At 44.4% G+C, this 70,341-nt stretch overlaps 1 protein-coding gene across 5 annotated transcripts; it reads left to right on the forward strand.

Moving 5' to 3' along the window:
* Positions 1 to 32,820: 32,820 nt before the first annotated feature.
* Positions 32,821 to 60,479, forward strand: DET1 (DET1 partner of COP1 E3 ubiquitin ligase). Of its 5 annotated transcripts, none has more exons than XR_006415542.1 (6): positions 32,889 to 33,141; positions 34,991 to 36,182; positions 41,073 to 41,263; positions 45,179 to 45,370; positions 50,933 to 51,276; positions 60,041 to 60,479. XR_006415542.1 is itself a non-coding variant. In XM_044438697.1 (5 exons), the coding sequence occupies exons 2-5, from the start codon at positions 35,037 to 35,039 to the stop codon at positions 51,120 to 51,122; spliced, it is 1,719 nt and encodes a 572-aa protein (XP_044294632.1). In that variant the 5' UTR covers positions 32,821 to 32,879; positions 34,991 to 35,036; the 3' UTR covers positions 51,123 to 54,190. The 5 variants fall into 5 exon arrangements, 3 of the variants coding, with proteins under 3 accessions (XP_044294632.1, XP_044294631.1, XP_044294630.1); XR_006415543.1 differs by lacking the exon at positions 60,041 to 60,479 and adding an exon at positions 53,980 to 54,190; XM_044438697.1 differs by lacking the exons at positions 32,889 to 33,141; positions 60,041 to 60,479 and adding an exon at positions 32,821 to 32,879 and having other exon boundaries at positions 50,933 to 54,190.
* The last annotated feature ends 9,862 nt before the right edge of the window (positions 60,480 to 70,341 follow it).

A 70,341-nucleotide genomic window follows, 5' to 3' on the forward strand; every position in this document is an offset into this window, starting at 1 on the left:
CAGAATCTTAAAATACCTCAAAAAATAAATCAGGAAAAGCATACTGTTGGATAGGCCTTTGGGCTCTTCTTATGCTCTTATCAGTGCCATGAATTGCCAGCAAGTTTCAGAGGAACAAGTATGGTGGTAGATGATGGGAGCAGCATATCTGTAGTGCACCAGGGTGAGGAAAGTTGTTCCAGAAGATTCTGGAATTTCAGCAACACCCCTCTGCTAAAATCTTTTTGGGGGAAGGGAAGGATCAAGAATGAACTATGACTTTACTTTCAGTTTATATTTTTTTGTTCTTCTTGAACAACCCGTGCTAAGTTTTTGATGAGCCCCAGGGGTCCTCAAGATAAAATATGAAACACACTGTTTGAAACAAAGATATACATTTCTGTTAAAATACAGATCACTCACCTTTCCATGCAAACTGAAAAATCAAGGCAGATCACTACTTGACAATAGGGTTTTGTGGATCACTCCAAAAGGGTTTTGTGAATTGCTCAGAGAGCATCAGCTGTTGGGAGGTACAGAAATGTAGTAAATAAATATGCAGCTTGTTGCCCTGTGAGACTAATATGTGGCTTAAAGTTACGGAGATGAGAGCTTTCTCAGTACCTCACCAGTACTTCAACAACATGGTATCCTAAACTAACATATCATATCTGTACATAACTAGAGATTGGGGTAAGGGAAGGATTGGGGCTAAAAAGTGATGAAGTACAAGGAGCAGCATGTAGGAGTCTGAATAATGATAAATATAAATGTCTAATCTAAACCAGATTATATACAAGAGGAAAACAGGAGATCTTAGTCCAGCACCCTAATCACTACATTATACTGCCTCTGTATCCATCATGTTAAGATTTGAGAACTTCCTTTGGTCTGGGAGCTGAAATGCACCAAGATTGCAGGCTGGATTATGTTGTGAGGATGGGCCCCCACCCCTGAAGCCCCTCCCTGGACAATTCCCCCCCCCCCCATCCTTTGATTTTGTCTGTGCAGAAAAAGGCATGGAGCTTTCTTTCTTTCCTCTCTTTATGAGGAAAAGGGGATTTGGATAGTGCTTGAGGAAACGGCTCCTCCATATTCCATCTGAGCTGCTCTTCCTCATCATCCTTCACATGTCATGCCTCATTCCAGCTGAGTTACCTGCAGGTCAGGATGATGGTTCTATGGTCCATGGGACAGTATCAATTCCCAGCTTCAGTCTGAAATGCAACAAACTGTCCATGGTGCTGATGCCGTTTTAGCTTTGGTGGGCTTTAGCACCATGGATAGCTTAACCCTTAAAAGTTTGGGCTGAAAGCCTACTCATCCCACAGACATCGGATCTACCCCTGTACTGATTTAGCACTTAGAAAAACAGCTCCTCCAAGGGCTACCAAATCTCTTTTCACATGCTGCTCATTATCCCAATGGGGACAGCTGCCATTACATGAAGGAACTTTTAACCTGGAAGAGGGGAAGGACCCAGAGGAGTGTCCACTGCAGGTCGCATGGGGTAACTCTGGGTCCATATTAGAATGCAGAGCTGGAGTTTCCCCATGCTTGCACTCTGGTCTTACTGGATTTTTGTCATCTCTTATTAGGATAACCACTAGCCTACCAATGGTGCAAGTTTTGTGTTCTGAGAACTATTCACTCTCAAAGCAAGCCTTGGCAACAATGCAGGTTCCATCCTGAGTCATGTTGCTGAGGCAGCAGCCTGAGCACCTAGGGCTTTCTAGGTCAAAACACACACTGCTAGGCCACAGTTGTAAATGCCAAAGAATAGGTGCAAATTGCTCCCCCAGGATGCACTGATTACCAAAGATCTAACACTGTATGCAGCAACCACAGTTGCTGGATGCTCTCAGTGTGCAGTCCCATGATGAACCGGTTACACAAATACCATCTCAGACCTATGGCCAGTGGCAGTTCCTCTTCATTCGGCCCTTGGATTTTTGGAAGCATTTTGCTACTGCATTCACATTGCAACACAGAAATTCAGGTGGGGGAGGGAATGAAAAAAAGGAGGTGGAAAAGAAGTTCTTTTTCTCTCTAGATTTCATCAACTGGTAACTAGATATGTCATAATCACAGGACAGGTTCTCTGACTAGGGGGTGCTGTAGCTGTTTTCATATGTGTCCAATGCATTAGCAAATTTCACAGATATTCCAGTTGGTCAGTCTTTATTGATCAACTGGTCAATTGATTGATGGACAGATGGATAGCACAGCAAAAAAGATCTGCTACCATAATGGAAGTAATTTGTGTGCTTAAATTTCACACGATAAAGAAAACAGAAAACTCTTTATGCCAAAATTATTATAGCAAAAAACAGCCACTTCAGTAGTAGTAGTCATAGCAACAACCTTCTAGTTTCAGCCATAATTTAATCAATAATTTTTTCCTGATTAATGTGAATGGGGCAATGTTAATTGAGGAAGATGCATTGACTCTTCTGCACACAACCCATCAGTCTAAAAACATGGGTTGGTGAGACCAAACATGCACTTTGCAGTACACCCACCACTTTAGCTTTTACTTCATAACACAGGATTGGGTCCTTGCAGGTTTGGAATGTGATGTGCAAACCTGGACCACTGAGTTAACAGTTAAGCAACACAGCAGTTAACCCATGGTTCCTGGATAGGTTAAGAGCTGGGTTGCTCGGGAGTTTGGTTGTTTGGCTATTAACCCACTAATCCAAGATCACATGACACACTCCACAACCTATAAAGAACCGATCCTAGGTTGGTTTTAAACAGAAGGTAAGCAAATAAGGCCAACACAATGCTAGAAACCTGTGCTCCTTGGCCTTATGAAAAAACTCTCTGCAAACTATCAGTGTAATTCTCTGATAAGTCCTCCCTCCCATTCGATCCTCACCCCCCACCTCCAGCAATGGACTGGGCAGTGAAAAAGAATGGGGATGGAGACAGAAGGAGGTATCAGAAGGAAAAACACACAGAGAGGAGGGTGTCAGAAAGAAGGTGGGGGAAAAAAGGATTTTGAGAGAAAACTACTGCTCACCAGTAGCTTCAACACAGCCAACCACTGACATGGACTTACAAATTACTTTCAAGGGAGTGTGACCCTTGACACAAAAAGGGTTTCCCTAACCTTGGTGTAGACAATCAGTTCTTTATTCGGTCATGTGTAGACAATTTGAAATGAATTCATAGGAGGGCAGCAAAGATGGCAGTGCAAAACAACTCATGTGCAGTGATGGAACTAGGCATGTTTAGCCTGGAGAAGAGAAGACTGGGGGTAACAGAACTTCACTCATCAGATACCTAAAGGGCTCTACATTTAAAAAAAGGAGTTTTCTCCTGCTGAGCCAGAGGGCAAGACTGGATTGAAAGGGCTTGACTTAGAAGAGGATTTTGGTTGAACATTCTGATGGTGAGAACAGTTTGACAATAGAAAGAATGGCTGGGGGATGGGTTGGCACTCCTTCCCTTGCTGAATGCTTTTCAGAAGAGGCCAGCCAATTCATGCTTTTGATTTCTTAGCTGGAGACCCCCACTCCTGTCCTAGGATTCTAGGATTTTTTGAGCCAATGGAAAGAGAGTGCATAGCCTAACTTCTCTGGGTTCATCTATTGATACCATAAAAATTGAAGTCTTTCTGGTATAACTGTGACAGCAGAGCCCCTTACTCTGCTGAGCAAGATTTTCCTTAATTCTTCCAGGTTCATAATCTGTAGGCTCAGCATACCCATGTGGAAGAATGAGATGGCAGGATCCTGGGATGATAAAGCTGTCTGTTGCCCTTCACCCTACAGTTGGGAGAGGGTTACCTCAAATGCTCCATGTCATAAAACACTCTGAACAGATAAAAAAATGAAAACAAAGCAAAATCTTCACAATCCAGATTACTTTGCTAGTTTTCTTCCTGAAGGAATTAAACAAAATATACAGGGAAGCATTAAAAACACAATTCCCCACCTGGAATATGCTGGAGTCTGTTCTATTCCATCAGCAGTAGACAACATCATTCTGCTGCATGTGGAGGCCAGCATGAAATATGGCAGCATGTCTCCTATTTTTCAGAGGGAGTCCATTATTTGTAGAGCTGTTAGAGGAAAGCCTTACTGAAGGGCTGTCTCATTTGAGTCTGGTTGAAAGAAAAAGAATCCAAAGAGGAGAGAACAGACAAGGGAACAACTAGAGACTGGACAGGAGGCGGAACAGACATGCAAGCCACCAGTCACAGTTTTCCCCACTGCAGTGAGGTAGCTTGTATTGATCATTAAATTATACTACTTATTTCCAGATTTGCATCTATAAATTAGCATCTCTATTTCATTACTTATTTATTTAATTTGTAAACAGTTCTATTTTGCCATCTTTGATTATGCATGTCTTTCATTCTTATTCTTGTGATCAGTGAATATGCACAGAAGCTTCCATGAAAAACTTTTTTTTTTTTTTGCTTCTCATTTTCTTCTTCTGCTCTTCTAGCATCATTGGGTAAGTGTGTTAGAATACAACAGATTTAATCCAGATGTTATGAATCACTGTGCTGCTAGCGGTCCCGTCACAGCTAGTTGTGCTTACACCCCATTTGACAAATAGCTACTATAGCATAGCTGCCAATGCAATTAAAGATTCAGCTCCTAAGTAGATTCTGGGACTTGGACTAAATCCATGGGCCAAGAAAAAGACAATAACCAAGGGCCAGAACCAATGCACAAGAGACTATTATGCCTCCCGTTAGCATTGTCTAAAGTCTGAAATTAGGGATGTTGCTAGGTTGTGAAGCCAGAACAAATTCCCCAGCATTGATTAGCTCTGAACATGTAAGTTCACTGATAAAAAAGAACTTGAGTTCTATTTAGGACTCCTTCCATTTTAGGAGATTGGAGCACTCCACAAACACTCACTAAATCTCTGTGTAGCATCAGTTAGTAAGCAAATACTGTGCTTTCTCTTTCACACCCTCTGTCCTGCTTGAAAACAGAAAAGAGCTGCTCACCCCAGCTGAGATGTCTCTTTCCATCCTTAATGCACTGTTCCTCTAGGATGGTGATTCCCAAACTGCATGCCAAGGCACCCTGGGAATGAACTGGCACAGATTCCAAGAGGAAAGGAAGGAAGCCTTCCGAAATTAGGCAGCTGTGCTGGATATGGATCTCCCCCTCTGTGCTCCTTGAAGCCAAAAGGATTCTGATGACTTTGATTTGCCCCCCTCCTGCTCTGCTGGCCTACAAACAGCAACATCTTCTCCAGGGAGGAAGGAAAGGTGGATTGGACTTCCTGGATGCACTCTACACTGTAGCTGATTGGTATAGAGCAGGGGGTTGAGGTCAGGCTCATGAGTCAAATTCCAGCCTCCAGCATTTCCCAGAACCCCCCCCCCCACCACCTTCTTTAAACTTCCTTCTTGTTTTCTCAGTTTTTGTAGTTCCTTTCCACTTCAAAAAGGCTGAAATGACTCTAAAAGCACAACCCTGTGCATGCTTGACTGGGGATGCCAAGTGTTGTCAGACTTTGTTTTTGTTTTTCCATCAAAGCATGTGTAAGATTGTCACCAAATCTTTGTAATTGGCAATAAACAATTCAGGCTGAATTGCTGGTATTTTTTGGTATTTTATGCTCACCCTTTTTACCTCATTCATCACTGAAATGCAGTCTCTAAGAGCCCCCCTGAATTGTGCACTTAGGTAGACATTCAACACCCCTGGTGTAGTAGAATCTTACAAATACCAACCACAGCCCAGAATGTGGTCCCAGCCTGTTCTGTCTTGTACACAAGTGGGGATGTCTGCTCTTTTAGTATTCATTCCTTTTTAATATTCTTCTCTGAGTATACATGCTTGCCAGCTTAGGATCAGATCTCATGCATCTGAGGAAGAGGACTCTAGCCCACAATAAGTATGTTATTGCTTAAGTCAGCCTTTTCCAACCTGTTGTCTTTCATATTTTTGTATTCCAACACCATCAGCCCCCAAACAGCATGGCCAAAGGTGAGCAATTCTGAGCACTGTGGTCTAAAACATCTGGAGGGTACCAATTTGGAAAGGATGCTTTAAGGTGTCATGACCTTTTTGTGTTGTCCTTGAGGACTAAAAATGTTAGGTTGCTGGTGCAGGATTTTCGAAAGCTCCAAACATGGTTGTAGCTGCACAATTTTGCACAGCTCTAAAAGTACAGCTCCAAACAGCTCTGAGAAGGTCTGGAGCTTATCTGCTCATTTTCCTCTTGGACCACACCACCTCCTTCCAGACTCTGTACTCTTCCAGAAGCATGGAGGGTCTTAAAGGGGTAGTCTTTGCCCTGGCACCTAACTCTCCATCACCTCTCAGTTAGTTCTCCTCTGCTGCATTGCCATGCTGGAGAGCAGGCTTTGGGATGTGTTGGATTCCTGGTGCAAAAGAGGAGTGCCTCTGACAGTCTCCATCTGAGTGACTTTAGCACATGGGTTTTTTTCCTGGTCCTCCTGATCCTCTTTCCTCTTTGTGTTAAGTCCCAGATGCTGCTCAGAGTTGATGTTGATTAGAGCTCTCCCACGCTAGTCAGATTATGGCAGTTAGATCTAGAATCAATTTTGTAGGGGTGTCCTATCTCTAAGTTTGCTCAAAAAGAGCAAACTTAGAGAAAGAGCATGGTGACCTCCCTTCTAAGCATAACAGTGGGGTTCACACTTGCCTATTCTCTAACCCTAAAGCAGGAGTGCAGAACCTTAGACTTGTGTGAAAAATTCAGCCCTCTGAAGGTTCAGATGTAGCTGCCTGGAATTCCCCAGATGGATACACCACTTCCCACAGCCTAACCTATTTTCCCTAATTCCATCGTTTTGTGGTTACTGTACCAACTGGGTCCACTTCTCCCAAAATACAGCATTTCTGGGTTGTTACCTCAGATGCTGAATCAGAACTGGAAGAAGAGACAGGGATGGAATTCTTAGCTGAAATGCCAATGCTGGACTGCTTCAAGATAAGCCAAGTAGCTGGTGAGGACCAAGCTACAGTCTTCAGGGGAAGACTCTGTGACTCTGTCGAACAGGAAAAGCCAGAGTGGGACAAATATGATTTAATCAGTCCTGTCATCTAGAATGACATCAAAAGAACAACTGAGTAGCATTTGACTTTCCAAAACTCTGGCCTAGAAGCTGTTGGAACCACCTGTATGTTGATGTTAACTCCTTTTTGGCTGAGAAGGAAGGAGAGACATTTAGTTTGGAATCCACTTCTTTTAGGTGCCATCTTTCTCTAAGAGCTGGAATCTTCACTGGTGTCTTTGTAAATTACTCTTCAATACTCCTTTTGTATGAAAAGCTGCCCTAGCTGGACAAGTTAAACATAATAAAATCTGCAATTAGAAGCCTTTGGTCTTGATCTGCTTGGAAAGAGAACATGGGTGGTAGTGCTGGTGCTCAAAGACTAACTTCCAACAATTCCCTGGCTATTGATTAGGTTTCTCAATGGTCCATCCAGTCCAGCACTCCATTCATACAGTGGCAACAGCTGTACACAAGATCCCTCAAGCAGAATGGGTGCAAGATCTCATCTGCCCAAGCTCCTCAGCAACTGGTGTATGCAGGCATTCCATCTCTGATAATAGAGGTAATGCATAGCGAACAAGGCTAGTAGCCACTGATAGCTGCCTCGTCATGAATTTAGAAACATATATAGAAACAGAGAAACATAGCAAGTCAGAAGGGGTCTCCTGGACCAGCCAATCTGACCCCATGAACAAACCAGCTCCTCTCATATAAAGTCCAACATGTGGGTGTCCAATCTTTCCTTGGATGCCCTGACTGGTGGAACCTCCACCGCCTCCTGTGGAAGCCCATTCCATATCCTAGTGGTCCTAACCATGAGGAAGTACTTCCTGACATCCAACCTAAAACATGGTTCTTTTAGCTTTGCCCCACTGGGTCATATCCTTCCCTCCACCACAGGGGAGAACAGGTCACAACACTTCAGCATGTGGCACCCCTTCACATACCTGAATGTCGCTATGAGACCCCTTGGAGTCTCCTCCAAACTGAAAAATCCCAGTTCCCTCAATCTCAACTCACATGGCATCCCCTACAATCTTCCTACCAACCTTGTAACCCTGTGCTGAACTAATTCCAACCTTGCTGTATCCTTCTTGTAATATGAACCCCAGAATTGGACACAGTACTCCAGTTGTACTCCACCAAACACTAATCCATTGGACAGTGCATTATCTATCCTGAAGCTCATCAATTTCTTAACCAGGATATCATACGGGACCTTGTCAAAGTCCCTGCCAAAATCCAAATGAACCATATCCACCATGTCCCCCACATCTAAGCCACCTCAAAACCTTGTCATAAAACTCCATTGGAATTTGTTCAATCGCCTTTTAAAACCATGCAGATGTTTGGCCATCACCACTTCACATGGTAGCACCCAATTCTTTGGGGATACTAAGACTACCTAGCCCTGGTCACAGAACTATCACCCCCAGTCTTTCCTAAGGAGAAAAAAAGACTGTTAAATTTGAATCTGTAGGATAAATTCCCAATAACTAAAACCACGGCATTAGCTATTGGTTAAACTGTTGTACAGAGCATCAGATCCAGGTGCCAAACTGGTCCTTCTGTGCATGCCAGTCTGGCCCTGCTAGGATCTTGACTTTTGTGCAGTGTGGTCCCCAACTGAAAAGGTGAAATCTCTCTCTCAAGACCTTTTGCAGGGGTTTTAAACTAAAATTTGCTGGTAGTTTTGTTATTTTGGCTCTGTCCCTTTGGCTGCTAGCTGAATCCCTTTTTGCCTTTGGCCCAACCCACATTAGAATGCAGTCCCCAGGACCTGTCAAAATGGAAATTCAGTCCTTGGGGTGAAAAGAGTTTCTGCACCCTGAGTTAATCTGTGGGAATACTAGTGTCTGGTGTAGTGAAATATTTTGTTCAGGTCAAAGGGTGAAAGTCTAGATTATCTTTTGCATCCCTCTCAAGTGTGTGAGACTGTGCATTTGCACTTATTTATTATTTTATTATTTATTAAAACATTTTATGCCGCCCCTTTCGCCGAAGCCTCGGGGCGGCTTACAACAAATAAGTTAAATAACATTTTAAAATATATACATTAAAATAAATTACGAATATACAATATAAAATAAGCCGCCCTGGCCAGAAAAATTCAATAATATTAACATTTAAAATGCTGCTTGAATAAAAAGGTCTTCCATTTCTATTCCCCTCTATGCCATCATTTTATGTTATCCATATATCATACATTGATTTGAGGCAGCCGAGGTGGCACTCAATTAATTACGCTCAAGAAAATGGAGGGCGTTGGGTCCATTTGGCTCAATTCTCTTATCATGTTGCAATTGCATTCCCGGGAAATCTCTCAAGCCCCGACATGTTGGTTTCCAAATATATTACCAGAGAAATCAAATACTGGTTAAGGAGTAGGTTGTGTGAAGGCTGCAATTTTGTGGAGCATGAAGAAGAAAACTACCCGGCTGCAGAATTTAGCCTCCTGAGAAAATACCAGTTTCCCATTTATTTCTATTTATACACTGAGAGAAAGAGAACAAGAGAAAGAAGTAAGCCAGCAGAAATGGAATAAACAATGGATACCCACCCCCGCCCCAGATAAAATTGTGCAACAGAAGGAAAATGTTTTTGATTCGCACAATTTCTGCAAGATACAGAATTTGCATTTCCTTGGAACTGAATTTGGATTATGGATTCCTTTGTTCCTTTAAGCAGGAACACAGCCTGGAATATAGCCATGCCTAATCCAGGGCAGGCTGTAAACTGGTTTGGGCACGCTCCAAATGAGTTGGATTACAACCCCCATCATCCCCTGCTGGCATAGCCAGTTTGCTTTGTTTCCCTACACTGACAAAGATCTTTGTATACCTCACTCAGCCATTACATTGGATAAGATTTGGCCAGTTCACCATAAATCATCTGTTAGCCACACTGAGGACATTCTTTCCAAAGGGTTGGGTGGAAACAGTTCAAGCACTGTAAATATTAAAAAAAAAAAAAAAAAAACAGCACACCTGTAGGAAGGATTTGACTGGGATTTAACTGTGCACAAAGCTGCCTTTGCAAATCCAGTTCTCTGACGTCAACAGTCTCTTTTAAGAATGTTGCGTGTCAGTTTCAAGGTGAAACATGATGGTGGTGTCCTCTTTCGAGATAGCCACCTGGATTTAGTGTTAGGGAAGGGGAGTGAAGGATGTTGGGGCATTGATTGGAATCAGCATAAGTCCATGGCCTCAGACTCCTTTCCTCTCCACACTTAGCATCCCCCCTTTCCCCTTGCCCTATTGCCAATGGGGCAGAGGGGCAGCCAGTATGGTTCATTCACACTGACTTCAAGGGACTTGAAGTCCCTGAAATTGTAGGATTTCAGAGCTGGGATTCTAAAAAGTCTGAAGACATCCCAGATAATAGTAGGAACCCATAGATAGATTGTACTGTGTGCAACATTTATTGTTGTTATTATTTCTCATGACAACTTTGATATAGTGATAAATCTTGAATATCTGTCATAGTGCATCCCTATTTTCATACACAGAAGTATGATCCATTGAGTTCAATGGAACTTATTCTTAGGTAAGTGGCTATAGAATTGCAGCCTTTAGAATGCTTGTTGATCTGAATCCTTTATCATCTGTTTGTACATTCTCTCTGTCCTTTTACAACCTATGCAACGTCAGATCATCATCAGCCAGGGTGCCAGAATTTAACTCCACCCTTTCAGAACAAAATGTGTTTTGTTACCTTTAATATATTTGATTGCCATCTTGTTTATTTGAGTGATATTTATTTTGGAGTACTGAATCATCTCTCTCTCTCTCTCTCTCTCTCTCTCTCTCTCTCTCTCTCTCTCTCTCACACACACACACACACACACACACACACACACACTTTCTCTATCCTCATCTGAAACCTTGTTATGGTCTACAGCTAAAAGTAATAAAATTTGATTTAATAATGAATTTATCTAGCAGATTCACACTCCTCTGAAGGATATCTTGAAAAGCAGACCTAAACATTTGTGCCTTGACAATTTGCATTTGAAGAATGGAATCTTCTGTGACTAATAATAATATTTTTATGCCTCCTAACAGCCTAAACTCTCTGGGCAGTTCCCAAGAATGGGTGATATACAAGAAGAATACAACACAAATGCAGAACAAGGAAGCAACATAATTCAATGCAACATTTAAAAGCTAAATTTAAAAGCCATAATAGGTTACTCAAATTAAGTCATAAGACCTGTGAAGCAGTTGACAATGACCCAGTATAATATATAGTTATCTATTTGCATATTGATCATTTTCACAGGCCTAGCTACTGCAGCATGATTCTATTTATGTCCCCTTTTACACCAAAACTTTTCCCCAGACATGGACAACATGTCACAGAGATATGAAGCCTTATCGCACAATGACAGCACTTTTGCCTCCCCAAAGCATCAGGTGAGGGAACAGCTGGTTTACTCTTTTGAAAGGAACTGGGCCTCATTAAACCCCAGCCCATGCAAGAGAAACCTGCTCAGCTCCCTCCTACAACACACACACACACGCGCGCGCGCCTCACTTCCAAAAGTTCAAAGGTGGTGCTCACAGATGTCCCTGATCAGCCCAGGAGCACCTGAGGCAGGCTCCAGGCTGTTTGTTTAAGAGCATCAACAGTAACTGATTATTGACACGGGCGGAGAACATCTGTTCGGTTTACAGAAATGGCCATGCAGCCCCTTCTCTCACCTGACATCCACCTAAGGTTTTTTATTGAATCTCCAGGCCTCAAAATTGCCTCTAATTTCATTCCCTGCCTTGTGTGAGGAAAACGACTTTCCCTGAAGCATTGGTGAAATGCATGGGATGATGACCTCTTTCTCCCTTTGCTGCTGCTGTTGCCTTTTGCTGGTGCACCAGAGAGCAGCAGGGCGCATCTGAGACTCTGGTATGGCCTTCATCTTGGTGCCCAGCTGCACCACTTGCCTTGGGCACCCTGGAAACAGGTCAGCATGAGGTGAGGGCAAGAGAATGATGCCCTTGGCATATGGGCATGGCAAACCAGGAAGCCCTTCCTCATAGCCCATCCTCCCTCATTACTTATTATACATGCAACTCTTTCTCAGTGGTACTGCCAGCCTGCCTTCCAACCAGGGGAGGCTGCTGATGTCCAAGTAAATGGGGCACCTTATCAATTGCAGCTTTTATTCTGAGCTTACTGTCCCCAGCACTCAATGGTGGTAGTAAACCTGTTTTGGGGATGGAGTTCAGCATCCTATACAACTCAGAATAAAAGCTGAAATGGATAAGGACCCTCACTGATGTAGGAAGTCTTCTCTGCTTCCAACCTACCTCTTTAGTGAATCAGAATAGTAGAGCTGGAAGGGGCCCCAAAGGCCATTGGGTCCAACCCTCTGTTGTTGCAGGTCACCAATTTACACCATCCCACTCAAGTCCTACTGAAGTCCTTTGCTTAACCACACCTTACCTGTGCCCCTAACTGAAATAAAACCTGAAGAGGTATAAATGTTCCCTTCTTTAGTTTTGCTTCTCCTGACAACAGCTACCCTACTGCCACTACCCTCTTTGGACTGCGTCTCTCATTACACTATGCGAGGGAACTCCAGCTGATTGGCCTAATGTGGCCCATCCAGACTGTTGGGCTTTGCTGCCTTCATGTTACAGACAGTTCTTTGATCTCATCTGGCCCAAAGAGAGGGATCTGGAGGGGCAATCTAGCCTCTGGACCCAAAATGGCTTCATGCTCTTACCTTACAGGTATCTTACAGAATTTAGACTGTGGTTTTTACTGGACAGCAAACTCTTGATTGCTTATGTTTTACTGTAAAATACCTTGTCTGCTCATAGGTTTCAACAGAGACAGGTGGGGCCTGCAATAAAATGTTTCCCAGTTGAGGGCTCCTCAGGGCATTGGACATTACAAAGGCGCCAGGCCCTGACGGGTTACACCCGAGAGTACTTAGAGAGTTGGCAGGGGTTCTCTCATGCCCGCTGGCCTCCATTTTGAGGCCTCATGGAGAATGGGTGAAGTTCCAGAGGACTGGAGGGTGGCATCAGTGGTCCCAATTTTCAAAAAGGGTAGTAGAAAGGACGTGGGGAATTACAGACTGGTTAGCCTTACGTCCACTGTACGAAAAACAATGGAAAGGCTCGTAATGGAGAGAGATCTAGTGATGCTAGATAAGGAAGGGAGGCTGACAGCCACACAACATGGCTTCCACAAAAACAGGTCCTGCCAGACAAACCTTGTGGAATTCTATGACAAGGTTTCGCGATGGCTAGATGGAGGGGATGCAGTGGATGTGGTATACCTGGATTTCAGCAAGGCCTTTGACAAAGTGCCCCATGATATCCTGGTGGAGAAACTGAGGAGTTTTGGGACACACCAAAGCACTGTCCGGTGAATTAGGGCATGGTTGACTGACCAAAAGCAGAAGGTAACCATTAGCAGAGAATCATTGGGATGGTGGCCAGTGACAAGTGGGGTCCCCCAGGGCTCTGTCCTGGGGCCGATCCTATTTAATCTTTTCATTAACGACATGGAAGAAGGGGTGAACAATCTGCTGATCAAATTCGCAGATGACACTCAAACTGGAGCAGTGGCCACAACTGAGGAGCAGGTACTCCAGATCCAAAAGCATCTGGACAGACTGTGGAAGTGGGCAGGAGACAACAGGATGGTGTTCAATGTGGATAAGTGCAGGGTCTTGCACTTGGTGCATAGGAATGGGTGTCATAAGTCCAGGTTAGGTGACAAGTGGCTGGAGAGTAGCACTTGTGAAAGGGACCTCGGAGTACTGGTTGACTGCAGGCTAAACATGAGTCAGCAGTGTGATGCGGTGGTCAAGAGGGCGAACGCCACCCTTGCTTGCATAGCCAGAAGTGTGGCTTCTAGATCAAGAGAGGTATTACTACCACTCTATACAACTCTGGTGCACCCGCAACTGGAGTATTGTGTTCAGTTTGGGCCCCTCATTACAGAAAGGATATAGCCAGGTTGGAGTCAGTGCAGTGTAGGGCCACAAGGTTGGTGGCTGGTTTGCAGAGGATGGGGTATGAGGTGAGACTGAGGGAACTGGGTCTCTTCAGCCTGGAGAAGAGGAGACTCAGAGGGGATATGTTGGCAACATACAGGTATGTGAGGGGATGTCACATGGAGATGGGTAGAGACCTGTTATCCCCTGCAGAGGAAGGCAGGACGCGCTCCAGTGGAGCAAAGCTCAGGGAGCCAAGGTTCCATTTGGATGCCAGGAAGCATTTCCTGATAGTTAGGGCCCCAAGGGTGTGGAATGGGCTTCCCCAGGAGGTGGTTGAGGCCCCATCTGTGCGGGTGTTCAAGGATAGGCTGGACATGCGCATGGTGGGCATGTTGTGAGCGGAGCCAGCTGGTGCTGAAGGTCAGACTAGATGGCCCAGGAGACCCCTTCTGACTTGCTCTGTTTCTATGTTTCCCCATGGTGCACCCTTGCTCAAGATAGTCCATTTCTCCACAGCACTCAGTCATATCTGGGCCATTTTGTGGCCCCCACCTTTTTCTAAAGTTTTTTTAATTCATATTTCTGCAAAGACCACATGATCCTAGTGAACGCACTTCAGAGTGTTTAATACCTTATTTGCTGCCACTGCCACTCCCAGTGGGAACGTAGGAAGGCTTATAATGAGTAAGACGCCAGATGTTTGCTTGTTTGCTTTTTGCTACTTCAGAGAATTTTTCTGGGATTGTAAGTCTGTGAAAGAGAATGTTAAAAGCAGGGGTAGACAATATCTGGCTTCTAGAGATATTATTGTACTGCAGATCCCATCAGCCTTTGCCAGCATAGTTAATAGTGAGGGATAATGGAAGTTCCAGACCAAAACGAGGGTCACAATTTCCTCAGCCCTGGTCTACAGGAAGATCCAGGCAATCATTCTTAGTCAAGTATGATCCACATTATTCTGTAGATCTACTTGTGAAGTCAAATACATCTTTGGACACCCATTTAGAGTGGTTGCAGAAAAACACATGCCCTTAAAACACAAAAAACACATGAATTCACAGATAAACTTCCCTCAATTTACCCCAAAATCAAATCAACACAACAAGAGAAAATAAGGCAGAAAACCAACAACTCTCACTAGCTATTCCCTATAAAACTAGAGTTTTAAACCAGTCCTTCTTATCAACTGCATCAAATGATGAGGACTTGTGAAATGGACATTCCAACTTCTCAGGGCTTCTGCATGTGGCTTTTAACCCATTTTTACCCATGGTTTTATTGAAGCTCTTGCTTCCAGATTCTTTGTGTGATCAAGACTGTTTCCTTTACACATTCTTTTTCCCCAGGGTTTTTTCCTCAGCCTGTTTATTAGATATCTACAAGGTAGCACTTGGTACAGCAGAACTGCAAATATTCACAACTGTTTTGTTGCATTTCATAGCATGCTAGAAATGAATCCCTTATTCTGGGGGAAAAAAGAGTAAAAATGCAATGCAGAAAGCAATGGAGAGGCCCTGGAGGGTGACAGCATTGTGTAAAGCACCTGCTAAATATTGTGGGTATGGAATCACAAGAGCAGAATAAACGCCTCAATTGTTTTCTTCTTCTTTAAGTATTATCAGCATGCATGGTCTGGGATCACACAGGATGTGCAAGACAGTGAAGGAGATCTGGTCCTAGAGAATCTGTGATGCAAGAAATATCACATCTGTGACTTTCCACTTGTGAATCAGCATGATTGAAATAGGAAGATACCACAAGTAGAGGAAGTGATCCCCTTCATGGATCACTGCCTTGTTGTGGCAAAGGGGTTTGTGTAGCTCAATGAAGCTATGAGCTAGGCCCTGCAGAGGCACCCAAGATGGACAGGTCATAGCAGAGAGCTCTGACAAAAGGTGATCCACTGGAGAAGGAAATGGCAACACACTTCAGTGTCCTTGCCATGAAAACCCCATGGACAGTACCAAAAGGCAAAGAGATATGATGCTGGAAGATGAGCCCCTTGGGTCGGAAGGTGTCCAATGTGCTACTTGGTAAGAGCAGAGGGCTAGTACTAGTAGCGCCAGAAAGAATGAAGCGACTGGGTCAAAGCCAAAAGGACACTCAGTTGCGGATGTATCTGGTGGTGAAAGGAGAGTCCGATGGTATAAAGATCTATACTCCATCGGAACCTGGAATGTAAGATCTATGAATCAAGGCAAGCTGGATGTGGTCAAACATGAGATGACAATATTGAACATCGACATCTTGGGAATCAGTGATCTAAAATGAACAGCAATGGGTGCATTTAATTCAGATGACCATCGGGTATACTACTGCAGGCAAGAATCCCTCAGAAGAAATGGAGTAGACTTCATAGTCAATAAAAGAGTAGGAATGACAGAATGATCTCAGTTCGAATTCGAGGAAAACCATTCAACATCACAGTAGTCCAAGTCTATGCCCCAACCACTGGTGCTGAAGAGGCTAAAGTTGACCAGTTCTGTGAAGGCCTACAACACCTTCTAGAATTAACACCAAAAAATGATGTCCATATCATCATGGGGGATTGGAATGCTAAAGTAGGAAGCCAAAAGATAACCAGAATAACAGACAAGTTTGGTCTTGGAGTACAAAATTAAGCAGGGCAATGGCTGGTAGAATTTTGTCAAGAGAATACGATGGTCATAGCAAACACTCTTTTCCAACAACCCAAGAAATGACTCTACAAATGGACATCACCAGACATTCAACACAGAAACCAGACTATGTGCTCTGCAGCCAAAGATGGAGAAGCTCTATACAGTCAGTAAAAACTAGACCAGGAGCTGACTGTGACTCAGATCATGAGCTTCTTGTTGCAAAATTCAGGCTTCAATTGAAAAAAGTAGGGAAAAGCACTAGGCCACTCAAGTATGACCGAAATCATATCCCTGATAAGTATACAGTAGAGGTAACAAATAGATTTAAGGAATTAGATCTGATAGACAGAGTGCCTGAAGAACTATGGACAGAGGTTCACAACATTGTACAAGAGGTAGCAACTAAAGCCATCCCAAAGAAAAAGAAATGCAAGAAAGCAAAATGGCTGTCTGAGGAAGCTTTACAAATAGCTGAGGAAAGAAGGGAAGCAAAAGGCAAGGGAGAAAGAGAAAGATACACCCAATTGAATGCAGAATTCCAGAGAATAGCTAGAAGAGATAAGAATGCCTTCTTAAATGAACAGTGTAAAGAAACAGAAGAACACAATAGAATAAGAAAGAATAGAGATCTTTACAAGAAAATTGAAGATATGAAGGGAACATTTCATGCAAATATGGGCATGATAAAGGACCAAAATGGCAGGGACCTAACAAAGGCAGAAGAGATTAAGATGAGGTGGCAAGATTACACAGAAGAACTATACAAGATCTTAATGTCCCTGATAACCACGATGGGGTGGAGAGGAAAGCACAAAAGTTGGCTTGAAACTCAACATCAAGAAAACTAAGATCATGGTATGCAGTCCTATCACTTCCTGGCAAATAGATGGGGAAGAGATGGAGTTAGTGACAGATTTTATTTTCCTGGGCTCCAAGATCACCACAGATGGTGACTGCAGCCAAGAAATTAGAAAACGCTTGCTCCTTGGGAGGAAAGTGGTGGCAAATCTAGACAGCATAGTAAAAAGCAGAGACATCATGCTGACAACAAAAGTATAGTCAAGGCTGTGGTTTTCCCAGTTGCAATGTATGGCTGTGAAAGCTGGACCATAAGGAAGGCTGAGCGCCAAAGGATTGAGGCCTTTGAATTGTGGTGCTGGAGGAGACTCCTGCGAGTCCCTTGGACTGCAAGGCGATCAAACCGGTCAGTCCTAGAGGAGATCAACCCTGACTGCTCTTTAGAAGGGCAAATATTGAAGATAAAACTCAAATACTTTGGCCATCTAATGAGAAGAAAGGACTCACTGGAGAAAACTGATTGCAAAACTGATTGTATTTTTATATTTAATGGTAATTTATTATGTACTATTGTATTTCAATGTATTTTATCATGTTGTAAGCCGCCCCGAGGTTTCGGCAAGGGGCGGCATAGAAATGTTATAATAATAATAATAATAATAATAATAATAATAATAATAATAATAATAATAATAAAAAAGAAGGGGATGTCAGAGGATGAGGTGGCTGGATGGAGTCACTGAAGCATTGGCGTGAGTTTAAGTGGACTCTGGGGGATGGTGGAGGACAGGAGAGCCTGGAGGAGTGTTGTCCATGAGGTCATGAAGGGTTCAATGCGACTTCGCAACTAACAAGCAAGAGGAAGTGATACAGCTAGGAGTAGCAACAGCTGTGCAAAACTTGTGTGTGCCCTGATTATGTGTTCTTGGCAGTGCTCATCACTTGATTAGTTCTAAGAACAGAAGATCATTAGAGGAGTCTGTCTGGTGCACAGCTAAGGCACATCAAGGTCCAGACATGACAGCGCAGTGGAAACATGGTGTCACAGGACACAGAACCAACACTTTTTAATCATCAGGGAAGCTGTTGTTCTCCACCACCGTGCTCAGAGTTCCTCATTTCCTATAAGTTGAGCTGCAGTTCTTGCAGTAGCTGGGGAGACGTGATTTCCTCCACAGCAACAATTTATTTGCTCTTTGTTATACTACCAATTGTTTTGTGGTAGCTTGGCCTTGAGAGAGCTGAGAAAGCGCCAAATGTTCAGCAGTTGGAGGAAAGTGGGCACAATTACTTGGGGCAGGCTGGAGGGCTGGACTGGGATGCCAGCTGGGCCTGATTTGGGCCTCTGGGTCAACACCCCTGCTCCAGCCCAGCACCTGGCACAGTGGCTAACCAGGTGCCTCCAGGAAAGTCCCCAGCCAAACATGAAGACAGTATGCCCTTCCCCCTAGCAAGTGATTTTAATTTTCTGCTGCTTCTGGATATAAATGTTCCATTCAGTCCTCAAGCCAGATAGTTATCCACCAACCACTCTATGCATATGTATAATTCCTATTGAAAGCTCTATATTATATACCCATGACCATGCTTTTTCCCCCCAATGGGAGCAGGGCCTTCAGCCCTACTCACCAGTGAACATATTGTGTGTGTGTATGAGCACTGGTCCTTTTGAATATATATATTCAAAAGGACCAATGGTCATACTTTTCAGCAGTCATCTCCCTCACCCATTCCTGCATCTGTTATATTGACTTCACTTATGAAACAGAATCGAGTGCCTTTATGGCTTATGCCTGGAATGAGCAATAAGCCATTGAACCTGGGGGAAAGAAGACAGACCAGAAGAGAGTAAATGGAACTCAAGAGACCCCCGACATTCTCCCTTTTAAGTGTGGGTGGGTGTCTGTTGTGGGGTAGGAGAAGATGAAGAAGTGAAGTGGGCTCTGGCAAGTACCTGCCTCTATAACACCCTTCTCAATCCTTGCCCTTCTCTCTCTCTTGTACTGATAAGGCAGGAGAGGAGGGAGGGGCAAAGTGCAGCTAAAAGCCCTGCCGCGAGCCAGCTCTGGATTGCAGCAGAAGCCCAATCAAAAAGGCTTTCAACCTCATCCTGTCTCACAGGCACTTCTGACCCCCTACTCATGAAGAATTCGCTGATTATTCTCATGAAGAACTCACAGATCAAGATGAGCACAGGTTCAGAACTACGGAGGATGGCAAAGGTGGCTTCAAGAAGATGGATAATTCACTCCTGAGCCCATGGGGCTCCAGCCCCCCAGTATATCAGAGGCAGTATGCCTGTGCTGCTGGGGAACATGGGCAAGAAGCCATGCTGCACTCATGTCCTGCTTGTGGGTTTCCCATGGGCAGCTGGTTGGCCTAAGAGGGACCCTTGGCCTATCCAGCAGGGCCCTTCATATGTGATTTCCCACAGCCCAGCTCGATTCCCCAGAGCCATGAGTGTCCATTGATGCCAGCAGAAGGTGTTTTATATTTGCTCTTTCATCAACTTAATTAATGCAGGGGGTGATTTGCAAATGGCATCGCAACTGGGCAGAGAAAGGTTAACCCTTCTGCTTGCATAGTAGCATAGAAAAATCTCTCTCAATATGGCCGTTAAGCCTGGGGGAGAGGAATGTACATTAATTCCAATGGAAACATTGATTCTTTTGAAAAGCTTTGTTCCCAACCACCACCCAGCCAGGAAAGCGGAGGAGCAGCAGCATGTGCTCAGCCAGTTGCTCGAAGATGGTTGCTTGTGGAGCCTGCAATCATGGCCTAGGCTTCTGAAAGCTTGTAGTCCAGTGGGCCGCAGATCTCCCATCCTTGGGCTAGAGCCAGAATAGAACCGGGAGTACACTCTACTGAGTTGGCAGAAAGCAAGGTGGGTGCTCCCAGGTCATGAGGATATCTGAAGGCCAAGTGGTCTGGCCGAGAACTCATCCAGTCTAGTACCCTCTTTTCAACATGGCCACTCAGAAGCTTCTCGGAAGCTAACAAGCCAGGCACAAGTACAACTCTTCTCTTATTTCTTCCCAAGGAGCTAGAAAAGCAATGACCTTGAGCATGGAGGCTCCACTGAGCGGCCATGACTAAACTAAACCAATTGTTTAGCTACCATGGCTAAACTAAACTAATTGACAAAACTATCCTAAAACTTGTTTGATCTCATTTTAAAGCCACTGTGATGCAGTTGTTAGACTAGGACTTGGGAGCTGAAGGTTCTAGTCCCTACTCAGCCATTAAGCTCACTGAATGACTTAGGGCCATTCATGGATATGCAGTCTGACCTACCTCACAGGGCTGATAAAACAGAGAGGAGGCAGAGACTTTTGAGACCAGATAGAAAGGTCGCAAATAAATAAATAATCAAGCAAGCAGGTCTATATAAGCAACCTTGAGTTCCTCACAAGAGGAGAAAGGGACAAGCTATAAATATAAGAAAAATAAAATTGAATTCAATATAGTAACTACCACCACCACCACCACCACAACCATCTATAAAGAAAACCTATAAATAAAAGCTACCTAGTGATGTCCATGTGACACTTGTTTGCTTTTTGACTCCAGGCAAATATATTTTTATTCTCTCAGGTTCTTTACAAGAATGTTCAACTGGTACTAACTTTATTTGTAATGATGTATTTCATGCTGTGCTTTTTCCATGGTCTAGCTATTTGATTATTTTAGTGTCATGTCAAAAACGTCTTCCACAATTTCTCTTTCAATCTGATAGAAAAGAAATGCTTTCAGAAAGATATTCAAAGAGGAAAATTTCAGAGAAATTCTCATGAACTGGGTTCTGGATTCTTGCGCTCATCTTAGTTTTGAGGCAGCTGAGAAGTGCATGTGAGTATCCTTGCTTGCATTGTACAAATCATTTCTCTGACACCCTGTAGCCACCTGGATTTCTCAAGTACCAATTAAACCCCAGGGGAATTAGGTAATCATGAGGTAATTCCACCCAGAGGGTTTGCTTTTTTTTTGTTTTCCCAAAAAAGAAGCACTGAGCACCTTTGACCACCTCACAGTGATCTGGATAAGCAAAAAACACCATAAAAAGAAATTCTGAATAAATGATAAAACACCATCTCAGAAGACATTATTTCTCAGAAAAGTTCTTGAGATTTTTTTGTTTTTCAGAAATGCAGTGACATTTTGAGGGATTTCCTCCATGTAATTGTTGCCTTCATATTTTATTTTTTATTTTTGGTGTGGCCACCTTCCCTTTCCTGTCTTCCCATAATGCCCTGCAACAATGTGAGGTATAGTGCATCATGGAGGAGGCACAGTGGGGCCCAGGCTGCCCACAGAGCCTCTGTACCTGCCATTTCCAGTGGCAGCACATTCTTCATTTCATCTCCAACCATTAGAAAAAGAGGGGGAAGCTGCACCATAACCCCTGCCAGCCATGAGCATGAACTGTGAGAAACAGCTGAAGCATCTCTCCACTTCCTGCTAGTCATGAAGCCTTTGCAGAGGTATTGCAGTATTCCATAAGAAGGAAAAACCAGGAAAGCAGAAAACTACTGAATCGTCGGTAGTTGGGGGAAAGGGATGGGGCCAGAGCAAGTGGGAAAAACTCTGAGGGCCAGACTTGGCCCCTGGGCCTGAAGTACTGCACCTGTGATTGAGGGATTCATCAGATACTGCACTAGCCATTTCCATCAGTTGTGACAGAGTGCTTAATGGAGGCATATAAATTTATCAGTGACTATTCGAAAGCTCTCTTCTACTACACTTTGCTTTGATGGCCCGCTGTGACGACTTTGCCAAGCATTTTAAGGAGAAAATCACTCAGATTCATCACGAGCTGGACTCCACTAGTAACTCAGAGTCTTCAGGGGAGGAATCAATGTTGCCATCTGGTCCTAAATTGTTGGATGAGTTTCAGTTATTGCGGCCTGATGATGTGGACAAGGTGTTTGGACAAGTACGTCCCACCACCTGCTTATTGGACCCTTGCCCATCTTGGTTACTTAACAAAACCAAGCACGGGATAGGGACCTGGATCCTGGAGGTTGTCAACGCCTCTCTGAGGGATGGCTGGGTACCTGCCCCTTTAAAGGAAGCAGTAGTCCAGCCAGTCCTGAAGAAGGCATCCCTGGATCCAGAGATGACCACCAATTATAGACCGGTGGCCAACATCCCGTTCTTGGGCAAGGTGATAGAGCGGGTGGTGGCGGGACAACTCCAAGCACTCTTGGATGAAACTGTTTATCTGGACCCATATCAGTCTGGCTTCAGACCCGGTTATGGTACTGAATCTGCCTTGGTCGCCCTGTATGATGACCTGTGCAAGGAGAGAGACAGGGGGAATGCGTCCCTATTGGTTCTCCTGGACCTCTCAGCAGCTTTCAATACCATCGACCATGGTATCCTTCTGGATAGGCTAGAGGGATTGCGGGTTGGAGGCACTGCTTTGCAGTGGTTCCGCTCCTATCTCAAGGGCCGATTCCAGAAGGTGGTGCTGGGGGACTATGGCTCTGCCCCATGGCAGCTATGCCATGGAGTTCCGCAGGGCTCTATTTTGTCCCCCTTGCTATTTAACATCTACATGAAACCACTGGGAGAGATCATTAGGAGGTGTGGGCTGTGGAATCATCAGTACGCTGATGATACCCAGCTCTACCTCTCTTTCTCAACTGATCCAGGTGAGGCAGTGGCTGTACTGAACCAGTGCCTGGCCAAGGTAATGGGCTGGATGAGGGCCAACAAACTGAAGCTCAATCCAGACAAGATGGAGGTCCTGTTGGTGGGTGGTTCGGACTCTGGGGTGGGGGACCTGGACCTTGTCCTGAATGGGGTAGCACTCCCTCTGAAGGACAGGGTCCGCAGCTTGGGGGTGTTCCTTGACCCAAAGCTGACCTTAGAAGCTCAAGTGTCGGCCGTGGCGAGGAGCACTTTCCATCAGCTTCGGCTGATCCATCAGCTGCATCCCTACCTGGAGGATGATTGCCTGGCGACAGTGACCCACGCATTGGTTACTTCCCAATTAGACTTTTTCAATGCACTCTACGTAGGGCTGCCCCTGAAGACAGTCCAGATACTTCAATTGGTGCAAAATAGAGCTGCCAGGTTGCTGACGGGGACTGGACGTTGTTCTCATATAACCCCAGTCCTTCGTCAGCTTCACTGGCTCCCCATTGAAGTCTGGGCCCAATTCAAGGTGCTGGTGCTTACCTATAAAGCCCTAAATGGCTTGGGACCTGGGTACCTGAAGGAGCGCCTCCATCCGTACTTGCCCTCCCACCCTCTAAGATCGGCGGCAGAGGCCCTTCTCCGGGAACCCTCCATGAAGGAAATTAGGTGGGTGAGTACCTGGAGGAGAGCCTTCTCTGCGGTGGCTCCCCATCTGTGGAATGCGCTCCCCAGAGAGGTCTGCCTGGTGCCGTCAGTATTTGCTTTTCAGTGCCAGGCCAAGACCTTTTTATTTAAATGTTATTTTAATTGATTGTTAAATTATGTATTGCTTTTATCTGACTCCGGGATGTTTCCAATTCTGTATATTTTTGTATATTGTTATTTATTTGTTGGAAGCCTCCCTGAGAGTTATGCAAATGGGGCGGCATACAAGCACTCAAAATAAATAAATAAATAAATAAATAAATAAATAAGAGCACATTGGTGTTCAGATGGCTTCACTGAAAGATGAGGAGGAGATGCAGGAGACTACCCAGAGGGTGGGCACTGTTTTAAAGCTATGAGAACAGGATGCAAGTGGGAAGGGGTGGCGAGTCTGCCTTACTGAGGACAAGCAATGTGTCTCTTGGGGCTGCTCTTTCTTCCCGCTCTGATTAAGGAGGGAGGGACTGGAATCAAGCAACAGCAATACGAATTGAGTCGAATTGTTGTTGACATCATCATCATCATCATCTATTTAGATAAGTCATTTCTGGGCTGAGAAGAAAGAGGAATCTTTTTCTAAGACTGTAGGAACAATGAAGAGGATCAGAACAAGCACACCCGAACTGGCCAAAAAGAAAACAAAATGGCTCTGAGCACAGACTGGAAGCAACCAAGGTAGAAAATCCGAAAGGAAAGAAATAGATCTTTGGTGGTATAATCTGGCTGCCACAGGGCCAGGAATTTATGTCCCTGAGTGGCAAATTTATCCTAGCATTACTTTTCAGCCAATTGTTTCCTGCACCTGTTCAAACAACAAATCCAGTCCTAACTCCCACCATTTCTATTGACTTATAGGACTCTAGCATTAGCCAAACACAATTTAGTGGCCTTGATATTGTAATAACTGGAAGCAATTCAATTGCCTTTATTACACACAAGGCACAAACCATGATGTTCTTAACAGCCCCTTCTGACCTTAAAGCATATACATAAACACAACTCCACAGGGAACTTTTAAGGGAGAGGTTGGTGGAATTGGAGCCTTGCTCATGTTGATGATTAGAATTGTGTTGTACATTTCAATTACTGTTTAAATTGCAGAAGACACAGATGCCAAGGCCAAGGAAATGGTACAATCCAGCTGGATCTACACACGCAGCTGATGGGAGGAAGTGGCGAGAGTCCTGAGGTTTTAGACAAGATGGTGCCACTCCAGACTTTAAATGAAAGGATCACATTTCCCCACCACCACCATGGCCCCATATTTTGAAAGCAAGCAAGAGAGAAGTTCTCCTAACAGCAGAAAGCTAGCCAGAAATGGCCTCCTTAATGTGCTACTGCACTGGAATCTTGCACAAGAGCACTCCAGGCTGCAGTATTTTGTTTTGCTACACACTTTGATACAAAACCATTTCAGCAGAGACTAGGTGGAATCTACACTGGTCTCTTACGTTTAGCTCTATAGGGTGAAAGAGTGGAGATGTTCAATGCCTGCCTCTGATTTTCTGAAGGAAACTGGTGTGGAAATGCATCAAAAAGGCAGCCACAGTTTCTTATATCCAAACAAAGAATGCCTCCTAAATGGGGATTACTCCAATGACCTTCCCTGCAATGGGAGCCTTGAAAATTAGGCAGCTATAAATACTGGATGGGAGGAAGTGAATTAAACTGTCCGAACTTCCAGTCTGAATAGCAACTCAAACTTTGACACTGACACAGACAAGGAGGAGCCAGCTCACTTCTGTTAAGCAAGGCCATACATCGTGCTTTGCAGAAGACAGTCCTCTGTTTCAGCCTTGCCCAAGCTGGTGCCTTCTAGATATTTTGAACTTCAACTCCCATCAGCCCTCCATTGGCATGGCTAATGATTAGCGATCCTAGGAGTAGTGGTCCCAAACATCTGGGGGGCAACATATTGGGGAGGGTTATCCCAACAAGTCCCTATTTGAAGGATTATTCTAACAAGTCTGCTTTCAGGCAGAAGGGACAGCAGAGACCTTGAAGTTGCCTGTCAGCTGTTAGCACCTGGGCAGTGACCTGAGCAAGAATACAGCTCACCTGTTGACAGTCTTCCCCACTGTGATAAGATTTAGCAAAGATTTCTAAATATGCATCCATAACTATATATTCCCATGAGCAAGCTGTATGCAAAACATCACTCTCTTTCTGGTGATGTGTAAGCAGCTGCCCTATGGATATCAACTGGATATTAGCACGGCATCACAGCTGAGCTTGCCAGCCAGGGACCCATGACTCTGGAGACCCTTGACCTGGAAACTCACATATTAACCTCCACACCTATAAACCATCCCCTTACAGTGAACCAGCTCCTTCCAAACTATCGACCCCCATGCATTACTAGGACTCTGTATCTGCACAGGCCTGAGGAGAACTAATGGCAAAGAGGCATAGTGTAACATAGCAGTCCATGTCAGAGGACTGCTGCTTTAAGGCCTCCAGGTTATCTGGTTATACGGTGATAAAGAGCTTTTGCTCAGCCCCTGGTGTTGTTTAAGTAGGTGTTAGGAAAATCCAAGTAAATCCTTATAGGGAAAGATTACTTATGTGTGCCTTTTTGGAATAAAATTGGACACAGTGTCCCTGCTCCTCTTGCCCAAAAAGGACAAGAACTTTTTGGCCAAGCTTCCTGTTCCTGGGAAAACCAGCAGCACCGGAAGCTCCATTATTCATCTGTTTCTTTCAGAGATGAAGCTCACCACCCACCTAAGGCAGTTACTGCAATGTTGCAGCGCCTATCCTCTCTGAGATTCTTAAGTGTGTCTCTTGTTCCCAGCTCCAGCTGCTTGCCACATTCCTGGGCTTCTGCCTTACTGACATTGAAACATTGTCTCTGACCAGCTCCTGTCCTCACTTCCCCTTCATGTCCAAACCCACACAGGGGATCTGTTATGATTCATGCCACGTTGCTATTTGCCCATTAAATACTCCCCAATCACCCATACCTCCATAACCTTGTGTAATATCCTCTCTGCTGTTACTTAGATTGTTCTGGTTATGTCTGCATTGTCTCTCGTGATGTACCCCTTCTTTCCTCCTCATCAGCCCCACTTCTGTGTATGTGACCCACAACCTATAAAACATTCTGTAAAAGGTCAAGGAACTTGTACGCAGTTGGCACAGTGACTATTTGGCAGTATTGTTGTAGTTTTGTCTCTGTCAGAGGAGTACCTGGGCGACATAGAAACAGAGCAAGTCAGAAAGGGCCTCCTGGGCCTCTTGTTCCAACCAGTTTTGGAAAGTCATCTGTATATATGAAGTATAAAATGTTGTGGCCTTCCAGATGTTTTAGCCCACAGACCTCATTAACTCTACCTAACCAGCAGAGCCAATGGTGAGGGATGGAAGGAGTTACAGGCCAAAACATCTAGAAGGCCACAAACTTCCCACCCCTGCTTTACATAAAGACATTGTTTGGGGACACAGCTGTATTACTATAAGCCAACATTCACACAGTGCAACATTTCCGTTTTCTAAGTTCACCATATTGTCATTGCAGGGCTGTGTTGGCTGAAACTCTAACCCAGCTCAGGGCAACCTTATAATAGAGAATGGCTACACAAAAACTATGCAAGGCCCTCATTATTATCCTGCTGGAAATTCACTGGGAGCTGCAGCACCTAATTTGTCTTCATCCCCACTTCTCATTTTCAACGCCAGGCATGGGAGATGAGAGAGGGGACTGCCAGAGGCCTAGGAGACATAACCTTTTCTTGCTTGCTTGTCCTTGGTCAGCACATCTACTCAAGGATGAGAGAAGCCTCTCTTTCCTTTGTTAAAGCTCCCAGGTATCATCTGTTGGGGACTGACTGTCCCTACAAAACTTTGTTGAATGAAATGGAGAGAGGAAAGTGGTGAACTCAGACAAACCACAGCACAATGTTTTCATCACATAGTGGCTGTAGGCAAAGTTTGTCCACTTCCCTGCCTCTCACTGAAGTATCTTGCTCAGGAAGGGAAGTGAAAGACTTGCTTCAAACAAGTGAGGCATACCTGTGGTTTGCAGCAGAAGGGCAGCACATGGTAAGCACAGCTGCAGGTATATGGAGCCATACTGCAGAAGCACTTCAGTGTCCTTGACTGAACAGTACTTGAATATAGGAATACCATGAAGTGAATCCAGGGAAAGGGAATAAGTAGTTTCTCCTCTTACAGCAGTCTATCTAGGGTTTACTTAAACCCTGGGTAGTTGTGGAGGAGCAAAAGGCAAATGGATTGGGCCTTGTCACCTGCTCCAACTGTGTTCAACAGCTCAAGGATGCTCCATCATTGGCATGACATGTAAAACCAGAACTATGGGTAGCTGAGGGAGAGAGAATCCAGGTTCTAATTTTGAGTTCTCTCTCCCACAACAGCACACATTTTCAGGTGCAGAGATTGGGTGGGTGGAAAGAACTCACATGTTTGCTCCTGCTTCATTCCCAACAGCCCACATCTAAAAGTCATGGGTTCTTTGATATGTGAATTGAGTCATAAACTTCAATACACAAACTTCCATGATCTCCAGTTGGCCTCATGTTACCACTTTTCCAAACAACCCTACATTCTCTCCTCCAGCCCAATACACTAAGATTTGTTCTCAGCCCTCTCCATATAGAATCATTTCAATCTATATAGCAATCCTCTTTTTTTTTCTCCTTTGATGAGAGTGATCTTGTTTAAACCTATATGCAATGTGCCTGAGGGTTTTGACTCTTCCTGTGTACAACATAAATATTTCCAAATTCTGCAGTTTGCAATTGTGTCTTGCTTTTCCATTTCAGGACTGCACAAAATGACTAAATAGGAAAGCCATTTCCCGAAAACATGTTAGAACGCATAAATATGCTTTCACTGCCCACTGAATGGCAGATCTCAGACATACCACATTTGTGGCACTAGAATACAAAAGCATGTTGTCTTCATTCCTTTTTGCTGTACGTCTGATGATGGATGCTAAATATTGACATAACTGAACATGTGAATCCTAATAATGAAGCTTATGTGTATGTGTGATGGATGGATGGAAAGAAAGAATGGACGGACGGATGGATGGACAGACAGAGCAGGACTAAGAAACTCTGCAGAGCTATAGGCCTAAAACTCCCCTAATCCCTGACCATTACTTGGGCTGAAAGTGTTACCAACCTGCTGGAACAGATGCAGAGCAGTCTTTCCCAACCTGGTTTCCTCCAGATGTTTAGGACTTCTACCCCTATCATCCTGGACCATGGCCCATACTAGATATGAAATGTAGACCAAAAGATTCTCAGGGCAGAGGTTGGTGGAGTTCACAGCAGAGAAACTCATGTTATATCAACAGAGAGCTGTGCCTGGTGCCATTTGTTTATTCATTTCAGCACCAGGCTAAACCTTTTTATTTTCCTTGCATTTTAAGACTTGATTGTGATTTTAATATTGGGTTTTATTAGATTTATACTTTATTGTATGCTGGCACTTTGTTTTGAATTGCCATCCTGAGAATCCTGTAAAGGATGGGATAAAAATGTTTCAAATAGATAAATAAATAAAGCCAGGCATGTGGTCAAGAGTAAAGTGACTCGGCTTCCCACTGAGAGGAGGGACAGCAATATGATCTGCTTAACTGAATCCTGGCCACTTGCCAAGCAAAAAGCAGGACAAAGTGATTCATTTAACAGGTGAATGGTCAAACAGTTTTAAGACCACATAGGAGGTTTTCAGAGTGAGGTTGCAGTAGCATCCAGGGTCAAAAGCCACAAGATCAGTCAAGTAAAAACACAGTCCAAAAGCAGAGTCAGGAAGAAGTCCAGGGGGTCTGTAGCACAGAGGTCCAAACACACAGCAAGGTCAGGGTGAATGTAGGACAGAAAGCAGAGTTTAATCCCTCAAGAGCGTACTGATGCATACTAGGATTAGCTGTTTACCTCATTTCACAATAGTCTCCCAGATGGATTTATCCTTTGGTTTAAGCCACTTTTAGTCAATGCTAGAAAAGAACCATGGTGTCTGAATTTGGATTCGAACCCTTAGTACCCAACAGGGATATTGATTCTTCTAACCTCCCACTAAAATGTGTTTTCTAAACACTGAACTCAGGCAGGAACAGGTCCTTCTAACCCCACCCCACCTCCAGTTGATGAAAATAACTCAGGGATTCTCTACATGAGAGATTTAATCCACTGTTGTATTGGGCTTTTTCCAGGGCTTTTTGTATTTCTTTGCCTTTCATATATTCTATTAATCAAGTCCAAGGTGGCACTGTGGCCTAACTGCAGCATATTGGTTTTTCATCTTTAAATGAGACTTTTGTTCTTTTTTACTGCAATGTAAAATTTAATACCAGATTTTTCTTGCTGTAAAACACACACACGACTGGAAAACTTTGGAGAGGCCTTGGAAGACAGTGACATTGTGAAAAGGCTCCACAAACCTCCGTGAGTGATGGATCACAAGGCCACAGTAAATGCCTTGTCAGAAGAGGCCCTTTATCATTGTAGGCTTCATCACCCAAACAAGTTTCACTCAGATGGGGTGGGTGGGCAAAGTTTCTGAACATTTGGACCACAGCTCCCAGCCAGGTTGGGCATTCCAGGCCAACGGGTAGGAGCAGTCTGCCCTGTATCATAGGCCTCCCCTGATTCTCTGCTTCAATCAAAAGTGTATCTTAAAATGCATTTATGTTGGGGTCACTGAACTTATAGATGGTAATGCTGGCAAGTGGATTAATAAATGTTTTTTCTTTTAAATTGTTATATTATTATTATTTATGTATGCTTTTATGTATCCTTTGTGAGCTGCCCCGAGGCTTTGTTGCGATGGGGGCGGCATAGAAATGTTTTAAATAAATAAATAAATAAATAAATAAATTAGACAGCACTGGGCAGATTTGCACAAGATGTCAGTGTCACCGTATTTTATTTAACCCACAATCTTTTTTAACCTGCAAGGAAGCTTTATTTTTTTTTTCAGTGAAGCCTCTATCCCACCACTGTGCCAACAGTGACATTTGAACCTTCTAAAAATGCATGGTTCTGTACCCTTGCATAATTCTCCTGCAAACTGAGGACTACAGTATGTGAAGGTTGTTTAACTCTTGAATGACCCATTGTAGTGAGGGTTAATAACACACTGAACCTCATTGCATATTATACATTCATGATGGGTTAAATAACCCATAGTGAACCCAAAGTTTGGGTTGAACTTGTGTGTGTGTGTGAAGGCCCTAATCTTTCAACCAGCTTCATATGTGGCCATTGGGGTAGAAATGGATCACAAATGGATCAGACCTTTGGCTTGAATGAATCATAAATCTTATGAATATGTTTGTCTTGACATGCACATGGTAGGCATGTCATGAGTGGAGTTGGCTAGAGCTGGGAGTCAGACTGGATGGCCTGGGAGGCCCCTTCTGACTCTGTGTTTCTAACACAAGATAATAAATGCTTCTGTCTCTTAATTAAGGATTGTAGTACCAACTCAGTCCTACACCACCACTCACACTCCCGTCATAGTGATCTCTTACTGTTTTGTACTAGCAGTAGCTTTCAGCTGCTTAAAGATACAACCAATCCTCTGCATGTTTAGGCAGAAATAAAGTTCTACAGCTCCCACCTGGGGACATGCTAGAAGCTGTATGATTTTTTTTCTTCAGCCAATATATTTGGCACATACCCCACACTGTTAATTTCTTGCTGTTAGGAAAGATCTGACCAGAGTAACTGCAGGTTCAGGTTCAGGTCCAGGCCCTCCTGGAGCCCTCAGCCTCCTAATGAATGCCAGCTGGGACACCTGGAGGAAGAGCTGTATAAGGGCAAGATCTTTCCTCTGTCCCCACCCCCCATGGGTTCTGTAATGTAGATTTTTCAGTTTGTTGTAGTGACTTTTAGGTTTTGCACTGGATTCCTGTTTGCTTTGCAGTATGGCTTTAGCAACGTAGGCCTTCCAGTTAGTAGTGTGGTTTAGTACCTTCCTTGCTGTATTATTCCTGAGCCCTCCCTAATTTGCCTCAGGTACCTGCTTCCTGTTCCATCTGCCTTCCTAGTTCTTCACCTTTGGGATGCTCACAAGCATGTTTTGTTCTGCTATGCACCCAGATTTCCTGAGCATGACCTGTTTCTTGACCATGGCTCCCTTGCAGATGTACTACAAGTCACTTAAGCTTACAATTAAATCCCATGCTGATTCAGCCTACTCATACCTTAGAACCTTTCCTAGAATTATTTGCAGCATTTAGAGGCTCCATTGCTTAATTTAAGACTCTCCTTAGTAGAATACTGAACAGACTATGAGCTTCTTTAGGGGTCAAAACCAGAGCCCTGCTAGCACAAGAGATTTGTACATGTTAATACAATTTCCTTACTCAGTCACTTGACACATTGTTGTCACAAGGGTGATACTCTAGGACATCCATGATGAAGCGTTTCTGAAGAGGCAGATGGTCCTCATGCCTGAAGGCTCCTGCTGGGGTGGCACAACTGTCTGTGTATCCCTCTGGGGCAGTGTTCAGCAGGATGCAGGTCACTGTTGCTGCTGTGGCCTGCTTGTGTGTGCATGGTGGATGCCATGGTGCTTAAGGTTGTCATGGCATCCTGCTAGGCAGCAGCTGTCATGGAAAGGCATCCCACTGAGAGTGGTTGGCATGGCAACCTCAAGGGGACTGGCATTATGCTCCCCCTGTCCCAGGCTATGAGGCGTATGTGTGGGTTAGGAAGGGAGAGAAGCTGACACAGGATAGTTTCTTTGTGAGGTGGATATCGGAGCCCTACTTCTGAAGGTGGCCATTGCCATACAGTACATAATGATGCTCATGGAACATCCCGCTGGGAGGGCTGGATAGCCATTGCTAAGGCGTCCTGGTCGCCATGAGAAACTCTCCCTCTTCAGAAGCTGGTTGCCATGACGTCCTCTTTAGCGGCGATGCGGTTGTCACGGCAATGGCCCGGGAGAAGGTTCACAGAGAGGATGGCGCGCCCTCCGGTCACTGGGATCCGCTGTTGGGAGCGGAAGCGGCAAAGAAAGAAGCAGCAAAACAGAGCAGTCGACACTCTGCTCTCGAGCGTTTCGCTCTGTGATAACTGGAGGAGCTTCCGGTGTGGGGCGCGTACGCTCTTGCCGCTGGCGTGCCTGTCGGTTGTAAGGAACTCTATGGTTATGCCCAGCCCTCCTCCCTCAGCGGAAACATGGCGGCGGGCGCCGTCGCTGTGTGAGTTATGGAAGTTGGGCTCTTGTTCTGCCTCGTGAGGGTTGGGCGGGGAAGGTTTGGTGAGGTGGAATCTCTTCCTGCCCGACGCCTTCTTCGTTCTCGCTGAAGCCAGTGCGCGCGTGGGGAGCAGGGGAGGGAGGGAGCCTGTGCTTCTCTCCATGCCCCTCGCAGTGGCCCTTGCCCTTCCCAACAGCAAGGACGTTGAGATGCCCATTTATCGCCAGGAAAGGGCTTCCAGACATCTCCTAGTCCTACTCCTTAAGTATCTGAGCTAGCGGGGAAGGAGTAGCTCTTTCCAATTCGTAATCTGTGAGAAATAAGCCCATCAAATAACTGAAAGATTCTCTGAGCCCGAAGGACCCGCTGATGAGGTTGCCCACTGTGTATATGCATGATTTGTTGATCTCTGCCCATTGTTCTCTTCAAGGCTGCCTGCACTGCTTCTGAATCTGCCTCAGGTGTGCTTGGATTGTGCTCTTGAGCATGCTGCTACCAGTGGCTTTCTCCCTCTTTACCATCCTGTTCCACCCACAAGCCATCACTGTCTTCCTATCTTCTTGACCACCACCTTCTCTTTAGAAACCAGTGCTGCCACTTCACTAACTCCACTGCTTCACTGGCTTGTACCACCTTCTTGCCCGCCTTCTCCTCCTCCTCTGCCTGTCCACCCATCTCTCCCTCCACACCAAACTGCTTTGTGAGTGGGTGACACACACTTCTGTATAAAAGACAAAAGTCAACATTGGGCATTGTATACGGGGAACTGAGTTGACTTGACTCCCATTGAAAAGTGCATCCATCTGACCTCTGACAAGTTTTTGGGTTGGTAGGGAGAACCATGATGTGACAAGTGGCTGTGGAGGTCTTTTTTTAATAGAAGCCAAGTCTGCTCTTAGCTCTTGCCATTCTTGGGGAATGCCTACTGTTACGCAATGGGCTCTTCTGAGCGCATTCACTTTCATCTGCTGTCCAATCATGCTGATCCTCGTAAGACACTAAATTGAGTAGTTGTGCTTTGGTCAAGGAGACCTAGATTGACTTCTGCCACTGACTGGATGTCCATGAGCCAGTTAGTGTTTCTTGGCCTAATGTACCTAGCACAGTCATGAGAATAAAACAAGGGTGTGCAAGTTGCTGCCCTACAGAGGTTTTAGACAGCTAATTCAAGCTATAGTCCCACAGTATCTGAGGGTCCAAAAATTGCCAGCCCCAGGGATAAACATTTGGGGGGAGTCCTGAACTCATTCAAGGGAGGATGGAAGTTTTACTGTGGCAAGTGTCTTGCTCTTATGTGAGACCACGATACTTAGTTAAATCATCGTATGGAGGATTAATAAGTCAGTACCTTTATAAGACAGAGTCCTTTATAATTCTTTGATTTTCAGTATCATCCTCAAACTTAGCACTTTCTGGCCAGCAGTATGTATATCTTGTCTGTATCTGAGTGTTATGGCCTGCTGCTAGCATCAGCATTTGAGAGCTTGTTTATTTTTGTTCCCTTTTAATTTTTTGTGTAGTTTTGGTTGCAGTAATGACATTGCATAATGATGGACATGTCCTTTCATAATAGTTTCCTGTCATCTAAGCGAATGTTCATGTTTCACTTGGGATCATATACCCTGCATCAATTGGTACATCTGCGCTGTCATATTCTGGCCCGTCAGGCCAGATTGTTGCTAATTCAGTGTAAGACTGCGAGAACAGGAAGGACTGATTTTTCATGCTTTCTAAGTCCCCCTTGCAAATTTTAAATCACGTACAATTAGTATATTAGTCAAATTTGTTGTCCAATACTTGTAAGCATGATGTAGCTCAGATGGCTGGTTATACGTTGCACATTAATTGTTTTTATACAGACATTGGCCAGCAGCCAGATAGTCTTTCTTCTGGCATTCACTACAAATTTATGGGTTAAGGTTCTTGAGGCAACTTAAAAATGGACACGTTGATTGTGGCATAAGTTTCATCGACCAAAGTGTCACCTTATTCCATTTCTCATAGCAAGTATAATTTTAGGATTAACTTGTTTGTGAGAACAGTAGTATAATCGGAAATAGATACTATGTGTAACTCTAGATTTGACTTCTCTTTCCTGTGACTTCTCCCTGCAGCCCAATTCTTGCAGCATCCACATTTGCCTCTCCTTGACGGCATGATATGCTTTTTGGAATCTGTCTGATTCTCACTATTCTGGGATGTTCTCAGCCTGAAGAAAATAGTATGGATCATGAGGCCCCAACCATCAGGCCTCGTCGTATCCAGAACCAGAATGTCATCTACCGTTTGGAACGTCGAAGGATCACATCGGGCAAGACAGGGACCCACTGGCACCAGGTCCGTATCTTCCACCAGAATGTCTTTCCCAATTTTACTGTGGTCAACGTTGAAAAACCACCTTGTTTCTTACGAAAGTTTTCCCCTGATGGAAGGTACTTTATTGCATTCTCCTCAGATCAGACTTCTTTGGAGATCTATGAATATCAGGGATGTCAGGCCGCAGAGGACCTCCTCCAGGGCTATGATGGGGAGATCTTGGCTAATGGTAACGATCAGCGGTCCATCAACATCCGTGGCCGACTTTTTGAACGTTTCTTTGTCCTCCTTCATATTACCAATGTAGCTTCCAATGGTGAGCACTTGAACCGCGAATGTAGCTTGTTCACAGACGATTGCCGCTACGTCATTGTTGGCTCTGCTGCCTATCTGCCTGAGGAACCCCACCCTCCCTTTTTTGAGGTTTATCGCAACAGTGAATCAGTGACCCCTAACCCCAGGTCTCCTTTGGAAGATTATTCTTTGCACATCATAGACCTTCACACAGGCAGGCTGTGTGACACTAGGACGTTCAAATGTGATAAAATCATCTTGTCCCACAACCAAGGACTCTACCTGTATAAGAATATCCTGGCCATTCTCTCTGTGCAGCAGCAAACAATACATGTCTTTCAGGTAACACCTGAGGGTACCTTCATTGACGTACGGACCATTGGGCGCTTTTGCTATGAGGATGACCTCCTCACACTGTCTGCAGTCTATCCAGAGGTCCAACGTGATTCTCAGACAGGCATGGCAAATCCATACAAAGAGCCATTCATAAATTCCCTGAAACATAGACTGTTGGTCTATTTATGGCGACGTGCAGAGCAGGATGGGAGTGCCATGGCTAAAAGGAGGTTCTTTCAGTATTTTGATCAGCTGAGGCAGTTGCGCATGTGGAAGATGCAGTTGTTGGATGAAAACCATCTTTTCATCAAATACACAAGTGAGGATGTAGTCACATTACGAGTGACAGACCCTTCACAGGTAAGGCTGCAGCCTTTGTGGGAGACTAACCTAACATGATGTTGAAGTCTGTACTCATGCTTATGAATACTCTAGTCCAGCTTTCCCCAGCATATGGTCCCTTGTGAGGTCTTGGCTTATAACTCATGGTAACATAACAGTTTGCCTGATACGAAGGCAGGCCATTGGTTAGGGTTAGGGTTTCGCAAAGGATGGCATACAGATGTCTTAACTAAATAAATAAATAGGTCCATTAGCCCAGTGCTGTTGACAGAGATTGGTAGCAGCTCTCCAGGTTTCAACTGAGTGTTTATCCTGCACTTCCTGCAAATGCCAGGGATTGAATTGAGGAACTTTTGCTTGTAAAGCATCTCGTCCTGCCAGTGAACTGCTACTTCTTCCATTCCATCAACCTCTGTCATTGCTGCTCAGCCACGCTGTTTAGAATTACTGAGATTTATTATCCAAAACATCTGGAGGGATCCAGGTTGCAGTCCATGCTTCTGGTCAGTATGTTGCTTCAGATTGTGTGTTTAAAAGAAAGACTTCCCATCCCTGATACGTAGTGACCAGCCAGGTAATTATTGTAATACTCAGGGATGAAGGCAGCAGCCCTCCAGCAACTGTTTTTCAGAGCTACTTTGGTGCTGATCAAGAAACTTCCATTTGGCCAGCCTTGATGTCTTCTCCTTCACCCCTTTCTTACAATGGCATGTTAAAAGCACACGCATGCTGCATCGATTGTACCAGAATACATTGGCTTACCTATCCTCCTTGTGTGTGTTTAATCCTTTCTAAAAGCTGCGTTAATCAGTGGCTACTGTCTTGGTTTGTGGCAGTGCATTCCGTATCTTCCTTATGTGTTATGTGAAGCAGTCTGCCCTGAATCTGCAGCCTATCTGTTTCATTGGGTGCTTTGGGGGCATTAGGAGACATGGAGAAAACAATAACTCTTTCATCCATTTACTTCATTGCATTTATAATTTTATAAATAACTGCTATCATGGCCCTGCTATTGTCATTCCTTTCTGATTTTTATTTTCCTAGGCATTTCAAGTGCATCTATTTTTATTTTAAGCCTTTATTTTTAGATCTTTACATCACTGCCATTTTTACTCTTGTTATACTGTAGTTTTGAATTTTAAAAAGTTTTATAAGAAGTTTTCTTGCGTTGCTGGATTCCATGGTTTTAACCACTGCAAACTGCCTTGAGAGCCTTGGTTATTGGTCAGTATAGAAATGTAGTCTGTATAAATAGACTTAAACACTTTCATAGAATCATAGAATAGAAGAGTTGAAAGGGGCCATGAAGGCCATCAAGTCCAACCCTCTGCTGGAGGGTAACACCACGTTACACCATCCTACTTTAGCCAAGTCTTCCTCAAACTGGTGCCTTCCGAATGCATTTCACTATACCTACCACCATTATCAGACAACCTCGGCAATGGCCAGGATATCTAGGGATGCTGGAAGTTGTAGTGTAGCACAAGCTTGGGAAATTCCTCTTGGGAGTTGCATGTTTTGTTGGGTTGAGGGGTGTTGCTGTTTCACATAGCTAGACTCCTTACATAATTTAATATTGACAGATTCTTCTCCTTTTTGTGTGTGGTAATTGATATGGTCCTAGAGTATCTGAAGGATGTTGCAGAGACAGCTTGAAGTTTCTGATTTGCAAATGGTGGCTGGGGCAGGCAGAGATCTCTGGCTGCTTTTGGCTCAGCTGCCATGATCTGAGACAGAAGGCAGGACAGGTGAAGGAAGGAGGAAGGGGAGCAAGCATGAAGGGAAAGCCTGTATTGAGCAGGCAAATTCAGAGGGAGAATTACAAAGAGGTGTGTATGGGTAGCTACTGCAGATGTGAGGAAAGTTGATCTTTTTGCACTTACTTGAAGCAATCAGCCAGATGTTTTCATTAGTATATTGTAATGATTAGTTTGCTGTCCAGCCTGGGTCTGATGATCAGACCCAATTATTAAATCAGTCCAAGATGTTCAAAATAAAACTGACATTTCTTGTTCCTTTTGGATGCCAGGAAGTACGTCCTGACAGTTAGGATCCCTAGGGTATGGAATAGGTTGCTATGGTTGAAGCCCCATTGATTAGGATGTTCAAGGATAGGCTAAACATGCACATGGTAGGCATGTCATGAGCGGAGCTGGCTGGAGCCAGGGCTCAGACTAGATGGCTCGGGAGGCCCTTTATGACTCACCCTCTTTCTGTTTGATTTATTTATTTATGAAATGTATAGGCCGTTCATCACTGTCTCTGGACAGCTTGTTTTTATCTAGGCCCTAGCATTTCCATTCAAGTTGCTGTTGGCCTTCAAGCTTAATATTGTTTGCATTCTTTTAGCCTGTCTCCCATTTCACTACTTCCCTTTGCAAACAACTGCACATTTTTGTTTGTATGTTTTGCATCACTGACCAGAAAGTAGCATTTGCCAGCATGTCTTCAAGTGATGACTATTTCTAGCTTAAGCAAGGATGAAAACAAAGATGGATGCTTCAAAGAACTGGTGAATTTCTGTTATCCATAAATGTAAACCTTGGGGTTATGGAAGAACTTGGCTGCAAGTTGTAGCTGATCAGGTGGGTGGCTGATGGTTTAGCTACCCAAAGGTTTCCCTGAAGTAGCTGTCCCAAAAGTCAGTGAAAGCTGGAACATCTTTCTTGGGAAAGAGAAGAAGCTCCAGGCAAGCTAAAGGAGCATGGAATAGCTGCTTGCCTGATGAAAGGAGACATGTACATTCTTCTTGCTGGTTTAGGCTGGTTCTCAGAAACTCTGGCATCTTCCACTGTTGATTTGAGAGGAATTATTATTATTAACTGTTGGGCAGTAACATTAAAATTGCACCTTATCCTGTTCCTCCCAAATTAAGTAATTAAAAAAACCCAACTAGCTTGTAGTTAATCTTGGTGAGGAACCAACTGCTTTGGTTCATCTACTGATATCTCCTTCATGGGAGAGCAGGGAAAGGTGAGAAGTGAGAAGATGCTTCAGGCCCCTGCCTTCTCTGATAGTCTTCTCTGGTAGCTAGGACTGTTATAAGGAAAGGGCCTTGGTGCTTTGCTGAGTACAAGTCAAAATGTTGTCCTTTCAAGCCTGACATGGCTTATGATTCAGGCATGGTGGGTGGGTGGGAGTCTGTTTGCTCTCACCTCAGCCTGCTTATGCTCTACTCTGCCATCATGTCTCTCAGCCATCTCTGCTGGCAGCCACTGCAATGAAGTGTACAGATGAAGAAGAGGAAGAAAACAGCATTACTCCATCACAGTTGCTGAGGGAATTCTTTCCTTCTCCCTTCCTTTTTCCTTGTGTGTCATGTCTTTTTAGATCATCAGGCCTTAGGGCATAGAGAGGCTACTAGGAGAGGAAGCGATCCCTGCATTATCTCGGACATTGAGCCATTCGGGACCTTAAAGGTCATTGCTAACACTTTGAATGGTTCCCAGAAGCATATAATTAACTAGTATAGCCCTTGGGAGGTCAGCTATAATGGGATCCTGTGAGTAAGCACAGGCCACCATGTTTACTGCTAAGTACTGGACCGATGGCAGCTTCCAAAAATTTCAAAGGTAGCCCCAGGCATTGTTACAATCCAACCTAACTGAGCCATGTTCATCATGGCTACATATGTCCTTATAAGGAACATATACATGTGGCGTAACAACCTGAGCCGCACAAAGCACTCCTGGCCACACTTTTTGCTGCCTAGCTACTTCAGCTCTAGTAATATGGATGTTGATAGAGGGTGCTAACAGTTGTTGTGGTCCAATAGTGGAACACACTTCAGAGAAAATAGTTCTTTTCTGTTTTATGCATGAGGAAGACACCTTTACATTTTTCCAGGCTTTTCACTTCTGTGGGTTTTAACTCCTGTTGAAACAGTGTTTTTAAGTGCCCCCTGCATGATTGTCCTGTTAGCTTATAATGAACAATGTAGTCCCAACAAATCTAGAGGATATTAGCTTGGGGAAGAATGATATGTTGTCAATGGTCCTGGAGTTTTTAAATTGATTTTTGTCATGATTTTCTAAATGAATATAATTTTCAACAATGTGGACTGGAAACTTTTTCTAATGAAAGCTAGGATTTCCAAGATGCTATATTGTGTGCCAACTTAACCAGTGAGTCTTTAAACATGTAGACATACATGTTATCCTAATGTTTTTTCCATAGTATAGGCAAAGATTTCTTCACAACTACCTAGGTGACTGATTGCAAAACCAGACTGCAGCTTTTGGACATTCTTGGATAAGAACGCCAGCAATTCAAAAGCAATACTTAATGGTGCACAGTCTTTCATTTCCCCAGCAGCAGGAGACTTTGAAGGATACACCGTTTACAAGCAGCAGTGGAGCACAATGCACTTTAAAAGGCTCATCTCGGCATGTTGGAAATACTAAGACAGGAAAAGAAAATAAGTGCCCTCAACCGCACCCCCCCCATAAGACCTGCTAACTCTCACCTCTCTGCATATATGGTGGGGGGATAATTGGTTGCCAGCTACCACCTGGCTTATAAAATCACTTCCCAGCAGGGGCTAAAATTAAATCTGCCATTCTGAAAAAACAACAGCAACGAGCTTGGCAGAGAAAGGAAACAGGAACACTGATGTGTCCAGTTGAAATAAACAAAACAAAACCTGAATTGGAGGAATTTCACATTGCTTTGTAAATAATTTGATAGCAGTTAATAGCATAGTTAATCTGGTACCCATTGATTTTGGCTGGAAAATACAATGAACTGACTGGCAAAATACAGAATCTTTCTATCCAACCACAAAATAGCATCACCTTGGTTGATTTAACTGGCTGGTGAGGGGAGTTGCCAACAGGGCCTCTGCCTGTGCTCTTGTGAAATCTGCTGAAGTTAATTCTGCTGAAGTTAATTCTGCTTCCTCCCTCTCAGCCTTCATTTTTCGTTGTGTACAACATGGTAACAACCGCAGTGATTGCCGTGTTTGAGAACACATCAGATGAGTTGCTGGAACTCTTTGAGAACTTCTGTGACCTCTTCCGAAATGCCACACTTCACAGCGAGGTGGTCCAGTTTCCCTGCTCGGCCTCAAGCAACAACTTTGCCAGGCAGATCCAACGTCGGTGAGTTCTTCGGATGGCACAGGGTGGCTAGTCAGTCTTCAGAGTTAATTCACTTCGTTATTGGTGCTGCTAGTGGAAGTGATGCTTTGAAAATTACATTTAGCTTCTAAATAGTGCTTTCAACCCAACGGATGGATTCCATTTTGGAAAAGCCCTCAAGCCGCAATTCCAGGAGTGTGGTGGGGGTAGGAAGGGTGGAGCCCAAAGCACCAAAGACATCAGTGAATTGTAGCATAAAGCTCTTAACTTGAAGCTGACTAAATCTAAAAAGAGGCACATCAGCCTTTTAGAATGAGAAATAAGCTATGTAAAATCCAGAAAACCATCAAAGGATTAGTGGCTGGGGGAAAGGAAAAGAGTATGGTCATTTGGGGAATCCCTGAGAGGCCAGATTTGGCTCCTGGGTCTAAAATTCTTTCCTTTTTTTTAAGTTCCAGGTGCTTTGCATACATTAAAGGTCTTCTTTGCAACAGCTCTGTAAGGCAGACTGATATTATTGTCCCCATCTTGCAAATGGTGAAACCCAGGCGAGCTGGGTTGCATATGGTCATTTAGTGAGCTTATCAAGAGGTGCAATTTGATCCAGGGACTTGGGGAAGGAAACTCAGAGTAGAGCACCTGCTTTGTATGCACACAGCCCCCCCCCCCCCCCGCCCCACTCAGTCCCTAGCAGCTGAAAAAGGATCAGTCAGCAGGTGTCTGTTCTCTGCCTGAGAGTGGACAGTGTTGGGCTGCAAGGACAGATAGTCTGACCTGATACAATGGAGCTTGTTATATTCCTGCTTCACTGTTTAAGGCACAATCCTATGCAGTATATGACAGAAGAATGTCCTGCAAATCCCATCATGGTCGGCTGGGACATGCTGGAAGTAAAAGGACTATTTCATTGTAAACGTGTGTAGAATTGTGCCTTTATTTTCTTAGCTACCACTTGAACCTGTTGAACCTGTTTCATCCTGAGGGTCAAGCTGAAATTTCAAAGAATCTTTGTGTTGGTAAGGGGGTTGCATTCCAGTGGTTGGTGGAATCAAAGGCAAATGGTCTGAAGGAAATCTGTAGCATATATTCAGCACTAGTCAGACCTTATCTGCAGTTACTGTGTCCAGTTCTGGTCACCCACGATTTTAAGATTCAGAAAAGCTGGAAAGAGTACAGAGAAGGGCAACAAGGATGATTCAGGGACTGGGGGTAAAGGCCTATGAGGAAAGATTGAGTGAACTGGACATGTTCAACCTGAAGAAGAGAAGACTGAGGTGTGATATGATAGCATTCTACAAGTGCCTGAAAGGCTGTCACAAAGAGGAAGAATGAGATCTCTTCTTATTCAATCCAGAGTGCAGGACATGGAATAAGAAACAAGTGAAAAGAAACCAGATTTAGACTAGACACCAGGGAGAATTTTCTCACTGTCAGAGCAGTTCAACAATGGGATCTATTACTTGGGGAAGTTGTGGGCTCTCCTTTACTGGGGACATCTGGAGAGTCATCTGAATGGGATGGTGTAACCTAGCATCCTGCAGTTGCTGGGGGTTGCACTCATTGGCCCCTTCCAACTCTAATATTCTGTGATTTTATACATTAGCTTGAAGTTCTTTGTTGTTAGTAACTAAGCCTTAAGAGAGGCATTTTAACCTTTTAGAATGGAGGAACACCTGCAAAAAAGTATGGCTATCTGATTAACCTTGGAAGAGTGGATTGGCATGCTGGCCTAAGCTTTGATCTGCTGATGTAGAGAAATAGAGACAACAGGATGAAGCTGAGTAAATTAATATGTCTATAGTCTTTGCTCATCAGTTGTATTTCAGTTTTATTCGATTTCCTTCCGAAGAAACCAAAGTACCTGGTTCTTCCCCAAGTACCTGTGATATCCTTACAATATCACAATGAGGAAGTTTAAACTAAGAGATGGTGGTCTATGCAAGGCCATTTTCTTAGGCAAGGAAATCCAGTATATATTAATGATCATCTTCAATTTTCATGGTCACCCACTGAACCCCCTGGCTGAAGCTGGCTGTCCCCAGCCCTGACCACTTTACTGCACTGACCCTTGGGTAGAAAGGAAAACTCAGGAAATGCTTCAGTGTCTCAGGAGAAGCATTATGTTTAAGCTGGAGTTTGAAAGAGATGTGGCAAGCATGAGAGAGGAAGATGTCTTATACATGAGGGGCAACAAAGAGCATATCGATTATTTGCGAACTGAGTCTAGTGAAAAGGGTGTAGTGCTCTCTCCCATCTTCAAGGCAAGAATTCTTAATGGAGTCTGTTTAAATTCAAAGGAATTTTTAGGCCAGATTGTCAAGGAGTGACTGTTCTTCAAAACATTTTGCCCTCTGCTGTATTTTTTTCCTTTGTATAATCTGAACAATAACGACTGTAGTGGATGGATTTCAACATCATGCTTTGGTCTTAGAATATCCACCTGTAGCTCCAAACTTTTCAGCTTTCATATAGCTCATAGACAGAATGTAGATTGATGTGTGATGTGTTACCAATCCATCCCTTTCCTTATTTCTGATCTCCACCATATCATGTAACTTAGGGGTTCTGATCTTGGGTAGAAGCCAATTCATATCAGTTTAGTTTGGAACCTACTTCCAAAAAACTGACAAGACACATATGCCAGTGGGGAATAAAGTGGCCAGTTTATTGCACAGGCTTTAAATTCTTGCAGGCTTAAAAGGTTTAAGTGTCAGATTAATCAACTAAGGCTAGAGCTGATTGGTGGAGTCAATGTTAATTAGTGAGGCTGTGATTTGAGAACAAGGCTTGCTTGGTTTTTAAGGCTGTTGGTTCTGTTCTGTTACTTGAAATAGCAAGAAAATATATTAAAGGTTGCTTTTTAGAAAGATGTATTATGGCTTTAGTTCAGGGATGGGGAACATATGGCAATTCAGATGATGTGGGATTGTCTTCCCTTACTATTGGCCATGCTGGCTAGAACTGATGGGAGTTGCAGTTCAGCAACATCTGGAGAACCAGAAGCTCCTCGTCTTGCTCTGGTTCATTGACAATACAGTCATGTCTCCTTAGGTGTGAGCCGCATTGATTTTGATAGGGCTTACTCCAACGTAATGAGCTATAGGATTGCAGCCTAAACTATTACCATCTCTTCTAGAAGAAAGCATCTCATAAAATTAGTTCAAAGTTTTGATAATATGCAGATGCATTCAATTGATTAACCCCTACAGTGGTTTCCAAACTGTTTAGCAACAGGCTATGTGTTCCAGTCTGATTTGTCTGCAGCGATCCTTGGGTGCATCTGCTTCAATCTGAAACCCTAATAGTGTTGCAGGAGATTGTGAAAAGTGTTCCAGGACCCCCACTCAGTTTGTTTGAAGCTCTGCCTGTGTCTCTTCATCCTCATTATTGCCCCTCATGAACTGAGACGATAAGTCTCCTAGCCCAGAAGAAGCAGCATACCTAGAACTCATCCTGAGACTGTGCATTGCAGGAGGGGGTGATATCAGTGATGGTGGGCAAGCTCTGGTGTAGTCACTGATGTTCTCACTGAGGAGTCCATGATCAGCTGTGTTCAAGGCAGCGTAGGGTTCCCTGTGGGAGCACATTTTGTAAAACACTGCACTGACCAATTTATTGATTAAAATGTGGATGAGCCATTGACCTAAGAAATGCTTGCCTGGTTGGCACTCTTCAGAGGAACATACATGAAATTACTCCATAGTCAACCTGTTCCCCAAGGCTGTGAAGAGGCACTTCACAGTCCTGCTTCCTGAGTAACAAGGATGCGCGCTGTCTAAACTCCAGTCCCTCCTCTTCTTTCATGAACTTGGGCCTTTTCTTAGGCTTTTCCACCTCTGCTTTTTCCAAGGCTAAAATTTCATGCATTTTTGGATGGGGAGGAATGATTTTTGTTTCATTCTTTTCATCTCTGTTCTGTCTCCCTGTCTGCTTCAGATTCAAGGACACTATTGTAAATGCAAAGTATGGCGGACACACAGAGGCCGTACGGCGGTTGCTGGGGCAGCTTCCAATCAGCGCTCAGTCATATAGCGGCAGCCCCTACCTTGACCTCTCCCTCTTCAGTTACGATGACAAGTGGGTTTCAGTCATGGAGCGTCCCAAGACATGTGGTGACCACCCTATCAGGTATGTGGAATGCCTTGAAGATTGCTGGCATTTAGGGTTTGAATGCTTGACTCTGTTGTACATGTTCCGTGTTTTGAAATGAGTAAAAGGGAGCTCGGTTAGCAAAATACTTAGGATTCTTTCATAAAATAATCTCTCCATTCTGCCTAACATTTCAACTGCAGCTGCTACCCTGGAAGTGTGAAAGCTAAATGGGGCCACCATGAACAGGGGCAGGCTACTTTTGAACAGATTTTGCTTACCAAGTATAATTATACATATCTCACATGAGATCTAAACGTTCAGCCCCATGCACAATTCTTTCAGTTCTTGCAGGGAAAGAACCCTTAGTCACCTACAAGTCAGGAACTCCCTGAAACATCTTATCAATTCAAAAAGTTTGTTGTACTGGTCAAGGGCCATGACAAATCTATTAAATGAATGCGCATAAACAACAACATGAAGAATTTCAGTAATAGAAGTAAATAAAAAAAATATTATGAGCAGAAATTCACCTTTATCAAACATCTTATCAAATATCCCGTTGTGCTCCTCAGTGAATCTTGGAGCCAGAGATGCCAAACTCAGCTCTGCTGGCTTGTATCCCGCCTGCTGCAGCATCAGTGACATTTGCAAGAACTGATGCAACTCAGCCACTCCAGGCCTTGATTCCTGGAGACATGGGCAGTGATTCAAAAGCCTTTCCATTTATTACCATCGAGAATATTTGGGAGGTGCAGGGCATCATTTTCTCCTGGCCACAGATATGCCAGGACTTTCCCATTCAGTCACTGCACTTCTTGGGGAGTGTTGGGACAATAATATTCTTGTTGTCTTCCAATCATAAGTGTTCCATTCCCTCCACCAGCCCTATTTAGGGTATTTTTCTTGCTGCTGTCCTTTTTTAAAAAAAAAATACTTTAATAACAGTCAAATTTAGAAAGAAATGAAAAAAGAAAAGCATGCAAATAAAAATTACAAAGAAGCACCAAGGGTTCTGACACAAATGTTACAGAAAATGTCTAATATTTAAGAAAGATCACTGTAAATAAACAATTACTATCCTTTCTACTCAGTCACATTTTTTGTACTTAATTAAAATAGATTCTTCGAATCTCATACAATTTCTTCAAGTTCTATTCCCTCTTTTACAATTTTTTTCATTGTTGTTATCTCCATTAAAAAGAAGTTGTGTGTAAAATTATTTCCACTTACCAATTTCTTTGGCTAGTTCTCTTTCTACATAATTAGTCAGTCTTACCATTACTACTTAATCAACTGACTTATTTTCCAGTCTTCAGTAATTAAATTTCTTCTGCTTTCCATTTTAAAGCAGTTTTAAGTCTAACCACTCCTATCATGTACTTAAGTAGCTCTATTCATCTTGAGTCAACTTATTCTGATGATGCATCTAACAGTATTTTTGAACTCTATTTCTTGTTGCAGCCCTTAATGATTTGTGAAACTCCACTGGGCAGTCCTTTGTCTGTAGGGTTTCTTTCCCCGAACAAAAGGCAGCAACTTTGAAGATGCTCCTAGTGATAGACTTCTGCAGTAAAGGAAGTAGCCACCTTCTCCTGATTCAGCCACTGGGGTTTCAGAAAGACAGGGGCATTTTTGACTCTTGAATAGGTGTTGTATCTCTGCTGACTGCTTTCCAAACCAAAGATCCTCCTGTTGGAGCGAGTGCGACTTTGTTACTGAACATGGTGTCTCCCCTGCCCAGTAACCTCCACTGAGTGAGATTCAGAGGATGGCAAAAGGAGAGAGGCCCTTTTTGGTAGTGGCCTCCAAATAGTGAAATGTTGTCCTGTGAAATAGTGAAATGGCACCATAGCTGGTGCCAACATTATCATAGCCTTTTTGGTGCCAAATTAAGACTTTCCTCTATTTCCCTTCGTTTGATGGCATATGATGCACTGTTTAATGTATCACCTGAATTGTACTGGGATGACTATATAGCAGGCCAATATAATCATATCTGCTTCAAATGTTATTTGTTCTGGTTTTGTTGTGAGTCTCACTGTCCTTTTCATTTTGAGGAACAATAATATTTCCCGTAGGGTGTAATGTAATCATCAGACTAATATAATACATGTTAGTTATTCAAAACATTTCATATACTTTGTTGCTATAATCCTACAACAACCCTGTAGGCTAGGCTAATGTGATTAGTCACCTGGAGTTTTTAAATGAAAGGAAGATAAGGCATAAATTGAATGAACAATAGTGAATAAATATTGAAGAAGTGGAGACTGAGAGAGAATAGCCAAGGCCAGCTAGTTAGTTTGTGGCAATGCTGATATTTGAATCAGGAGTGTTCTTAACTAATGGATTTATTGCCTGTCTGCATTGTTCTTGATACTTAACATTTTGTGCCTTAAAATCATAGTCATACAGTTGGAAAGGCCTACCAGGCCATTGGGTTCAATTATATGCTTAATGCAGGACTCGGGTCTCCCATCCAGATTCCAACCAGGCCTGACCCTGCTTAGCTTTAAATAAACCAGAAGCACTTAGCTCTCTTGCCTTCTCCCCCATGGTTGAAGTTCAGAAGTGATAGATGTTTAAAGGTGAAATCTTGCCAACTTCCAAATCTGAAAAATTTACTTTCCATTTGAAATCACATGATTATTGCTGGGAATATAATTTGTAGCTATCATGAGTGACCAGCCTTATATCGAAACAGAGATTGTAATCATGCTACTGGAATCTCTGGTACCTGTAAAAGAAAAAAAGGATAACCTGTGAAAGACTTGGGGAGGGTGAGAGTGCCAACACTTATTTCCTATATGTATCTCTTTGAAGATAGCCCCTGAGGGAAGCTGGATTCTGCCACTTCCATTTTAATGTAAGAATGATCAGTGCCTTCAAATTTGGATCTGCAGAATGGGTGATAAAAGTCTGGAGACAAGAGAACATAAAAGGAGCCCTGCTGGGTCAAACCACAGGTCCCTCCATGTCAGGGCTGGGGAAGCTCAGGCCTGAGGGCACAGTCTGCCCCACTGGGGTCGCCAGATGCCTTCTGTTCTCTTCCCCCTTTCTTTCAGCCATCAATTGTTTGATGGCTTCCTGGCTTTTGGGCAGTTTTCCCTGTTCTAATGAAATGCCTTTCCTCCAGCTTAGCCACTGGAAGCAAGAACTTTAAGCTATAGTTATGCTGGCCTGGGGAGCAGGTAATGTTTGGTTCCATCCTTTTTGTCTGCTCCCACTGTTCAACCTTTGGCTCCCACACAGCTGGAACATTGCTGCTGAGTGCTTCTCTGAAGTTGAACTTGGCCCTTGCACTAAAAGAGGCTCCACACATGATTTTGTCCAGCATCTTATTTTTCCCAACAACCAACTGGATGCTCCCATGAAGCTAACAAGCAGGGCTTGGACACAGCAGGGAAGATACTGATGGAAGCTGTCAGGGGAGCAGGCTTGACTTCCTCAAGTAGAGCAGAAACCTAATTCCCATCCTGTTGGAGGCCCTGATCCAGCCTGTCTTATCCATGTAGTCTCTTAGGGTTCTGTTGTCATGCTGGTGCTGCTTCCTCCTGCAGCCACACAGTGTTTCTTCTCCTGTGCCTTCAGCTACAGGCTGGGCTATTGCTTGATCTTCTAGCCTTGGCAGTGGCTGGTTGAATGACTGCAGGGCTTTCCTTCCACCTCAGTTTGTTGTCCCACTCATGGGGGATTTAGCAGCAGTCCACTGGCTATGTATGGAGCCTTTGGATAGAAGGAAAAGGGTAGGGACATAAGAGAACAATCTGTTTTTATACCTGTAGTCCCTGTTGATATTGGAAGGCTTGAGCTCAGGAAGCTTAAACGCTTAATAGGAAACCTATTTAAGAGCATTTTAGAAGCAAAACAATTTGCAGGTAAACTTTCTATTTTTGTAACAAGTGGAAGGGGGAAGGAAATGCTCAGTATGACTATTCTTATTGACACACATCTTGCATTTCAGTGTCTAATTTATCTGTTGCATGTAAGCCTGTAGAAAAGGTCTCTGATTGCAGAGCACTTTTCAAAAATAGACATAGAAATACTAAACAGAGCCCATCCTGGAGATTAAAGGGCGTTCATCTTGAGTCTGGTAAATTGCCCTGAATTGGATTGAGAGGAGCAGACCACATACCATACTCTCCATGGGTGGGCAGGAGCTGGAGAGAACCTGCTCCTCTTCCCTTTGTTTTCTCCTTCCCCACACTGCCGCCCCCAGCAGCTGTTCCTGTGGAGGAAGGCACCCTTTAGAAAGCCAGCTACCAAGATGGTTTCAGCTCTTCAAAGTCAGGCTAGCTGGGGCTTTCAAGGGGAGGAAGAGGACAATGACCATTTAGAAAAAATGTAAGGAATTCAGCAGGCTGCATTACTGAAATCTAGAGGGCCTCTACTTACTGAAAGAGCATCCTCCTTCCCATTCTGTCTGCAGGTGAAGAGGTTGCCCTGGGAACTGAAAAAGCAGACTGCTGGCGGGGAGTGCATAGGATCCGCTCAAGTAGCAGGGCACTTCAGCTGAAACCAAGGAGCTGTGCCAGGGAACCATGGGAAGGGCAATGCGGGAGGCAACTCGTGATATGAGACTGGGCCTGCCTTTCTCTTTCACACATGTCCCTCTGTTACACTGCAGCTGTTGAACTTTCCTCCTTTGAGAAACACCTTCCACGTGCATTTGTCTACAGTGGAATGTATTGCAGGGGATTTGGGTCAACGGTGAGGTGCAGTCTTGGTTACTGCAGGGCATTGTCCACTCCTGTTGTGAACTCACCATTGTCCGTCCCCCCAAATAGAGAATTGGTAGTTGCAGACAACACAATAATTCACAATCAAAGGCTGAATGTAGGTTTTCATTGTAGGTTGCCGTTAGTTCAGCGTTAGTTGACCAGGGTTTGACCGATGAAGTTGAATACTCACCATTGTTAATTGTTACAAGGGCCACTGCAGGTGCCTTTCAGGATCAATTAATACAGTCAGGTTTCGTATAATAATGTTCCACACCGCAGCAAAGTCTCTTTTGCTATCATCTCCAGCATTGTTTTGCTAGCATGGCCAGGAGAAGTAACCTAGTTGGGGGAGCCAGGAGACGGTGTGTGGGAAGTTTGTAACCCTTTTGCCTGAGGGAGAACTCTCCAGATGCCCCTTTCCCCCTTAAATCTGCCTAGGGCAGTAACTCTGTCTCAGGGAGCCATTTGTGTCTTTGTGGTACCTGCAGCCATTACATCAGGTCTCACTCTTATTCCAGATTTATTTGCATGCCTGTCAACCAAGCAGCGGAGACTGTTGTGCTTAACAGCCATATCTCCAGTCAGGTTTCCAAGTTAGCATCACTTGGTGGGAACCTCTCCAATTAACTCACAATGCAGTTTAATCCTGGCATTGTCCACTGAAAAAAAAAGTGAAGGTTCCTTTTTTCCAGACTGCATTTTGGGGATTGCTGGTTCTCACAGTTCTCCCTTATTGTCTACCTTTGTTTTGCTTTTGTTTTTATTCTGCTGAAAATATCTGCTTCTTCACTCACAAAATTACAAGAGATTCACTTTTAATTGGTTTCATCAGTGTACATCAAGCATCACGACCTTTCTGTCTCCTCCTCCTCTGCAGATTCTATGCTCGAGATTCTGGTCTCCTGAAGTTTGAAATCCAAGCAGGACTTCTGGGTCGGCCTATCAATCACACAGTCCGGCGTCTGGTTGCATTCACCTTCCACCCATTTGAACCCTTTGCTATTTCAGTGCAACGGACTAATGCAGAATATGTTGTAAACTTCCATATGCGCCACAGCTGCACATAGTGTCCTTTTTGTCTGGGATGCTCAGTGGACAGTTTGTGTTTCTCCATGGACACACCAAAGCTATACTTTTGCTTTAGGAAACCAAACAGTCATGCTCCTTGTGAGGACTTAATGGTCACGTGTCATCTTAGCCAACAGCATTTGGCTCTCACAGGTACCTGAGTGTTAATGAATACAGAGTTCATTGTGCTTCTCATCTTTATGTTTATTAGACTTTTTGTCCTTTGGTTATTATATAGAAACCAAACAGATTTATTTTGTACAGCCCTTCTGCTCCAATGGACTCTATATTTTTTGGGCTGAAGGGCAGGTTGGTACTACCAACTAAGTCCAATGGCACATTCACATTTCACCAAGGAGTTTAGTCTCCCCATTTTGCATCTCCGATCAGATTTGTCTCATCACTGTTTTGTGTTGAAAAGGCATCTTTTTAAAAAGTGGTTTGGACTCAATGGGGAGAGAGAAATAGAAAAGCCACCATTATGTCTGTGTTGTTTGTGCACCTGTTCCACCTAAGCCATCCTGCCATCTAAACCTGCCTGCCTCACAAGTTCTGCTAGTGGTGAGGGGTGGACTATGCAGGGTTGTATGGAGGATTTTATTTTGTTTGCAGATGATGACTCAAAGGAAATAGCTGCTGTGCAGTTCAGGCCCTCAGTGATGACTTCATTAACTTGTGCTGGTCGCTGGGACCACAGCACAAGCATGGCCCATGAAGTTATTGACCAAGACAGCTATCTTCAACAGCTTCCAGCCAAGTTGAAGGACTGGGATATCTTGGATACCATCTAAAATTTGCAGCAGCTTAAAATGGTACCTCATGTACTTTGCTAACATCTCACAGGGAAGCAAGGATGTAAAGGTGTATCTTGTAGAAGATGTCCACATGCTCCAAAATGAAAACATTTTGCTCATTCAGCTTATATAGAGAAGTGTATGATGAGGTGCACTGTTTCCTGCTCTTCCAGTGCTATGCAGCCAGAGTGAGGGGAGGCCAGATGGACTTGCAGATTGGAGCTTGTCGGCTTTTGCATCTTGGGAGTGAGGCCTTGTGGGTACTGGCACCTGGCTGAGTAACTTAAGTGTTTGGATTTGTCCCTCAGTTATATGCTGTTCACCTCAGCCAAGACTGAAGCTGCTTTTTTAATACATAGATTTTCTTTCCCTTTGGAACAAGTGGTTTGTGGCCTGTACCCTTGGCCTCACTGGCACTTAATTTCCAGTGATAAAGGAAAGAATGCTCTGGGAAGACACCTTTGGATCCTTGGATGATAAGGAGCTGAAAGCAGAACTTAAATGAAAGGTTGTTGAGTAGTTCTCTTGGGTATGTGCTGGATGGCATGGTGGTAGCAGCTGGGCTGTGCAAAAGATGTGCTAGGAAGGAGCAGTTCTGTTTGTAGGCACCGTTTAAAGGAAAGAGCTGAATAGTAGCTTTTCTTTTCCCTCACCTATGCTACCTTCAAATGGCTTTGCAAGTGGTTCTGTTCACATTCCTATTATATCTGTCTAGCACATGAAGGCAGAGCTAACATCTCAAAGAAGTGGGAGGTTCTTAAAGGCAGATGATCATAGGGAGATGTTTGGAGCATCCACTGCTCCTCAAATACAGGCTGCCTTTTGTAGATAACATTCATGGAGCAGAGTTTCTACTTTAAACAGCCTGTTTTCAGTATGTTTGGGGGGAAATGTCAGTCTCCATTTTCTTGGGATTATGTATTCTTGGGATCACGCATCTGAACTGATGCCTTTTGTAAATATATGGTACTAGTGGTAGGGTAGGGGCAAGATGGATGTGTAAGAATTGACTAGGGATGTTATTCCAAGATGTTGGCTCTGGGTCTAGGTCCATAAGAGCTATATAGGATTAGACCAAAGTCCTGTCTGGTCTTGGATTCTGTTACCACAGTGGCCAACAGATAATTTTGGGAAGCCACAATCAGGATGTGAATGCTATAACAGCCTTCCCCTTGTGTTTCTTATTGACTGTTCAGAAACATGTTTCCTCAGATCCTGTATGTAATACCTAGGAATCATGACTAATAGCCATGGATAATCTTATCCGCAATACATCTAACCCCCCTTTAAAGCCAATCAGGATGGTGGCAAATACTCCATCTTCAATGTTTTCCACCATTTTCTCTTTCTATCACAGTACAATGCTGTTGTCTTTAAAGTGAGCCTCATTCATTCTAAATAGACACAGTTACAGGAGACATGGGCTCTACACTTTATCTTCCCCTCTTTAGAATATCCAAAGTTACTCCTTTGTTGATCTATACAGAATACAGACTGAGAGAGACACTGTGACGGATGATTTCATGTGTGAAGACTTTTGGAACATGTGTTAGTGCTTAATTATTTCCTGCCCTGGAACACTGGCTTGTGGCTTTGCCCTAACCTACTGCCCCAAGTGTTTTGTCCAAGTTCCAACAAAGTTGATAGCCTTCCTCATGGTTGAGAAAAAGCTTGTGGGCTCCAGACTTACTTGCTGAAATGGCCTTTACCATTCCTGAAAGTTTTCGACATCACTTTTCCCTCCTTCCTAAGTTACATTGCCATGCAGAGTGGGTGATCCATTTTTCTTTCCTGTTTAAAACTTTATTGAGTTGGCTCTAGTTTTGATCAGAGCAGGGGTGCTAAAGGTGAGGATATCCATCTTTTTCTTCCACATGCTGATTCCAGATCAGAATGGTCTTCAGTGCTGTTATTTAGCCCCACTGGGGTGGAGTGAGCAGACAAGTACTTGTATGATGCTCCCTCCCAAGCATTACACCTGGTTTGGCCCTAAAATCCCAAGGAAACTAAGAGAAGCCACCACTGGAAAGTGTGCTGTTAATGTCTGTCTTCACTTTTGTAGGCAACTACTACATCCTATGTTGAAGAAGCAACAATGAGAACTTGGAATTAGAAAAGAGATGCCCCAGTAGAGATTTGGATTAAGGTTTTTGAAAATGGCAGGTGTTGGTATGCGCAGACTCAGTTTCTCACCTGTGTTGGTCTCTATTGATTGCACCCTCTTAATACTAAAAATGATGGGAAGAAATAAAAGCATTGTTGGCATCACTATACTTCCATGGGACCTGATGATTTAGAAAGTGCTGCAAACATGAAATAGGTTATAGGGAGAGGTTGATTGGTTGAGCTACCTCTGTGCAGCACAGCCAAGTCCACAGCTGCATTATCTGCACCGTATTTCCTCTGCACCTCCTCCCCATGAAAATTAGTGTACTTCATGTGTTTCTTTTCTACAGACTAAGGTGTAAATTTATTTTAAAAAACACAGTGTAAAAAAACCCCCCACATTTCTATTTTTTAGCTTTTTCTCCTCACTTTTTCCCAAAATGCCTAGATACGAGAACAGGAAGGCTTTTGTCTAGTCCAGGAGCAAGACTTTCAGAAGCAAAGCTTCCAGATACTTGGAAGTTTAAAGGAGAGATGAGCAGGGGCACCCAGCTTTACTTATTTATAAGTTTCCCTTGTTCATACATAAAAGAGAGAATGGAAAGTCTATTTCCACAGCAAAATTGCAGACAGGGAAGAAGAAGAGGGCCTTTTCCCCAGCAGACTCTAGAACAACATGTTCCCCTCAGATCTAGTTTTGCCCTTAGTTGGCCTGTTGCATAATAGCCTCTTTTGGAAAGCCTTCCCCAGCTTGCCATCCTTTAGTTGTTTGGGGCTTCAACTCTCAGCCTCAGCAAGTGTGGCCCATTGAAAGACATGCTGGGAATTTAGTCCAAAGCAGGAAGATGTCAGCAGTTCGGGGGTGGGTGCTGAAGCCCTTTCCAATTGCAGTCCTTGCAGTTGCCCCTCCTTTGAAGAAGAACAGCATCATTTGAAACATGTTAACATACTCGTTTGCCAGAAAAATCCTCCCAGGTCTTCCCTACATAAGGCATTTAATTTGGTGCTTTATCAAGGCAGCTGCTTCTGCATTCTTCATGGGAGGATTTATGTGGCTTTCACACGGATTTTCTTCCAAGGGTTTTCCTCTTTTTCTGTTCAGTAGGAATTGTTGTTGTTAGTTGCAAAGTCGTGTCCGACCCATCATGGCCCCATGGACAACATTCCTCCATGCTGTCCTGTCCTCCACCATCCCTCAGAGTCCACTCAAGCCCACACCCACTGCCCCAGTGACTCCATCTAGCCACCTCATTCTATGCGGTCCCCTTCTTCTTTTGCCATCTATTATTCCCAGCATTAGGCTCTTCTCTGGTGAGTCCTTCCTTCTCATTAGGTGGCCAAAGTAACAGCTGAATATTAACAGAACAAAATATCATGGCTACAGAAGAATTACAGAACTTTCCTGTTAACAAGAAATCGAAGTTGTGAAAGATTTTGCATACCTTGCCTCAGTTGTCAACTCAAAAGAAACTACATCCAAGAAAGTCAAAGAAGACAGCCCTGGAAGGGCAGCATTTAAGGAAGTAGAAAGATTGAGTGTAAAGGTGTTTCATTGGAGACAGAGGCTAGAATAGTTCACACTATTGTATGTCTGATCACTATGTATGGGTGTGAAAGCTGGACAGTGGAGAAAGCTGACATAAAGAAAAGTGATGCATTTAAAACTTGATGTTGAAGGAAAGCTTTGCAAATACTCCTGTTTGGTGGAAAAATTAACAAGTGGCTCCTATATCAAATCAAACCAGAACTTTCCCTAGATGCAACAATAATAAAACTGAACTGTCATACTATGGGCAAGATTCCTTGGAAACAACCATCATGCTAGGAAAAGTTGAAGGCAAAAGAAGCAAAGGAAGACCAGATTAGATGGGTTAACTTCATAAAGGAAGCCACAGTCTTGAATTTACAAGAGTCAAGCAGGGCTGTGAAGGACATGACTTTTAGAGAGTATTCATTCATAGGATCACCGTAAGTCAGAGACAACTTGATGGCGCATAACTTCTAGATCTTCCATTACATGATGTAAGATGGCTCCTGCAAAAATAGACTAAGCTTCTGTAGCAAATAATTCATAAAAACTTCAGACTTTCTTTGTTTAAAAAAAAACCCCTCTGGAAATGGCTGTAAACTACAGGGGAGGCCCTGGAGGAAGATGACATTGTGAAAAAGACCTGCAAACTTCTGTGAATGAGGTATCACAAATGCAGAATTAATGCACTGTGCAGAGAAGCACCAGAGCAGCTCACAAAGACCAGTCCTAAGACGGCCTCTACCCTCAGACTATAAGCTAAAAGACAAGACACTGCACAACACAACATGGGAGTAAAAGGAAAACAGACTGAAAGGAGCAGCCAGAATGGGAACAGTCCAAGGATGGGAGAAACCCAAAGTTGCTCTACCCAGGAAAGGGGATGAGAAGACCTGTTTTCCTTCTGTCTCATCTCAGCTTGATACAATGGTTGCTGCCAGATGGAACTGGTTGTTCAGCAGAAACACCAATGCCTCTGTTTCCCTTCACTCTCTTGCTACAGCCTCACATTATCCCCATATTATTTACTTACATATTTTACTTTTTACATTTGTCTGCCACGCCTACTCCAAGTGGAGTCTCTGGCTGGCTTACAACACTTAAAATCACACAGTCATTCAAGCAATAAAACTGATAAAAGCAATCGGTCATGCAGCATACAATAATAAAAAACCAACTGTCATAAAAACAATAAATAATAAATAAACAGTAAACCCAGTAAATCCACTGCAGGGACAACCGTAAGATGAAAAATAAGTACAAACATTAAAATTAGTTGTCAAAATTATTGTTAATGCCAGAAAAATGTTTTCACCTGGCACTGGAAAGAGAGTAAGATTGGCACCAGGCATATTCCACAAGTGGAGGGTAGCCACCAAGAATGGCCTTCCATTTCCCATTCCTCTCACCTCTTTTAGGAATGGCTCCTTTAGAAGGACCTCCTGCCCAGATCTCAGTGGTCAGGTTGGTATGTATGGGGGAAGGGAGCTGAGATTGGAAGATGATATAGCTAAGGATGCTGAGATTGAGAGATACTTCGCAAAAGGCCACCCAATGTTATAGGGATACTTGAAACTGGAGATTTGCTGGTTCATGACTAATGTTTTAGTTGCTATTCTACTTCAATTACCAATACTCTATTCCTTGCATAATATGAGTTGCACACATCCAAAAATATCTCAAGGCCCTTGGTCTGTACATCTTGCCTGTCTGTAATGGTGAACAGCATCTCCGGAAGATCTAGTTGCTGTCTCTCCTATGCTGCCTTAGATCCTTTCATTGGCAGTGCTGAGGACTGAACCCTGGTGCATCTGCTTCAAAGCGGGCACCTCAGCATTGAGTTTATCTGAGAATTGTGGTCCCAACACAGGAGGGAAATTGAGTTCCAGGAGGAAGAAGCAGTCATTCTGATCACTAGACATGGTAGTCAGATATCTGTTGAAATTTCAAAATCTAATCAAGAAAACAAGTAATATTCCAAAAGTGATTGTTTTAACCTAGCTTTTTTTCAAGCTCTGTATTACCTGGCTTGAAATCTGTTAGTGCATGGGTTAGCAATAGGGGTGCCCAGAGTGCAAAGAGAGTGGAGTTAAGTTGTGACTCTACCTTTATTCAGCAAGCAAAAAGCAAACAACATTTGGACCTAGTTTGTACAAGGTTTCCTCCATCAGCTTTGTAACTGTTGGGCAGGGGCAGAATAAGATACAGTAAATACTATCAATTGCCTGGAGTAGGGACAGTGAGGGGGTGTATGTACCCTGGGGAGAGTTTTGAGGTTCAGACTGAGAGGCCTGTAGGTTCACGGGTTAGATATTGCTTGAATGAAACCAGTGCAGTAAAGATGCATGAACAGAAGAGGACAATAATTCACCTGTTCTGTTTATAGGTCATTCCTTCAAGAAATATGGGGTGGGATACACGGTTCTTCCTCACTGCCACCCACCATTTTATCCTCCCAACAATTCTGTGAACTAACTTGAGCTGACTCACCAAAGGTCAGCCAGCAAGCTTCATGGCTGAGTGCAAAGCTTGTACCCTGAACCTCTATGATCTAATCCAGTACTCTAAGCACCAGATCAGCACACTAGATGCTCTCCAGATACTTGTGAATTCAACTCCCATCAGCCCTAGGTCAGTATGATTGATGGGTGGGGATCATGGGAGCTTTTCTTTCATAAAGGGAAGAAAAACAGACATGGAGAGACACTGGACTTTCTTAGCACTCAAGAGCCTCACTGAATGCATGCTTGGTATAGAGTAGAATTAGACTTGTTTACGTACACTAGCCTTCTCCAATCTGGGTCTTTCCAAATGTGTTGACATGCAGCATGCATCATTTCCAACTAGTAGGGTCCATGGTAACATATTGGGGAAATGCTCTCTGTGTTCGGTGACTGGCTGTTGAATGAGTGAACTAAAAAGCATTAATGAGAGTGCTTTTCATCATGTACAAGTCACTGTGATAATGAAGTCACCCAAGTTATGAGCCTCTGGTTTCCACCAGTTCTTGTTGAGTGGCAGATAAATGCAGGGCCCTTAACAGTTCTATGCACAGGAGCATATCTGGTGACAATGGCTGGTGCTGTAAACCTGTGCAGTTTTGACTTTTCCATAGTTTTGACTTTTCCATCAGGATATTGTGGGTCATTAAATGGCAATTTTATGGCAGTCGGAGGAGGCAGTAATATTAAGGAAGCCTGTTAGCTAGTACTTTGCTGGAACTTGGTGGTGATTCCTTATAAGCTAGTGCTTGTGAACTATCCTACACTTTGGGTTTTTCTCAGTCAGTTCTGTTTCACATCTTTTGCATATTGTCAATAGAGTTTTGCCAGGAGTTTTACCCGAACTGGAAACAAGCCAAGGCAGGGTGCAGAGGTGGCCTGGATGTCCTTGGAAATTCCCAGCATCAGATTTAATTTTAAATGTTAATGAGATAAGAAAGCCACACACTGCTTTGCTCTTACTGAACAACCAGTATAAAGTTTCACATTGGCTGTTTAATAGTTCTCAGATGCTTATTGGAGACTCAAAACATAACACTGCTGGGATTAGCAGTACCTGTTGCCCTTGGAGAGTGCTTTGGAGAAAGAGTAGTTTACATTCTCCTGTCTCTCCCACCCTCTGCCAGCCGATCACCAAGCTCTTGCTAATCACTGTAACCATGACAACCAGAAGAGATTTGCTTCAAAACAGGAATGTCCTTAGCGCATGGCAACAGAAGTGAAGCAGTGGTTCTTTCTCTACCCTATAAGAAAAGGGCCATCTCCATTCTCTTGTACTCTCTCAGCCTGCTCAGCAAGGATTGGGGTTGGGGTTAGGCCAACAAGGATTGGGTTAGGGTTAGACCAAGGCCACTGAATTCCTCCTTCCCATCTCAGAAGCCCAGAGCAGGGCAGGAGTGGAACAGCACCCTCCCTCTCATGTTCTCTGGCAACTGCTATTGAAAGGTGTACTGCTTCTGATAGAGCCACTGGGAACAGCCACTGGGACCCTTGCAATCCAGGCATTTATCCAGTCCAATTCTAGAGCCATCCGGGTTGGCAACTGTCCCTACATCTTGTGTGAAGAATAGAGATGGGTGGGAATTCTGTTTGTTTTATATACAGATTTGTCCAGAATTCACAAGTTTCTTCATAAGGAACTGAACAATTAAAAAAAGAATCAATTGTGAGAGGATGTAACCAATTTATCCATATAGGTACAGATCTGAAATACGTAGTTCTTCAAAGTCTGGGTTCAAATTCCTGTGCCTTCAATTATTAGTGCTGAATTAGAATTTCTACATATTTTTTCTTACATGTGCCACCTCTATTCTTTACTCTCTCTCTCTCTAACTGTGATATGGCAGGCAGGAACAGCATGGACTTCTTCCTGCTGGATATAGCTGTATGAAAGCAGCTAGTACAAATGGGTGAGAATATTGTTTCATTTCATTTTAAGAACAATTTTAATAATGATATACTGAATTTGCAAACTCTTTCACATTCAGGGCACACAAGCTTGAGAATTAAAAATAAGAATATAAGAAAAGACATGCTGGATCTGACCAATGGTCCATCCAGTCCAGCACTCCATTCAGATGGTGGCAAACCAGCTGCTCACAGGCTCCCTCAAGTAGGATGGCTACAGGATGAAGAAGAGTACAAATCTGAATATATGGGGGAAAAGAGAACGGATCTGTGAAGAAGCCTTTCCTTTTGTCCTTTGAATACTACAGAGAAGTCCTTTGCAGCCCTGACCATTCACCTTCTTTCTATGAGCCTGGTTTCTGCATCTAGTCCAGTAATGTCCATGCTGACAGTGGCTCCCCAAGGACTCAGCCCAAGATCAAGCTTTCCCAAGCCCTTTAGAAGAGATCCTCACCTGGAGTTGTTGGAGATCTTCTGTGTTCAAATGCATACTTGATCAATAAACTATATCCCCTTTAATGCAGCAGTCCTGCTTGCAGTATGTTTTCGAGACTCAGTTGCAGCTTGGTACTGAGTAAGTCCAAGTACATCATGTACTCTGAAGTACTTCTTTGGACCCGAGCCTGCTGTGGCACATTTTACTTTTCATAATCAGTAGATTAATCCACCTATATTTCTGTTAATTAACCATCAGGATAACTTAAATCAGCAGCACCTGTGAGTTGAGTTATTTTCAGTTCAAATGCTTTGCTGTAATGCTGTGGAGAAAAGATGGTGCCAGCTGCAGGTTTTGAGCATCCTTGGCAAGGTACCACGAATGGGCTTTCCCTCAGTGAGGCTGCCTTCTCACCACCACTGTCAATCAGCTGCTTTCACACCTCACCATCTTTCCCATCATTGTTCTCACATTTGCTTGACAGGTGGCATCTCCTGTTTGCCATTGCTATTATCTGGGAACTGGATCAAGAGGCAGGTGGCAGTGGCGAAGAGGCAGGTACCCAGTCAGGCCTACATGTAGTGAGTGAATCTGCTGGGCATTCCAAGGGACATTGTGATCTGAGGAAGATGATCTTGAAGACTTGGTGATGGGAGTTTTGGAAACTCAGGGAGAGGCAGAGGCCTTTGAAGTGCCTGACCGGGACAGCAGCAACATTTTGGAAGACAGGAGGGGTTCAAGAATGGGAGGAGGGAGATGGTACTGTTGCAGTGCCCCATCCCTATCCCCTGTTGGAAAAGATGAGCTGCCCAGTTAGAGGGCTCATGCAAGTCTTGCTAGCTGGTCCTTCACCAGTGGGAGCCACCCCGAGGGTGGAACCCACAGTTTTGTTGAAAAGGAAGGGTTTGGGGGTGAAGTTCCCAGTTTGGGTTGAACATTCTTGATATGAAAGCTTATCTTTCAGCTTACAGCGGGCTTTTAGTTACTTTGTCTTGTAGCCAATAAAGATCTGCATTACAAAGTGACAGTCTGGTGTTTCGGAGCCTGAGGCTAGAAGGAAAAGGCTGAGCTTAGAACACTGTTCTTGACACCAGACGTGAATGCTTGGTAAATTGTAGGTTATTTATAAGCAAGGTTTTGGTGATTTGCAAAAACTGTATTAGTCCACAAGCATGCTGCTATATAGGATAACTGGAAGGGTATTAAGAGCAGCAAAGCATGAAGAGTGGCTTAGGGTTAGGGACCAGCTACATTGACAAAGGGTAGGAGGAGCTTCTTGGGAGGATAGGAGCTTCTCTGAATCATGCCTGTGTAGTCCCTGGGCTGGAGGCAAATAGCACGTCTGTCTGCCTCTTGTTTCTGGCATAAACAGGCCCCTTCTAATGATCCAAAGTGGTGAATCTATATATTTCCTGGAACTGATGAATAATGGAGGCTTCATATGCTGCACAGAGGCGAGAAAGTGCAGGAAGTCCCTGTGCTGAAGCTTGCCTCCAAGTTAATCCTTGTTTCCATTTGTTGTGTGGCCTGCTTGGGCAGATCTGAGTGCTGACAAGCCAGCAAAGGGATGTGTGTCTGCCATAAACCATCCAGGAATAAAATGAAAGCCTCTGGTTCTGCAAAGAGTGGCAAAAGGGCCGTTTCCAATAATTCCTCTGGAAAAATGCTTGCCTAGGGGCAGAAAGAGGGAAATATTGCACTTATTTTTCTTCATTGCAGCAGAGGACCTGTGTTGGTTGCCACTGTGGGACCTACTGTGAGCCTACAGCCAACTGCGGAACAGGCCAAATTCCTATGTTTTTGCGTCAGGTGTTGCAAAGAAATTGGCTATTTTTAGTTGCTATGATTTAGGGCATTAAGGCCTCTGATATTTTATTGTTGACTCCTTTCTGTCGTTTCAAACAGCAACTTGATCAGCAGATGTTAGCAAGTGGCGATGTTTCCTTTTATGCTCTGAGAAGTGTCACCAGTTCAGCTGCCTTTCACCTTGGCCCAGGCAGTGGGGTGGTGCTGGTGAAAAGGAGGAGTAGCAGGTTTCACCACCTGGTTACCACTGGTTTTCTTCCAGTCACGCCAGCAAGTGGTAGCAAGCATGGCAAAGAGGATGAGCACCAGATGGTGGTGCAATGAAAGAAGGGGGGCTCAGTGGGCAAGGAGGCCTGTTGGGGGCAGTTGGCCCAGGCCAGCAGAACCCCAGTCAGTGTGCAGTTTGTCTTTGCTCAACCATGCAGGAGTGATGGGGCAGGGGAGGGCTGTCTGCCCCCCAGTGCAATATTTTTGAGAAATGACGACAAGCTGCTCTGAGGCAGCTTCTGCCAGATCGCCCTTTCTCCATTACCAAAGCTCTCCATCAGGGCCCAGGCCTCTTGGATGCTTTTAGTCAGCTCAATAACAAAAGCTCCTGAAATGAAAAGAGTGCCAATTAAAGCTGGTGTGTCTTGTGAGAAGTGGAGTGGCTTGTGAAAGTACAAAGACAACAACTGGAGGACTCTTGATCTTCTGTGCCCTGTCAGATTGTTTTTGAGGAAGGTGGAGAGGCAAGCAAGTGGATTGAGAGGGAGCCGTGCTGGCTCCTGGCTCCTGGCAGTGGTCGGAGGCGGTTAAGAAAGCAATCTGAGAGGGCTCCAAAAGTTTAGAGGAGGAGGGTAAAGCACACTGTGACAGAGTAATGAAAAGGCAAGTCTTTGCTCCAAGGAGCTTGAAATTTGAACTTCTGCACAAGGAATAGAAAATCCTACATGAGGGAGTGGCATAAATCTATGAAAAACCTTGAGCAGTTTTGTTTTGACCTTCCAAACATACAAAGGTGCAACCTTGGCTGATTGCAGAGGCAGGCAACATGGTAACCTCTAGTTGTTTTAGATTACAGGTTCCAGAAACCCTGGCCAGTGTGGGTAGTGGACATGGAGTTGCAATCTAACGCATTTGGAGGGCTGACCTAAATAACCCCTTTAATCCACCCCCTGCAGCTACCCTAATGGGGCTGGCTGCAATTTGGAGGGAAGAAATTTAGATGTGGACAATGTTGGGGTAGAAAGGGGGGAAATAGCCGTTCCACAGTGCTGCTGCTCTAATCAAACTGGCTGTCCTTCATATGCATGGAGGCAGTACACTGGCAACCGCAGGTGCTGGGAACAAACCATCAGATGTAGCTGTTCTCTCTGTGTCTGGCTTGTGAGCTTTCAAAATGCTCTACAGTTGATTACCAGAAAACAGTGCTGCATCAGGTGGATCTATCCAGCAACCTGGCAAGACAATGTATGAGTAATTCTATTTAGATTCCACATGCTATTTTGACTTAAACTGAAGTCATTTCTAAATGTGTGCTATATCTGTTATTAGCATAGGTGTGTATATTGCCAAACAGTGACCTTTTATGGGTAGGGTTAATGTGCTTCCTCTTTGCAGGCGATGCATGTGAGGCCAGCCTAGGTTCCAGCCTATTCTCCTCCCTACCCAAACCCAAAGAGCAGAGGAATGCAACCACATCCAGGACAGGTTGAAGGCCCACCCTCTGGGCAGGTGGACCATTGACCAACAGCACCTTTATTTTATCTGGATTGAGCTTCACTTTGTTGGCCTGCATCCAGTCCATTATTGAGCTCAGGCAGTGATTTGGAAAGGAAACTGCCTCAGGATGAGAATGAGATACAAAGCCAGGTGTTGTCAGCTCCAAATGATCTCTCCCAGTGGTTTCACATATATGTTAAACAGTATGGGGGACAGTATGGAGCCCTGAGGAACCCCATGGCGTAATCATCCTGGGGCAAAGCAATTGTCCCCCAGCACCATCATACAGAGCCCCCAACTTCCAGCCCACCCAGGCTGTCCAGAAGGACACCATGGTTGATGGTATCAAAAGCTGCTGAAAGATCCAGGAGAACCAACAGGGTTGCATTCCCCTTGTCCCTCTCCTGTCCCACAGAGCAACCAAGGCAGTCTCTGTTCCAAACCTGACCTGAAACCTGATTGAAATGGATCATGATGATCCATTTCATCCATGAGCACCTGGAAGTGCTGGACCACCACCCACTCAAGCACATTGCCACCAGCCTATAACTGGCAATGGCCCCTGGGTCCATGTTTGGCTTTTTTAGGAGTGATCTTATCACAGCCTTCTTCAAAGAGGCTGAGACACCCATGTCTCAGAGAAGCACTGACAGCCCCCTAGACCCAGGCATGAACCCCTTCGCTCAGTGAGCCAGGATGGGCAAGGTCAAGTGAGCAAGTGGTGGCATGAACAGAACCAAGTACCTTGTGCACATCAGCAATAATAAAAACTCAACCATCAAGGTTGGACAAGATGGTCCTCTGGACACCTCTTTCAATGGAACTTGGTCAACTGCAGAGTCCAAATCATGGTGTATCTGAGCAACTTTGTCTTTAATATTTTTCATGTGATGCTGAATGTTGAGCTTCTGCTGCAGCTGTGCAGGGCCATGGCATATGTGAAATTCAGAGGAATAGGAACATTGGAACAACTGTGTAGGATAAGACCAAATGTGATCTGCACCACCATCCTGTTTCCCACAGCAGCCAGCCTAATGCCTCTGGCAAACACAAAAGTGGGGTCATTGGGAATTGCCCTCTCCTGCTGTGGTTCCTCGGCAGCTGTTATTTAGTGTATGCTGTTTGTTTTGCTTTCTCCCACAATTAATTCACATGTCTTTCTCTCCCAAATATGGAGAACTTTGCACATTTCAGCAAATTCTTATGCACTGAATTGATGAAGCAATTGAATTGAAGCAAAATCTCAAGCTGTCTGCACTGGCCACCTTCCATTGGTTGCAGGCATTTCTAGAACAAAGAGGATCGTGTTGTACTTGTGGGCCACAACTCTTGAAGACAAGGAACCTGTTAGGAAAAAACGAAATGACAACCTCAGTGCAGTGTGGAGATGGTTCGATTCACCGGGAACCAAAGTCAGATTTTTAAGAGCCAAGAAACCAAAGCGCAGGCTCTGGATAGACAAATCTGTTGGTTTGGGATTTGGCCACATTCTTTAAAAAATGAAATACTGCAATGGTAAAATAAAATAAGCAAGATTTTTATATCACTGTGGAGATCTTTGCAAACTTTGGTCCAAAATTCTTACCCATCCCTAACAGAAGTATGCAGAATCTAGATTTCACCAACAATACTGCTGGTTGGGGGGAAAGGGAGCATGTCCCTGTCACTTACATCCACCCCTCAAGTTTAGGAAAGCTCACAGGAACTCCATTTTTTCCTTCATTTAGCCATATGCCCAGAGATCATTCTGCTATAGAGGGTCCCGAGCCTCTCCTCCAGCAACGGGGGCAAAAGACAATGGCAGGACTGCTGGGGTTCGTTTGCAAATCCTCCCAAAGATAGTGCTGAGGTGGAGGATCGGGTGAGGAAGCAAGCAGCAAAATGTTACATCTCTGTGGCTTAATGGGCAGCTGGAAAGGCAAAAGCTGCCTCTCCCAGGTGAGATATGTGAGGATCTGAAGAGCAAAGCAAACACAAGGCAGGCACCAGATTGCACCAATGCGATAAGGAATTGCATCCCTCCTGGCAACAGGCTGGCTTTCCAGACTGATCCTTGTGCCTCTGCAGACGCTATTCAAATGTGCTTTAAAAAAAAAATTCATTCTGAAAAAATGAAACGAAAAACCAAGGCTCAAGTGCTACATCTTGTGGCTATTGTCACATTTGCCATCATAAAGAGGAATGTCCCAAAGACGGACAATTTTGTGTCCATTCAGACTTGGAAACTAACCTCTTCTTCTGAAGACTGCTTTATTACTATTGGACCAGTGTCCAGGATTGTCATTGTTGTTAGTTGTGAAGTCGTGCCCAACCCATCGCGACCCCATAGACAACACTCCTCCAGGCCTTCCTGTCCTCCACCATCCCCTGGAGTCCACCTAAGCTCACGTCGACTGCTTCAGTGACTCCATCTAGCCACCTCATCCTCTGCCGTCCCCTTCTTCTCTTGCCGTCAATTGTTCCCAGCATTAGGCTCTTCTCCACTGAGTTCTTCCTTTTCATTAGGTGGCCAAAGTATTTGAGTTTCATCTTCAGCATCTGGCCTTCTAAAGAGCAGTCAGGGTTGATCTCCTCTAAGACTGACTGGTTTGATCTCCTTGCAGTCCAAGGGACTCGCAGGAGTCTCCTCCAGCACCACAGTTCAAAGGTCTCAATTCTTCGGCTCTCAGCCTTCCTTCCAGCTTTCACAAACATACATTGCAACTGGGAAAACCATAGCCTAGTGTCCAGGATAGGCATAGTCAAACATCATCCAGCAGCTTCCACTGCACGAGGGGCCAACGGCAAGAATGCGATGCATTGCTCCTTCTCTTCCCTGCTGTGACCTGATAGTTTACTGCTTCCACTATGGCCTGGGCAATGCAGGTGGTGAGAGGGCAGCATGGAAGATGCTGCTGCCTCCCTTTGTACTGCCTGTCAAGCAAGCAGTAGCCGTGAAGTGGGAGAGGTGGAGGAGCGCTTGTAGTTGATGATGAAGATGGTGAGAGGGTTGACTCACCAAGGCTATTTGACCAAAGGTTCTTCACAAACCTGGAGCCAGCACTGATGGATATTGCCTCAAATAGTCTAGCTGTAAAACCAGACAAATGAAACAGGGCAGCTTTAAGCCAGTGGGTGGGCTGTGCTGGCTTCAGGTTTTGGAGGGACATAGACGGGATGCTTGGTTGGCTCTCTTCTGTTAATACTAAGAACTAACCTAGCGTTGTCACCTGCTGCTTCTCTTCCTCTTTCTTCATTTTTGCTTATTTATTATAGTTATATCTCACCACTATCCTGTAGAAGCTGAATATTATTACATGCTTGAAGAAGCAGTGGTAGCAGTCCCAGGGAGGGTGCAGCCTCTACTGGGCTTCAGAGGGGAACACTTCATCCTAGATCAGTTGCCCACCCCTGATGCAACCAAAAAACCATCAGGAGGATTCTCCTAATGTTTGCCATCAAATCACAGTTCTTTACACGGAGATGTATCTACCCCACTTAAGCCTGCCACAGGGATAACAGAGCTGCCTTTCACATGCTCATGCAGCCTGGTAGGAACCATTTTAACATGGGTTGCTCAACAGAACGGGCAGGCTAATCACATGGGTCTCCTCCATGGAATCAAGGCCTTCAGGATGATCATTCTGGCCCATGTCATTTCATCTTTCACATGTCCCATTGCTGTGAAGCAGTGTTAGGATCATGCCATATCGAAGCAGTTGCTACTTTGCCAAGCATGTTCTTTACACACCCTGCCTTCCTGCAGAGATTATTGGAAGTGCACGACAGCCTGCATGGACACAGAATAGTCTGTTTTCCAAGGTAGAAATGCTTCCTTGCTTGGTTACTCAAAGCAATTCGCACTTGTCCTAGGTGACCCGGTATATCATGGCTGTTTACCAGGCAACTGACTGTAGGCAGGCACCTGAAAAAGGAACCCGCTGCCCATCATGACACATGAGTGCGCGCATCACCACCAAAAAGACAAAACAAAACAAAGCAAAGCAAAGCAAGAAAACACAACCACAAAAGACAGATTTGCATGAAAATCACTAATGCTGATTTTTAGACACGTACAATTTTGGAAATACTTTCTATCATTACTAAAATTCTATCATTCTATCATTGTACTAAAATTCAAGTACAATACATAGAAACAGAGAAACAGAGCGAGTCAGAAGAGGCCTCCCAGGCCATCTAGTCTGACCTCCGGCACCAGCCGGCTCTGCTCACGACATGCCCACCATGTGGATATCCAGCCTATCCTTGAACACCCGTACTGATGGGGCCTCAATGACCTCTCGTGGAAGCCCATTCCACACCCTCGGGGTCCTGACTGTCAGGAAGTGCTTCCTGGCATCCAAATGGAACCTTGGCTCCCTGAGCTTTGCTCCATTGGAGCGTGTCCTGCCTTCCTCTGCAGGGGAGAACAGGTCTCTACCCATCTCCACGTGACATCTCCTCACATACCTGTATGTCGCCAACATATCCCCTCTGAGTCTCCTTTTCTGCAGGCTGAAGAGACCCAGTTCTCTCAGTCTGGCCTCATACGGCTTCCCTGCAAACCTGACACCAACCTTGTGGCCCTACGCTGCACTGACTCCAACCTGGCTATATCCTTTCTGTAATGAGGGGCCCAAAACTGAACACAATACTCCAGTTGTGGGTGCACCAGAGTCGTGTAGAGTGGTAGTAATACCTCTCTTGATCTAGAAGCCACACTTCTGGCTATGCAAGCAAGGGTGGCGTTCGCCCTCTTGACCACCGCATCACACTGCTGACTCATGTTTAGCCTGCAGTCAACCAGTACTCTGAGGTCCCTTTCACAAGTGCTGCTCTCCAGCCACTTGTCACCTAACCTGTACTTATGACAGCTATTCCTATGCCCCAAGTGCAAGACCTTGCACTTATCCACATTGAACGCCATCCTGTTGTCTCCTGCCCACTTCCATAGTCTGTCCAGATCCTTTTGGATCTGGAGTACCTGCTCCTCAGTTGTGGCCACTGCTCCAGTTTTAGTGTCATCTGCGAATTTGATCAGCAGACTGTTCACCCCTTCTTCCATGTTGTTAATGAAAAGATTAAACAGGATCGGCCCCAGGACAGAGTCCTGGGGGACCTCACTTGTCACTGGCCGCCACCCCGATGATTCCCCCCTAATGGTTACCTTCTGCTTTCAGTCAGTCAACCATGCCCTAATCCACCAGACAGTGCTTTGGTGTATCCCAAAACTCCTCAGTTTCTCCACCAGGATATCATGGGACACTTTGTCAAAGGCCTTGCTGAAATCCAGGTATACCACATCCACTGCATCCCCTCCATCTAGCCATCGCGAAACCTTGTCATAGAATTCCACAAGGTTTGTCTGGCAGGACCTGTTTTTGCAGAAGCCGTGTTGTGTGGGTGTCAGCCTCCCTTCCCTATCTAGCATCACTAGATCTCTCTCTACTATGAGCCTTTCCCTCGTTTTTCCTACAATGGACGTAAGGCTAACCAGTCTATAATTCCCCATGTCCATTCTACTACCCTTTTTGAAAATTGGGACCACTGATACCACCCTCCAGTCCTCTGGAACTTCACCCATTCTCCACGAGGACTCAAAAATGGAGGCCAGCAGGCGTGAGAGAACCCCTGCCAACTCTCTAAGTACTCTTGGGTATAAACCCTCAGGGTCTGGTGCCTTTGTAATGTCCAATGCCCTGAGGAGCCCCTCGACTTCAAGGGGGGTGACTCTAATCTGTGCCCCTAAGTCCCCAGCCTCTCCTATGCGGATATCCCCCATCCTGCTTTGGGGAGAACACAGAGGCAAAATAGCCATTTAGCATCTGTTCCTGTTCCCTCGTATCAGTCACTGGATCTCCTTCCTCCTTATTTAGTGGTCCCACCACTTGTCTCCCCTTCGTCTTCCTATTTACATGCTGAAAGAAGCCGTTTTTGTTGCTCTTGATATTCTTGGCAAGTCTCAGCTCGTAATCAGCCTTAGCCTTGCGAAGAATCCTTCTGCAACGGGCCTCCTCCTCCCAGTATACCTTTTGTCTATTTCCCCCAGTACTCATTTCCTACGGAGGTTCCTCTTTCGTCTAATCCCTGTAACCACCTCCTTTTGCCTCCATGGAGGCACTCTCCTCCGCCTCCCCACCTTACTGACTAGAGGTATTGTCAAGGCTTGTGCCTCCAAAACCTCCCTTTTGAGTGCTATCCACTCCTCCTCAACTCGCTTACCTTCCAGTAACCTATCCCAGGAGACTTTCCCCAGTCTGGCTTTCAGTTGGCCAAAGTTGGCCCTCTTGAAGTCCCAGCTTCTAGTGCTCGACTTGCTGCACGTCCCCAGTCCCCTGATCTCAAAGCAAAGGATGGAGTGATCACTCGCATCCAGAGCTCCCCTAATCTGTACTTCTTCTATCAGCTCCTCCCTATTGGTCAAGACCAAGTCAAGGATGTCCCCCCCCCCCCCCC

The sequence above is a fragment of the Varanus komodoensis genome, unplaced genomic scaffold, assembly GCF_004798865.1.
Source record: "Varanus komodoensis strain SLA01 unplaced genomic scaffold, ASM479886v1 scaffold33, whole genome shotgun sequence".
NCBI lineage: Eukaryota > Metazoa > Chordata > Lepidosauria > Squamata > Varanidae > Varanus > Varanus komodoensis.

What these genes read in the sequence shown, in the direction of transcription:
- DET1 (XM_044438697.1), top strand. Translation starts at nt 35,037, where the DNA reads ATGCTTTTTGGAATCTGTCTGATTCTCACTATTCTGGGATGTTCTCAG. An exon ending in GAGTGACAGACCCTTCACAG is followed by an intron (nt 36,183 to 41,072) that starts GTAAGGCTGCAG and finishes CCTCCCTCTCAG; the next exon opens with CCTTCATTTTTCGTTGTGTA. An exon ending in TGTGGTGACCACCCTATCAG is followed by an intron (nt 45,371 to 50,932) that starts GTATGTGGAATG and finishes CCTCCTCTGCAG; the next exon opens with ATTCTATGCTCGAGATTCTG.